Source organism: Pleuronectes platessa, chromosome 15, assembly GCF_947347685.1.
Source record: "Pleuronectes platessa chromosome 15, fPlePla1.1, whole genome shotgun sequence".
Classification (NCBI taxonomy): domain Eukaryota; kingdom Metazoa; phylum Chordata; class Actinopteri; order Pleuronectiformes; family Pleuronectidae; genus Pleuronectes; species Pleuronectes platessa.
The window spans coordinates 14,382,488-14,454,576 of NC_070640.1; the positions used below are offsets into that span (position 1 = coordinate 14,382,488).

Genomic DNA, 72,089 nt, shown 5'->3' on the forward strand with positions numbered 1-72,089 from the left:
ACTTTTCCCCCCAAATATAATAAACTATAGATCTTTTTTTTTTATAACATGAGGTTACACATAGGCAGGACTACCATATGTGACATTATTATGAAAGTGTTGCAGTGATTTAATAGAGGATGAAAATACTATTAGGCATAAAATCAGCTCGCACATAAACCCAGTGTTGAGCACCACAGATGCAAAGTAGGCTAAGCCTGCATGACATTTTGTTTGGACTGAATGTAGATGGCCAGTCAGTATGAAAGCCAAGAGGAAATTTACTGGCCAGAAAATAATAGCAGCATGTGAATGAGACATAGCAGAGCCTGAAACCAAAAAGACAACAAACACCTTCATGTTCTTTTGTCATATACTTAAGCATGCAGCTGTAGTGTTTTTTTTTTTTTTTTAGGGGAGTCACATGACCACGGGTGACACGCCCCCTGAGGTCCAAGGGGAGATGGCGAGGACAGCTGGCACATGGGAGAAGTTTGCCTTCAAGGCTTTGCTGCCAGGAAGCCTGAGCATGTGGTTCCACGATGTGAAAGGGTCAATTCTTCTAAAACCCAAACCATCTTTTCAGAAACATATCTAGGCTGTTTGGTTTTGGTTTGAAGTGAGACATGAGGTCCCTCTTGAGAAACACAGAGCTCTTATCACAAAGGTGAAGTCAGGAGAATCTTTGAACTGCCACAGATTTGTATGGCAAAGTTCAGAGGGCGAAGTACAGACGTGCGACAACTGAAAGCAAAAAACAACATCCTAGTAAGGTGTTTGGTCACCTCAAGACACCAGATCAGCCTAAATACAGTTTGACATTGATTCCATGACCCTCCGGACTCTAAAGGCAGGAAATATAATTCGATGATGATGGAGAGCGCGATTAAAGAAGTCAGACCAAATTCTCTTAAATCAAAAAAAGGCCATAGCATAGGATGTACATAATTCTCACACTTATTAGTTCAGTGGCCTTGGCCTGTGGATAGGTCTATTGTTATCTTGGAAGAGGCCACTCCCATCAAGATAGAAATGTTTCATCATAGGATAAAGGTGCTCACTCAGAAGTGACTCTTCCATGACAGAAAGGAATCAAGTGGACCGAAACCATTCTAGTGAAATGGCTCCCACAGTATTATAAAGCCATTGGATTCCCTCACTGTTTTCATTGTGTACCGCAAACATGCACCTCCCAACTTGTTAAGTATATGATAAAAGATAACTCATACAACCTTATCCTTTTTCATCACATCTTGGTAGATGGGTGATTCTAGTTTCTTTGAAAAAATACACATTAATCTGTGTAGTAACCGTTTTTTTTAGCACTATAACAACCCTCACAATGTAAAGGTTGGACTGACTGTTCTTGATGACAGAGGCTGATCACTTCCTGCATTGGCATTCTTAATCACATGAGAAAAAGTTGTTCCTCTTTTACTTTACATGTGACAAAAAATGCACGAGCATCATGGTCATCAAATGTCACTTTCCTATAGATCTAAAAGCAGATGTTGCTTTTGTCTCTTATTCTGTTGAAGCACTGGTCAGTTGCACAGACTGGAGACAGAAGCTCCTGCGCCCAACAATGACTCATCTTGCAAGGCCACTAACATCTGTCTCTCTTGTCACTTGTACACTATTTAGAACAGGCACACACATGACCAGTAAAGACTGGTCTGGTAAAAACTGGATATTTTGTCGGGCCACGAGTCCAACTTTATTTCCCCTAATATTCCAAGTGGCCAATAAAACACTACTGTCCCCCTCCCAAGTTTGTCCAAACCCGTACTGGGGCAACACCCATAAACACCACCACACTCACTAACTAAATAGAATATGGCTCACTATAGATTTCTATACTTCTAGGAAAGTGATGAAAGAATTGATGAAAGAGGGACTATGGAAAGAGAGAGTAAAAGTTGGTGTAAAAGGGATTTGGGGATCAGAACTGTCCATGGTGCTGAATGGGGATACCGTTTTATAGTGACATCATCTGTGATTCAATTTCTTGTTTATTACCTCCAACGTGGAGTTTATGTTTTCCTCTACATTTGTTTGTTTGTTAGTTAGCAGGTCTACACAGAAGAAACTGAACCCTCAAATAGCTGGCAGTGCGTGATAGAGAAAAGCTCTGCGTATAGAAGTCCTGTATGAATGTGACATGTACAGTAAAGCACTTTGAGTATTCAAGCAAAGCTGACAAGTGTCTCATAAACGTAGTCAATCTACCATGAGCTTACAAAGTCATCTGCACATAATGCAGAGCTTTTCCTGTTTCCTGATATGATCCAGTTTGTCGTGCTTAATTTGTTGCTTTGAGCTCAACACTTCCTCAAGGGACACAATGCCTGCACTTCAAAAGACTTCTATTGTGAAAACTTTTGCAGGAAGTGCTGTGCTTCACTAATGGAAGCTTAACTCAGGGAATGCACGTAGAAGCATTCAGACTTAATAAGCAAGAACAATATTTACTATTTCTGTTTAAATATTTAAGGTAGAAGAGAAACTCAGACTCAGACTTTGCTATGAGGAAACAAGATGGTGGATTAAGTTAGCGCCGTCGAGGTAACTTAATGAAAACAGGATAAAGTTATGTGACTTCACGCAGAGAGGAAGTTACCGTAATACAGTATATTAATAAAGAATCCAACTCTTAAGTATTTAACTGTAAATGTTGCCTTGTTTATCTGTGACAGTGCTTGCTAGGGGGAGTGGATTTGTTATCAGCAGCTTTACATGATCTGGTCAAAGTGCATCCTGCATGTTGAGGTTGTCTGAACTGGTGAATCTGCATCCATTCAAATTTACTTGGGACTAAACCCTTTAATAAGGTAAAGTACTCTGTTCTATTTTCAGCAGTGTGACCATAAGTGTTTCATGTTTTGAAGATGTTCAGCCAAATGTGTTTTGTGGCGCTACTAGCACCACTGATGAATTTTTTACATGTGAGCAAATTAAAAACCCCACTGCCATAGGTTTGCCTGTGGGCTTGTTCATAAGTAAGTCATTTGATCCGGCCTGCAAGTCTTCAAATCTATGTTTTCCCTAAAGGCAGATTAGAGCAAAAGTTGGAAGTAAGTGTTTTTTAATTGCTGAACTGATGTTGTGGCCTTCAGGTTGCAGGAATGGCTGAAGTAAAAAGTCCGTGGAAGGTGTTTATAGAGGTTTTAAGTACTCTGAAGTTCGTAATGACCTTTCTTTTCTTAGGTAAGATCCCCCCGCACTCACCCTTAATGCACTTGTATGACATGATACTACATTATCCCATCTGTTTATTCAACTTGTATCTGAGCTCATTAAATCTCCTGTGACCCTAACATATGCATTCTCACACTGTCAATCACTTCCAAACCGCAGGAGTGGCTTGTTATATCTTGTTCGTGTATCTGATGTTTACCTCGCTGTGGCCACTCTCAACTCTGTACTTCATATGGCTGGTGATGGACTGGCACACTCCTGAAAGAGGTAAAGGAATCATGACATCATTTAAGCATCCATGAGCATAGTAGAATCCAATATGCCCGTTTCATACTACATACATGTTACAGGACGGCTGTGAGCTTGTCATAGTGGAACAGTGACTCAATGAAGTTCACTCGACAAAGGTTGGTTTGTGCTGTTGATGGACTATTTTCCCATGATGCACGTCACAAAGGAAATATAAAAACAGTTGGTGAGCACTACAGATTGCTTATTACTATGAAACTGTTACAGTATGAACACTCGCTGTGCAGCAATTCCATACAGCATATTAATTAACTCTGCCAGAGAGCTTATGTTTTCATCAGCATTTGTTTTCTTGGTAGTTACCAGGATTATGCAAAAGCAACTGGAGGGATTACCATGAAACTTGGCGGAAAGATGTAGTATATGTCAGAAAAGAACCCATTAACCTTTGGTGCGGGTCCAGATGATGGGGCATTTTTTCTAATTCTCACAGATTTCCCAGGGTATAATTTATGGTTCTTGCAGAAAGAAAATCAGGACATTTAGGGAACATATATCTATGAGTCTGTGTAACTCAGTGCATTGTGAAGGGAATGTTGGATGTTGACAGACGTAAGTGATATACTTAGCGCAGTTCTAGTTAAATATAGTATATTGTGCCAGTAAGTAGAAGAAATATACAAGTCTTTTTATACTAACAGGAAATTATCATCTTTATGATGCATGGTGCTGTCACATTCATTTCTTAAGAAACTTTATTTGTTGAGCTGTTCTTGGGGCTGTTGCTGTCTGGGAGAATTGTGTCAAAAACACATTAAAATAAATCAAGAGTTGTACAGATTGCTGTGAGTGTGTGTTACTTTGTTACTTTTCCAGAGTCATCATAGGATGTAGTCAAAACCTGCTTTGAATGAGATGTGGGGTGTGGATCTGGGGAACAGCTTATGCTGATTGTATGCATACTAACGGAAAAGCACTACAGCAATTAGAATATGATATAATGTATAATCTGTATAGTTAGTACAGGAAGTGGGATGAAACTCAAGAGTCTCTAAGATTTGTCACATCTCCATCAGGGGGCAGGCGGACAGCATTTGTGAGGAAGTGGAAAGTGTGGGAGCATGTCAGAGACTTTTTCCCCATCAAAGTAAGTTTCACTTGGACTCTAATCACCTGAACCAGTTTGAACAAATGGATAATGTGGCAGTGATTCAATGTTTCCAATATCAAACAAAGGGAACTTAAAGATCTGACATTATCGGCAGTGATTCTTTATTCAAGAATATTTAACGATATGGCAACACATCTAAGAGCAAGAGATCTTTTTTATGAAGCACCTTCACTAACTCACTTTCTTCAATATAATATTCCTTCATTAACTGCAAGAAGTTAACCCTCAAATCTAATTTTCCGTAAGAGAATAAATCTACAGTGACAATGGGCTCGGATTTATTGTTAATATCAGTGATTGACTCTATTAATCCTCCTGTGCATAATTTTTTGCTCAGTTGGTGAAGACAGCCGAGTTGAATCCGAACAGAAACTACATCTTGGGCTACCATCCACATGGCATCATGGGCGCTGGAGCGTTCACCTGCTTCGGCACAGATAGCTGTGGAATCTTAGAGATGTTTCCAGGGATTCGACCGAGCCTAGCTGTACTGGCCGGGCTCTTCAGGATACCATTCTTTAGGGATTACATAATGAGCTCAGGTATTTATAACGCGTTCAGCTAAAGGGCTGAACTCTCTTTGTCTGATAAGCAGTTTATATGAGGTCAAATCTGATTAGAGGCTGATTCTGGCACTGGACCATTAGGTTTATTGATGCATTATGCAGCTACAATATCTAATATGTATTTTTTAAGTATATGTTCCAGAGAAAAAGCAAAAACACAGTTTCCTTTGTCAGACTGGTGTCATGATCAAATCAAACATGATTTGAATTTTACAACTGAGCATTGCATAGCATCTTCCTGTTGAAGTTGTTCTTGCCATGAAACAGAACCAGTCTCCAGCTGAAGCAAACTGATGTTACTCTTACTTTTTCTGATCAGGCCTTTATCCAGTCAGCAAACAGAGCCTTGGCCACCTTCTTACGAAGAGTGGCAAGGGAAATGCAGTGGTGATTGTGATAGGGGGCGCTGCTGAGTCCCTGGCCTCCACTCCTGGAGTTAACACAGTGTTAGTGAAGCAGAGAAAGGGATTTGTCAGGGTGGCCCTGGAGTTTGGGTGAGCACACTCAAAAACACAAAAGAAATGACACTTATCAGCAGGTATTATTGAACTCGCATGTAACCAGCAGCCCGCTTTCTCACACTCTGGTTTAATCTCTGATGATCTCTCCCAGGGCGGACCTGGTGCCTGTTTACGCCTTTGGGGAGAATGAACTCTTCAAGCAGGTGATTTTCCCAGAGCGAAGTCTAAGACGCAGGATACAGGACCTGTTTAAAAGCATTATGGGTTTTGCCCCATGTCTATTTGCCGGTGAGCACTTTGTGATCCTGCCTTACAGGATTCCCGTCATCACTGTGGGTGAGTATTTCTGTATTCTGTAGATAAGCTTTATTTGCAGTGCTGTCCATTTCACTCTCAAACTGTCTCTTCCAGTGGGAAGCCCCATTCCAGTACCAAAGCGGGTCGCACCTACCGAGGAGGAAGTCGACCACTATCACAGAATTTACATAGAGGCCCTGTGCAAGTTATTCCACGAACACAAGGTCAGCTGTGGCCTCCCTGAGAGTCAAAAGCTGCGGATCATTTAGACATTTGAATTGCCACATGCACTGGGTAGCTGTGTTTTTATTTTCTGCTTGAAATGTGGCTGATGGTGTTGATCTGATGAAATGGACTTGATTTTAAACAACAGACTGACCAAGGACATTCCTGTCTTCGTACGGCAAGTTCTGCCTGAACTTGAAAGTTAAGAGGAAATGTGCATTATAAAACAAAACATAAAAGATGTATTTTTGATATATATCACATTATGAAAAATGCTTGCATGCTTCTCTGTTTTCATGGTTATGTCTGCCAAAAAGGTTGCATTTACCCTTATGGTTGGCTTGTTTCTATACAAGATTAAAACTACTGGACTAATTACTACAAAACTGGAGGGATGGGATTGGTATGGATTAGGGAAACAACCATTAAATATTGTTGTGGATGTGGACCAGGAATTTTACATGATAATCAAAACAAGATTGAAACTCAGGTGTTATCATTTTTCTTTCATCTGTCATTTATAAAAAAAGGTATGATAAAGGGCCATCATCAGAACTGGTTCATGATGCTGCTTAAGGCTATAGTTGTATTATATTGTCCCAGTCTATAGAGCAGGAGGCAAAAGTTGTGTTATTTTCCTTCAACAGATCATAATTGCTCTTGCACTAGTGCAAAACTTCTATAATTTACTATTGTGCACTGTGCAGATGTCAAATGAAATGTTTAGCAGACGTCCACATTGGTAATTCAACTGTTTGACCAGCCGAGGGCAACAATTGCTCACACCTTCCTCAACTCCTTTACCAGGAGGGTTGAGGGTCTGGGAACTTGAGGCCACAATGAAAATGTGCTTAACCATATCTGGACACAAAAACACACCTAATGTAAATTAAATCATTGTGTTTTCCATCACAGCAAAAACTAAAATTGTTTTGTGCAGACATCTTAGATTAAATGTAGACATGAGCAAAAAAGGATATCCGGGGTCTGGGATGAATTTCGTGGTGGGTTTCAGCTGCTTTTCTAAATCATTTTGTTGCCTTCACTTGTGTAATGTTAAAAAAATAAAAAATTTACTTGATAAATCATTTGATGCATATCAATGTAGTTAGAGCATCGTTTTATTGAGGAAGCAGTTAACAGCAAAAGCCATCTCAATTTGCACAGTAATTACAAAATGCAATTTAAGTAAAGAAATAATCTAATCACAATGAAAAGCAAGCAGAGCACAACACTGGTAACGGTCGAGACTGTCAGGACCAAGAGAACCTTCTAAAAGAAATCCATATCATCTGGTGCGTCCAGGTCACGATATTCAATGATGTTTCGTGGGTCACCTCTGGACATTCTGAGATGGTTTATAGAGCATGGAGGAGAAAAAGCAAAGAAAGAGGTATAGAAATTATCAAAAGAAAATTGAGGTTCAAAACTCTCCAAAACCAGAAAATAAAGACAGCTCATAGCAAAGCAAGATCACACGTACAGTAGTCTCACCTAATGTTGCGTGGCTTTCCCAGGTAGCCACCTTGACCGCGGAAGTTGTCATGGTTGCCTCTGCCACCTCCGTATTGGTTAGGGGGATAAAGAGGTCCCCCGGCTGAAACAAAGGAGTCAATAAAAACTACATTTTGGTCTGACTGACAAACAACCTCCAGCCGATTACAAAACAAACAGTGCAGTGAGAGAACGTACCTCCATATCCCATCAGTGGTGGACGAGGTTGTCCAAATCCCCCTGGACCCTGAAGACCTTGAGGAGGAAATGGCATGTTGGGAGAAAGCAAACCTGTCGGACAAAAACAACCAAGAAATAAAAAATTAGATGTTATTGTTGAAGTTCTGCTGTGCCAAAGTGCACATAATCGTGTATTCAGTCTATGTTGAAGATCTACACTCTTTTATTCAAAGTTTTATTAGATAGACAATGTGTCGACCTTGACCTGGAGTTGGAAGAGGAGGAATTTTCATGTCTGGCAGCGCTGGTCTCTTGGCATCCATCAGGAAGTTGTTAAAGAACACTACTTCTTTTTTCACTTCTTCTATTTTGTCCCCATGTTTGTTCAGGATGTGCTTCCGCACAAAGTCTGGGCCCTGGTAATTAATTTGACATGCAAAATAAGAATCAAGCAACAAAACAGAGGATGTCAATGCAATAACACAATCTACACCTCCTTTAATAGTCTAGGGAAATCAGCAAAACATTTGGAACAATAGAGGATCTAAAATCACCTCGCAACTTCTCGGTGACACAAACAGTTCTGATAACTTTCTGACATCAAGCACTCACCTTAAATTTCTTGCCACTCAGTGGGCACAGCCATTTGTCCTTCCCCAGCTCCTGCGTGTTGGCCAACACAAACTTCTCCACCTCCTCCTCTGGATCCTTGCGGCCCATCTTCCCCGCCTCATCCTCCGACAGAATTTCCTTTAAACTGAACAGAGGACTAAGCTTCTCCTCAATCATCTTCTGCCACTGTTGCACTATTTAAAAACATAAATAAAAGTGTGATTTTAAAATTGTACAAAAGTAAATTGTGCAAAGTTCAACATGAAAGAGGAAAGTATGTCTGTGCGTCACAGACAAACTGACCTTCTCCGTGTGTGATGCGGTTTGGAGGAATGGGTCCACGAACATGGATCATTCCACAGCGATTGGGCATTTCATCCTCACTCGGGTATTCACAGGTGTTATAGTAGTCAATTGAATGCACAACACGCAGATACAAGATCAGATGGTCCAAAACCTGGCAATAGAACGTAAATAAATCTTATTAGGAATGACTGTAAAGGTTTTAATATTTACTAAATCAACATGTTCGAGTCAGCCATGCGGGTGTCAAAGTAAATAAGAAAGGGCAGACTATAAACTGAAGACACTCATAATGCATTTGTTCTTGTTCTTTATATATGTATAGTTTAAATATAATGGAAGAAGTCACACCTTGGCTAGTTTCTCATCCCTCTCCACAGTGGTCTCTGCAGGGTTGCCTTCCTTGATGCTCTCCTCAGGATCCATCCCGCTCCCAGAGCCCAGCAGCTCCTCCTCCTCAGCACTCACCTCCTCTATCAGGTAGTCTGTGATATTCTTCAAGATGGGATTCTGAGCTGGCAACTGTGGATTAGCAAACCACACAGAAATTAATAAATCAGTGACAGAACAGTCTACACGCACATGCAAATGTACTTGACAAGCAGTACAGTACCTGAGTGCTCTGCACCTCCTCCTGTAGCTTGGTGCTCCACAGGTCTCCTTTCTCGTCCAAAGCATGAATGAGCTTGGCAGCCAGCTTGATGTCATTGCGGAGCACCTGTTTGTGCTGAGTGATGCCATTTACATTGCGCACTCTGCGGGCCAGGTCCCTGTTCACCCCTGGTGCCAGTTCACAGTCTCGCAGCTGTGGAGGTGAGAGAGTAAAACTTAATTTCCTTGTGTGTGATCAAACTTTTCTGCTGCAGCTTTGATTTACTGACACGTATCGTCAATGTTTTCATTATGTGAAAATAAAATGACAACATAAAACTCCATACCAACAACATTCTGCTTTACACACCAAACCCCACACTTCACAACTACTACAAAGTAGTAACTTAGCACAATGAATATAACAGATGAGTGGTTACAGAAAACCCTTCTGCATGTTACAACTACTTTGAATCAGGAGCATCATAAGCAGAGACTAGCAACACTTACGCGAATGTTCTGCAGGTTCCAGCAGACCTCTTTGATATTGACGCTACGGTCAAACGTTACCCAGCAACGTCTGAAAAACCTGCAACACAAAAGGGTTAATTTAAACAATGTGTTATCATGAATAGTCCTTTTTTCATACAGGTCGTTTTGTTTTTAAGAATCTGGGGGTTATTTAAAACTGACCTGCGCTCTGGGTGTGGGTCAGACAAGCAAACACGCAGAAAGCCAGGGTATCTCCGGCAAAGCTGTGAGAGAATAATAAACATCGAGTTTACATCAGTGTTTCTCAATCTTATATTTCCACTGCATCTTATGGGAAGCTCACAGCAATGATCTCAGCCTTTGAAATGGTGGGAGCGATGCTCCTCATGAACAGAGAGCAGGTACGGTGGAGAGGCCGGGGTCTGGGGGAGTCGTCTTTGGGCTTTACTTCTTCTTTCTTCTCCTCTTCGGGGTTCTCCTTTTGTTTCTCCTCTAAACCAATAAATGGGAAAAAGAAAATCATTGACGAATACTATGATTTAGGACTCCTGGGAACATGGACAATGTTAAACAGCCACTGAAAATAAAAAAACCTGATGTTCTACTTCAGTAAAGATCTTCAATATCAGATTCCTCACCTTCACCTTCCTCTTCATCCTTGTCTTCCACCTCTTCCTTCTTCACCGGTTTGTTTGAGCAGTTGGAGTTGGAGTCTGAATCAGAGTCCGAGTCGCTTTCTGAGGCGCTGCCTTCATCATCACTGTCTCCACTGCGCTTCCTCTTTCTTCTCTGCTGGTAAATGATGAAGAATATTTGTTTCATGTCTGTCTCTTGTTAGCAGCTGAGTTTGATTATAGAAGCAGCACTGACCTTCTTGGTTTCAGGTATTTCGTCTTTGGCAACATCTTTCTCTGTCTCCTTATTCACATCCTCTCCTTCTGCTGCAGCCACATTTTCTGTGTTGGCAGAATTGCTCTCCTCCTGTGGCAGAGATGACTGTCAGCATTACAGCAAACATGAAATCCTTAATGCTCGGCCGAGCCTGACAGAGAACAAAACAAACCTTCTCATTCTTGTCTTTCTCTACTGAAGGTTTCCGGTCAGCGTCCAAGGTTTTGAGGTCTTCTCCCTTGGGAGGTTCAGAAGCCACCGAAACAGATATTGACTTCTCTTTGCTTTCTTCCTCTTCAGATGGCATGTCCAAGATCCGAAGATCATGATCCGTCCCTCCTTCCATCTTTATCACAGCTGAGGGCAGGGAAAAGGGTGTATAGTTCATGCTACTGAGCACAGTACTAAGCTTTTCTCATTTAAATTGTTAATGTATAGAGAAAATAAAACCACGTGTCAACAGCATTCTTTAAATTATCCAAGAGGCCCCACCTGCATCCAGAACTTTGATGATGGCTGGGGTCTGTTCAATGTCCAGAGAGACATTATCCAACCATCCATTCTCCATCAGGAACGTGAAGACATTCACACGGTTGTGCAGGGAGCCCTGGGCCTCTGCTTTAAGTCGGCTGGCCTCATCCGGGTGGTACTTGGACCTGAACCTATGTCCAGAATTGCAGTCCACAAAAAAGTGGGGAGGGAATGATGGGGGTTTAGATGAACAAGATACAAAAGTTAGGGAACAAACCAGTATTATATTGAATCTGCAAAGTCACAAAAAAATATGATTCATTTTTTATTTCTTTGTATCAAAATGTCAAGTTTTTTTTGCCCAAATCCAAACATTTGAGCTGTTTTGAGTAAAAAAGTTTTTAAAAGACAAATGAAACTGATTACAGAGGGGTACTGAAGTCTCAAACGGACACCCTGTACAATCTTAAGTAAGATTTTGACTGGAATAGCTCTTGTGTTAATTCTTTCGGCTATATGCATGTTCTGTATTATTTACTATTTAATTCACTTAATTGGAAAATGCTGAGATAAACTCACCAAAAAGGAGAAAACACCACAGAGAGATTATCAAATTAAACATTCACATAATTAGAATTTCACATTGAAAATGTTTATCATTGAGTGGACTACAGTTACCTTTTGATCTGCCAGTTTAACAACAAATAAATACAGAGAAGGGTTCTCCTCTGTGAAAATGCGCTCCACTTCACCCCAATGGTGTGTCTGTATACACACAAATTCGGTTTTGGGATTCGATTTGGTCCGAATATAAAAAGAAAATGGTGTAGAAAAAGCTTAAAACAAGAAAAAAGGAACTTCCACGCGCGGGTAGTACTTGACTGTCTATCTAAAATCCCTGTTACTTTTTGTCTAAGAGCAACTGCATTGTGCGCAGTGCATACCCTTGCTGTCTAAAACCGATTCTTGCGGTTCCACTTTTTGTCATCTTCAAAAGAAACGTCGTCAACGTAGTAGTTGGATTGAAGGGGAGAAAATTGGTTATGTAAAAACAGAACAATTGTGCATACATGTGAAATAACCATTAACAGATATTATACAGCTGGGATGTTTGTCAAAGTTGAAACTTCAAATCAAGGGGAAGGAAAATCAACCCAAACAGTGAAGATTATTATTTTGTCAAATTTACATGTAACTTAACAAAAAAGAGATAACTTCACATATCTTTCAATAACATCATTGTGAGAATTTTTAGAGGCACATGCTGCATTGCTATGGGTCATTTCCTTGGACATTGGTTCAATAAAAATATATAAAACCTTGTGTCCTAGCTCCAATACGTCTTACTCAAACATAATCAGAATATTCTACTATGGTAAAATTTGGGTTGATTTTCTTCTGATTAACTACAGCTTCTGTGACTAAGGCATTAGTAGCAGATTGTTGGCCTGATTCTCATCGTTAAAAAAGCAATTATATCCAAAACAATAATGATAGTGAAATAAAAGCCAAATGAGGAGCTGTAAACATTTCACATCCACAGATTAATCAAGGTGACTGTAACGGCTCAATTAAGCAAATGTAGCATTTTAACTATATTAAAATCTACTTCTATTATCAAATATGACTTGTGTAATAAGGGCTTGTGTTATCGTACCACTCTTCATCTTTATGAGCCAAGAAGAAGTCCTGCATCTGCTGTCTGCGGAAGTCCACCTTGTACTCATTGTAGCGTTTTACAGCCTCAGTCTCATCAACAGAATCATCCAGGGTAATAAGAAACTCCTTAAAGCTCTTCATTACTGGAGGTGGAGGACCCAAATCCATGTCATGGATGTGACCAAGCCTAACAGAAGAGAAACAAAATGGATGTAGTTTAGGACAGGTCAGCAAATAACCGCTTTCTAATGGTTTGTGTTATTGTGCGATTGTGCTGTGTGTGTATATCTAAACTTCTACACTTTGAGGAGGAAAAAGTATGTTTTACTGCAAAATCATCCATCTCTCACCTTGCCTGTATGGGGATACCATGATGAGGCTGCATTATGTGCAGATCAGGATGGCCCCAGTGCTGGGGTGGTCCATAGCTGGGCCCTCCTCCTCCACCACCACCACCACCACCACCACCATAACCCATGTCATATCCCCCACGGTAGGGGTCTCCACCATGGTCATCCCTGCAAGGGGACGCACAAAAGAATTTGAGTACCAAAAAAAGTTAGTTGTTGATAAAGTGGAAGAGTGATTGCTGTTATACTCACCAATCTCTTCTCATGCGTTTCTGCTGGGGACTCATGTCATGTCTAGGTGGGGAGAATCTCTCCCTGCGACCTCTGTCGTAATCCCGGTACTCTCCACGACTACGCCGTTCCCTTCCTCTGTCCCACTCCCTGGGGAAATGATTTGGGGAAACATGAAACAGAGAAGGAAATCAACACGTAATACTTAACTTGGCCACACAAACCAGCAGCACCACAAAGACACATAGTTTCATTTTGCATGTTCTCGGAGATGAGGCAGCTCCACAGGGTTACAACTGAATCCCGTTGGAGAATGATCTAAGGTTGGCCATATCCCTTTCTTACCTGTCATTCCAGTCATCTCTGCGTCTGTCTTCTCTCTCTCTCGATCGGTCATAGTCACTCCTCTCCCGTCTGAATTTGTCCCTTCTCCTGCGGTCAAACTCATCATCACTGTCCCCCATCTCCATGGAGAGGGAGAAAGCACAGTCAGGTTACAATGTGGCATGATGACTGGATCATAAATAACCTGAGGGTGAACTTGTTACTTATTGCCTCGAGACTACTGGTAGTCAAATGAGCATGCTTAAAAGTAAGAGATCCCCAAGCTTGTGATTAACACAGTGTTGTTTTAATTAATTCTTAATTGTAGTCTTTGATCTGGTCATTCAAATTGTTGTGGAGAAAGGCGGCTTTATGGAAAGAAAGTCAAACCCGAGAAGACGGGAGAAGACTATCGCAGATGGAGATAACATTGAGCAAGTGCTTTGTCTTACTAGATAGTAAGACCCTGAATATTCAAATCGCATTTACACTACAACTAAGAAACACAACATTCTGACCACGTGTGTTATCTATCTCAAACAAAGGGATTACGTTGCTGTAGCCTTGCTCAGCTAATGTTGTCAAGGCTGCTAACTATCTTCGCTCATATGGTTAGCAAAGTTAGCTAGCATGGACATTGGCGTTAATATTGCAGTTAGTTTAAAGCAAAAAGAAGCTGGTTTTATAAACGAGCGAGCATCTGGAAACTTGATATTGAAACTCTGAACGACAGAACGTTACACGTATCAAATAAACACTTTAACAACCTTATTAAATGATTCCTCAGCTTGTTCAAGTCTCGTCTGGCTCTTCTTCGCCGATCACGCTTCTTTCTCGGTGTCGCACAGCGGAATGTTGATATCAAAACGGAGCATGACCGCCACCAAGCGGTTGGGAGTGTGAATCGCAGTTTAAACACCTTCACCTTTCCCGCTGATATTTATCCTTTAGTTTAAAGGAATAGTTCACCCAAAAATGAAAAGCACTCATTATACGTGATCCAAGCTCATATCCTGCTCTGGAGAAGGATCACGGAGAACATGTAGGCGATAAACATGGTGTAAATTAAGCCGTTTCGTCATTTTATGTGTTTTACTGTTGTTTTTTTACATTCCAAGATTCTGTCAGCAGATACTTCTATTGTATTGGATTTGGCTGCAACCCTTTGTTTTACCCCTGAGACTCCAAAAGTGTTTTGTGGTCTCAAATACTTCCATTGTCTTCAAAAAAAATATTCTGGGTCAGATATTTATTGAAATTATGGGGAAGAGGTTACATCGAAAGGAAATATTATTTAAATGCAAACCACAAACAATTATGTCTATTATGTAGGGGGAGAATATTAGGCAATAATTCCCCGATGGAATTAAGGAAAATGTGATAGGAGGCAAGGGAGACCATTTTACCTGGAAATGAAATTCAAACAGAAAATGTTAATTCATAAGGGAAAATCGAGAAATTGTTGAGTTGTAACTGCAATATATTACTATGTTTACTCCATTAGAAATATCAAGCTTTACATAAATGCTATAAACATTTGAATATATACATATCATTTTCCAAATAGGCCTCTTTCTACAAAGCCATTTTCTGACATGTCACAGAAAGAGAACCACTGATAAACATCGGCTGAATTTCCTCACAGCTGTTTCACTTTCAGGGTTCTGGTATGGTTCATGCTGTCATGGCTCACTTGGGCCATCATTAATGTTATTAACACTAGACAAGTCAAAAGTATCTGCTGTGAGAGGCACATGACACTTTTGACAGTGAGTTCTGTGGAGTCATGATCTCAGAATGACCAAATGCTGTTGAACATTTCAACCTTTACAGCCAGGAGAGGAAAATACTAATCCATTGACCAGCATCTCCTTTAATTGTTTAAATGATTTTCTGCCATTTCATAAAGGCCTTTTATTCTGCTCTATGGAGCCGTCTGCGGAAGATGCTGTCTGGCCCCATCTTGAGGACATTGTGTGTGCGTGGTGTGGCTGTTCAGTCGGTGTGTGGAGCTATATGCTGAGAATATACTGAAGTGATGAAAGTCCATATGCAAAAAACTATCCAAAATAATTGAGAATACTCATCCATGGATCTTTTTAATATTGGGTAAAATAAATCTTTATTGAGATCTTTCTTACTTTACTTTTTTTGACAGCAGAGGAGAGGAATAAAAACAACACAGAAAAAGGATTTGGTATTTGCACAATATTTAGATGGATTAATTGTACTTATTTACTGTGATCTTTTTCATATCCAGTAAACTGCTAAGTATGTCCCTTTTTCATGCTTTTCTTTGTCCGTCCTCGGAACCTCAACTGGTGCCTCATATAATTGCGGATTGCACGTGGCCACACTTGAGTCGTTTGCAATTCATTCTCTGTGATAAATGCAGATTCCACTTGCTGTGGGAAGGAATAGTCTCCTTGGGATCCAAAGCTGGCTTCCAAAGGACTGGATATTAGGTGGTAAGGTCTATCCAAAAATACCTGTGAATATTGATATTGTATACAGTGTTACTTCATTCTTATACAAAGCTACAACAGTGTTACTTCATTCTTATATATAGTTGTATAACTTCATTTCATTCTTAATTTTAACATCACTATTGTTAATTGTAAGAACACAAAAGGCTACATTTGACAATTCAGAGACAAAAGCATTAATTAATTAAACTAAAGATTTTACAAACTACACACAATGGCAAAAAGAATGGAACGAATTCCATTGAATCGAAATTTGGTAAACTTTTCATTCAAGTACAAAATTCAGGTGAGTTTTAAAACACAACACAGATGTAAAATGTAATGATCCATTTTTAGATGGAATTTAACTAATAATTTCACAATTTTCTCCATCTTGAAAAAAATATATATGATTAATATAAGTTATAAAATTATATATAAAAGTTTCTTGGTTTGTTTGGTTTTTTAAGAGTAGAGATTTAATAAATTAATCATTATGATTTAAATTGAGAGATTATAGACTATTTTCAAATACTTTTTTTAATCTTACCTCATCTTGAGTAGTCTCCTTGCAATCCAGTCGCAAAAATAAAGATAGAGTCAAGAATAGTAAAACGGATGATCTCATTACAGAGGAGTATGATGGCAGTGATCCAGGCATCTTTCCTCACACTGTATATTTGTATTACTTTCAAAATGCTGTGCACCAAAATCAAGCTCAAGGGTTGAAGAATCCTGCCAGAGTGCTTTAGGTATTCACTAATGTGAGGTCATGTCGCTGTGCAGCTATATTTATTTCTCAGCCTGTATGGAACCAGCTTAAAGAAACACATTAGCCTAAAGCCTAAAGCCTGACATTATTACGCTAATGGCTAACCTTCCGGATACATAACCCTATACCTGTAGTTTAAAAATGTTTATCCAGCTGAAAAAGAACCCAGGTTTTCTTCAAAGCAGCAGGTGGGGTTATTAGAAGCACATTAAAAGGTGAAGCTGAATAATAGAAATTTGGAGCTGGTGATGGGGGATTCAAAAGACTGAATACATCAGCTCTGGGAACCTTTTATATTAACGACCCCTGAGCACAAAGGCAGGGAACTCTGTATAGGCTATGTCAGTGAAAAAGCTCTGAAAAGACCAAAGTATTCACATAAGCTCTTTCATCCGACGACTTAAAAACTATAGAATATAATATCTCTTTATGCCAAATTAATTAGTGGTACTAATCCCTTATCACTCACCACCAATGATAATTAATAAAGACTATTGGTTTATTTAAAAATGTACAAAAAATATATAGAAATGAGGAAGCATCACAAGGGGGAATGGTGACGGGAGCGGTTCGATAAGTAGCCGACACCAACCCTGCTAAATTTCTTGGCCGTCTTAGTTGTGCGCTGTTTGGCTACCAGCTCCTCAATTCTCGACGTGGACTCATCGCTTAAGGCCGACGCATGCTTCTGCAAATTTTTTAAAGAATTTGAGCATGTTAAAGCCCTCAAAAAGCCAAATTCAATTGCCTAAAAAATAATAATAATAATCCTTACAATTTCAATAGGGCCTCACTGTCTGTCAGTGCCTGTCAGTGCTCGGGCCCTAATGAACAAATGTAAAACCTTTAATCACGCTAAACAACTTTACATTGTCAACAGATTGATTCAGATTACATATATACACTAACCTGCCGTTGTGTTATACAATAGTTTGTCCCCGCGATTCTTTAATGAGTATATTAGGAAACAGGTAAAGTTCAGCACCATGTCCCTACTCATTTGTAACTGTGAAGCTGATGACAGGGGCATCAACGACTATGAATTAAAACCCAGAAGATTTTTCCTAAGTGAGTCTTGGTTTTTTCATTAGTATTAACAACCTGTTCTTCATTATGGCTCAACAGTGGCAGCAGGGGTTGGATAAGATAGTGAAACTACATCTAAAAACTTCAGATAATTCCCCTCCGTGATCAGATGTCAGAACAACAGCACGTTCACTGACAATATATTCTGTAATACATCCAAATGTTTTGTAGCTCTTTCAAAAATGACCTTTCATGTTTGGGAGATTACTTTACTGAAAATAATTTCCCATTGGGGATAAACGATGTAACAATGAGCTTAGTTTAGGTATTGTCTTCTTGTTAGTGCACAATTTCATCAAACTGTTGGAGTCAGAGCACCACATCTGCAAGATACTTTCTTGCAGATGTTGCAAGAAATGTGTTGCAAGAAAGTAGATTAGGGTAAGTGTATTTCATAGATTAAATTCTGTAATTGTAGCATGTATGTAATCATGTTTTTCTAGCTTTACTATTTACTTGTAAACATGAAAAAATTTCAAACGTATACATAACATACCACTTTGTTGTGTAATAGATTTATTACGAAGAATCATGTGTCAATAGGCCTTAACAAGGCCAGTGTTATTTACAATTTCTCGACAAGACAAACAGATGGCACCACAAAGTAAACGCAGCCTACGTTCCACATTGTGACACCGAACATTTATTGTTGAAGTTTGATAAACTAGGCACATTCTAAGAGATGAGTTTAGTTATTACATTTTTCCATTTGCTTCAGTTAACAGTCCCCAAAGTTGAGAAAAGCAAAGAAATGTACAGTATGAATGAGTGTAAGCAGACTACAAATATAGGAGAACGGCAGTTCTACTTAACAATACAGACTATTGCTAACAAATCGAAACAAATCCATGATAGCGTGGAGTCTTTTAATCAATCAGCAGTGAAATACATGATGGATATTTTACAGTCCTACTGATTCCCTGCTCTAGCTCTCACACATTAAAATGCAACTTATTAAAGATTTATCATCATATGAACCGTACAATGTTTTTTTTCCTTTCCGGGAATAAGTCCAAGTTCAATTTGAGGTGATACAGTATGGCATGTTATTCCAATCGATAATAGCATTCTTAAAAAGCTTGGAGCACTCAGTTATTGATCGGAGTGACATAAAATTACACTTCCGACTGTGATTTTTCTCTCGGACTCTTGGTGCATCATTAACTGAATACAGAGGAAACACTGCTCAAATGATCTCAGCAATAAGGAAGAGCTTTATAGTCTAACGTTCAAAATAATAATTGCAGATGCAGTTATACATTTACTTGGAGAAGTGACAGAGTTTGGCTGAATTCACTTTGCAAGTTTACCATTTTTTCTGGTCTTTAAATGAATCAACAGCATCGACACAAACCAGGTCCTTCATAAAGAAGAGAGAGAAAGCCATGGAGCTTTCAGGTGCCAGTTGATGCTGCTTATCTACGGCATTACTCGCACTAAACATGTGGAAACACAGGTTTTCTCATGGAAAGCAAAGGAGTGTAATTCCTGTCCCTTCAATTTCCAAACATTTACTTACACACATGTACATCAAGGCCAATATAAGGCAATGCTCTTTTTTTCAGGGTCTCACCGTTATTAACATGTTATCATTCTATTGCGTATAAAAACGGAAACATGTTCATTAAATATACATGAATCTGTATTTTACCAGAAAAATCTTAAAACCCATTAATTCTCACTATGTTATATATTTACAACACCCACTGAACTTTTGTCTGTTGCTATAAACCTGAGTTTATTCAACTTGACAAACTGGATAAAGCTAAAATAGAACAAATTTTAACAGACTTCGCCATAGTATTGATAATAACGTAAAAGCGGCAGAAATGTATAACATCTTTGCAATTATCTAATCTGGCGTAATTGCATGGGGAATTTGAGAAAAATCTGACATTTCAAAAAAATTGAAATATAGCGTCAAGACATGTAAAACAAAGCTAAAAGCGATTAAAAGATAAAATAAAGAAAAACATTTCCTCCTCCACTTTCACGTCCTAAAGTGTATAAGGACTGTCAATATATATATATATATATATATAAAAAGGTTAACATTCAGAAAAGAGTCTTTAAAATGACATAACTTACACAGAGAACCTAGAAGATCCACATAAAGTGTGAGCACAGAATTCCTCCCATTTGGTTACAAAGGCTTTGTCTACATGAGCCTTTACTGGAGTGGACGTTTACTGAAAGTGGCCCGTTCATTTTGTGCAGCACTAATGGTTAGGTCATCTGCTGTGGTCAAGTTATGAATTACAGCATGCAATAAAAAAAGGGAGGTCTGCTAGCTAATAGGGAAGTGCCAGAGGGAAAGAGTGTAGAGAAGTGAGCTGTTCTGATCAGTTCAGCTGCTGCATGTACTTTGACTCTAACAAACAGACCTCCTGTGTTTAATGAGTGAACGTTCCTGTTATGAATACGCAAGCTATTTTTAATTATACAGTGATAAAACCACGTTTGATGACAGAAACCCTTTTTCAGATCAAACTAAGTAATCTCATTGCAGCTAAGTTCCAGCCATCAGACCTCCACTGTATCTCTATCAATGAGCTGAGCAGTGTCATCATCAGTGTGATGCCTGTCCTCTCCTGCGTCATCGCTTTCTGAGTCTGTGTCCTCGTCAGGGGACCGGTAGCCTTCATAACCCAGGATGGGAAAGTCGCAGTGAGCAGGGGAGGCGATGCATTGGGCCGTGGTAGTGGTGGTGGTGGCTGAATATGCTCCTGGGCTCCCAGAGGGGGAACATGGGTTGGAGGGCCGGAGCAGAGGAGTACGCTCCGAGTCTGCCTCGCCCTCTGTCCCTTCCTCCACCCCACGTCCTCCAGTGTCTTCCTCAGACTCCGACTCGGAGTGCTCTGTGTTGTTTCGAGTGACGCGCTGTTTGCACACGGGACACGTCTTCTTGGACTGTGTGAGCCACGGGTCGACACACTGGCAGTGATAGGCTGAGAAGCAGATTTTTGAGAAAATGATTAACAAAACACAAGGAGTATAAATGTACAAAAGATAAGTGGAAAATAAAATGTGCATAAACTGTGTAAGAACAGAAAGTTTCCAAATACTTTGCTACTTGCTATTACAGCTTTTCTTTTGCCAACCAGACATAATTACTACCAGTATATGCAGATGGGTATTTATAGATTTGAGGAACATTGCTTTGAATCAGGTTTTTTTCTCAACTGAGTAGATGATGTAAAATATTTTGGTATAAATTTTATATTTGGAAATTGGCATGAGAGGTGAAATGTCCATGTGTGTTTTCTCACAAGCCAAGTTTCCCTTATAGACTGAGGATGTTGACAAACAATTTGTAGTTAGTCTTAGCTTATGGGTAAAAATTTGCTTTGGGGCCATTAACTTTCGGTTTACTTTTCTAACAACCTGCGATCTCAAAGACTCTGGCAAAGCAACTAAGAATTGTAATCCATGTAATAACATGATATCAAAGTAGTAATTATTTACCATGGGAACAGGGTAAAACTCGCAGCTTGTCTCCTTCTTCATACTCATCCAAACATATTGCACAAAGATCATAGTCATCCCCTGAAACATAGAAGTCATAAGTTAATTCATTCAAATGTAAGAGAATCATTATTAACAATAATAATTATAATAATCGTGTTACCTTTCCTGAACCTGTGGGTTGGAATCCGCTTCAGCTGTTCCTTGGACAAACGGTTTTTCCTTAGCCTTTTTCTGTAGCGCACACATCGTACAATCTGAAAGCAAAATGACAAGGTTACTTGTGGCCTGAGAATTACACTATTCTAACATTCTACTTGCATGGATGTATTTGTTTTTTGAGTTTATTGACCCCAGCTGTTATAGTCAGTCAGTAAATGACAAATATGAAAGAAAAAAAGTTTTCGAGGATCATATAATGTTTATAATGGGATAAGAAATCCAGATTTGTGTCTGACTGTCTTTTGATTTTTTTCAACAACTGCTCATCTGATCTTCAAACTTGTAGGGTGTGGTGCTTTTGAAACCAGGAAGTGGAGTTTTGACAGTAAATAGTTTATGATATAGTAGAGGATAGTTGAGAACACATATATAAGTGGATGCTTCTATGGTTGCCAGATAAGCCATGACCATCCTTCAATATTGGACCAGGTGAGACTGTTCTATAAAAGCGTAAAATAAACATGGGAGGTGTAGTTTGTCTGGATAAATGTATTAACATTATCATAATTAACACTTTATGAATAGAATTGAGTTTGTAGTAGCGATATAACAATAGACTTAAAATATACGATAACATAATTAGATGATTGATAATTATAATTATTACTTTGAGTGTTAAATAATGATCATACATAATTAATGTTATTATAGATATAAACAATTGAATTCCCCTTCGTATTAACTGTAAGATTGACAGACTTCTGGAATTCTTATTAGGGCGAGAAAAAAACATATGAAAAAATGTGGCTGAAATCATGTTAAGTCATTATTTTATACACAGAAGCACACTCTATGCTCCCCTCTGATAACCATCATCCAAATTTATGTTATTTAGCCCTTGTCTTTTGAGTTTGAGTCAAATGAAAATCAAAAAGGGGATTTTAAAGAATGTATAACATAATGAATGTCAAGTAGAAAGCTTTGTGCATACTTACTAAGACAACACACATCACAAGAATGATCATGCCAACTACTCCAGTGAAGGGAATAAGGTAGTACGACAATGGAAAAGAAAACTCTGGTTTGAGGATCACATAGGCCCTGCAGACCGAGAAAAATAAATAATCAATCACATTCCAACTTTTCTCTTATGTACAATAAACACTGTAAAGCTCTTGAACTTAAAACTTCAAGATTACAGTTTCATATTTTTGTATTAAAGTGTTTTCACTTACCCTTGTTCTGGAATTATAAAATTTCTGAGAATTTGGGAAGCATAGTAGCTGGTGAAGACTGATGGGATCTCAATCTCCTCTGCAATAGTTTCTGAAAATTAAGAACATAGAAGATTTTAATTGTAAGCAGTTTAGTAAGATGGTAACAGAATATAAAAATAATGTAAATCTTATAAAAGCAGAATTACCATTGCTGTAGTTCATATTGAGCAGAGTGTCAGAATACATGTTGTGAATGATTGCAGCATTGTATCCAGCTTGCTGTGCGTGCAAGACCTGAAAACCAAATGCACGCTTTTAGACCACTTTGCATCAAAGACACTACAACATATCCGTTGCTACTCTAACATCACTGACCTTTATGTCAAAGTTGCAATCATAGCGTCTGATGAGAACAATGATTTTGGTGGTATTGGCATCAAATGATGGTGGCAATGGAGGTGGAGGGTCTATTGCTGTGCAGCCATTAAGTGGACGGGAATCCACCATAATTCCCTTACACACAAAAGAAAAAAAACATCACAATTAAAGACTCTGATCAAGGTTATTTAGCATTTTTATTTTCTCTAAAAGTCTACTCTCACCATTAACCCATCCTTAGGAAGTGGAGATCCAAACAAGGCAGGAAGGTCCTCAAACAACATGGAGGTCATATTGTCATAATGCTGGGGAAAAAAATACATACATAATGTCAATGAAATCCTTTATAAGATCATTTGTCATGTTATATTTAATGTATTCCAAAAGGATTATCAAAGTTCATGAGCTAAATCTCCTGGAGTACTTACTGCATAAATGTAGGCAAGTGCGGGTGACGGCACCAGGACGCTGCAGAAAACCAGTACGGCGACATTCAGTTGCACCATCCTTGCGCTAAACGATTGTGCAAGAGATACAACTTTATAAATCATGACCAGAGGGGAAATGTTTCAAATGCCTCATGTTAAACTGATCTTGCAGTTGGAATACAGCATTAACATAGAAATACAAGTGACAATTCAAGTGGTGAAACTGTGTTGTATGCACAGAAATATGCAAATAAGTAAATGTCTCATCAGCATGCATCAACATGTACTTTCCTGCTTAATGGCACATGTCCTCATAAGTATGGACTTTAACTGATAAAACGATGCGTGCACTGTGCGAAATTGTTTCTTGATGCTCACTCTGTAAATTGCTAACAAAAACCAACTAATATTACTGACAATTTACCACTTTACGAGGTTATAGTACAATCTGTGACCACTACAATACTCACTATATATGCTCTAGCCCCTACCAGGTAATTGATCATAAATAACATTGTTGAAGTCTACGAAATATGAACCTAGACCCCAGTTCTGGTTAGATGTGCCTTTACTCTGGTTTCATATCAAACCAAAAACCAGTTTAATCGACGTAGCAACTTTAAGTGTACCTGCTAAGTTGAATTACTTGGCTGCTGTTGTATTGTTCTGTCACGATAATAAACCTGACATAACTTGTTAAATTTTGTAAAAAATCACAACACACAACATAGTCGATGTCGTCGTTGTTGTTGTGTCGTTAACTTCCCACCTTAGTATCCTGCTAATGTCGGCGCCGTGGAGATGATTTAAGGTTTTTCCACTTGTCTCACTTAGGTGTTTGACATGTCATCGTGTATAATCGGTAGAAGTTGATCAGTGTCCCACGTTCTCTTCTCCACAATCCTATAAATCCACAAGAACAAACCGGCAGAGGCTAGAAGGATTAACGTTAGCTAGCTGGTTGGTGCTAGCAGATGATAGGCAGCATTTACGATAAACCGACTCCGCGACAGATTACTCTTTGTATTCGTGATGGTCTGTATATATTATGTCGTACTACTGCAGAAGTATATTAAATAAAAACATATTTTGTACACTGGAAATGACTTACTCTGCCTTTGTTCCCCAAAACTTGCACTAGCTAGCTGCGGCTCTGTTTGTGTTTTCCTGTGGTTTGTTTTTGCTTCTTGTTTCTGCGTCTTCTTCGCGCCGTTTGAGGCAGGGTGACTAAGCAGCAACCACGACAGCGCCACTGGCGGCTAGACGGACACACAGACATAATCTCGTTGCTATACATGGTGCACAGGCATGATTTTCCGTGCGTGTTGAGCAACACGTGTTTTAAATCAGGGGTAGCTCCTGGTACAGGCGACACAGGAGGTTGCCTCGGGCGCAGTGGCCGAGAGGGCGGCACAAGAGACTGATTTATCATGACGTGCCACATGAATTGTAAATCAATACAGTAACGTCACACCATCATCCTCTAACCCCGGGACGCACCGGCAGCACCGGGAACGCCGCGAAAAGCGGTCCGCCTCCTTTCCTCGCCCATATTAAATACTTGGAATGTTCGCATCGGCAGCGTAGTGCGGGGAAGAACCGGGAAACGCCGCGGCCACACGCACACACACAAGCACATAATCTCCTGTGGGGGGGTGGAGGCTATAGGTTTGCGTAGGTCAGTCACCTGTGAAGACCAGCATAATTTGCCCCTGGCCCTGGGCCACAGGATGAGCCAGCACTACAATTCAAACTCTTTCCGATTTAAAATAGGGAAATTACACTTCACTCTAATGCTCTTTAGCATTCATGAGATATCCTTCACCAGAAATCTTTTAATCTGAATCAAAGTGATGGACTGAGAGAGGGATACAAATTTCACACTATTTGATTTATTAGGGCCCGAGCACTGTTAGACAAACAGTGAGGCCGTATTGAAATTTTATTTATTATTATTATTATTTTGCAGGCAAATTAATTGGCTTTTTGAGGGCTTTAGCATGCTCAAATTCTTACCATAATTTGCAGAAAAGTCGACAGTGGTGAAAATTTATGGATTCTGGAGGAATTTTCAATGGGCGTGGTAAAATGGCTAAACGCTGCCCCCGAGACCCCTTGAACACTTTGACATTGACCGATCTTCACAGAGAGAACTGCGCGCACACATCCACTGCGCAGAAGCCCATTGCGCACATCCTGCGAAGATGCCCATTGCTCAGGAATTGCAAACAATTTTTTTATTGATTTAATTAAATTTTAATTTTTTCTTTAATTAATTTAAGTTTACATATATGTACATTTAAATTAATTAAAGAATTTTTTTTATTTAAGTTTACATCTTATACTATAGTATAAGATTTTTGCATTTAATAAGTGATTGAATTCACTGCCAATTTTAATAGTTCATCATATTACCACATGATGATCAGAGAGAGTGGGGATTGAACCTAGGGCCATCTTACTGGAGACCTTCCACTCTACCGACTAGGCCAAACCGCCTGCTGTTTTCATTGTGGAACTAAGCATAATAAGAAGATGGACAAATTATCGAGTGTGTTTGTGTCCGTGTCATTCTATGCTGCTTTTGAAAATATTTTCTATTTTACTACATATATTTGACAGCCTTACTTAAAAGTTACTTTTATATTTTTGGATTTTAGATACTGGATGATTTAACATGCTTTAAAAACCTATTGTTAGAGAATAATCCAGTAGTTTCCAGCCTTGACTTCTGACGCCTTTCAAGAATCACAGTCTGTTGCATCAATGTGATGTCCTGAGATTGCCCCTGCTGGCTGCAGGGTTCCTCTGCACTCCAGCTGTTGTACAGCCGTGGCCAAAAGTTTTGAGAATGTCACAAATCTTCATTTTCACAAAGTCTGCTGCCTCAGGTTTTATGATGACAATTTGTATATACTCCAGAATGTTATGAAGCGTGATCAGATGAATTGCAATTAATTGCAAAGTCCCTCTTTGCCATGAGAATGAAAAAAATACATTTCCACTGCATTTCAGCCCTGCCAGTAAAGGACCAGCTGACATCATGTCGGTGATTCTCTTGTTAACACAGGGGGAGAGTGTTGACCGGGACAAGTCTGGAGATCACTCTGTCATCCTGATAGAGACAAAATTGGAGACTGCAAGCTTTAAACGGAGGGTGGTGCTTGAAATCATTGTTCTTCCTCTGTTAACCATGGTTACCTGCAAGGAAACACGTGCAGTCATCATTGCTTTGCACAAAAAAGGGCTTCACAGGCAAGGATGTTGCTGCTAGTAAGATTGCACCTAAATCGACCATTTATCTGATCATCAAGAACTTCAAGGAAAGCGGTTCAATTGTTGTGAAGAAGGCGTAAGGGCGTCCAAGAAAGTCCAGCAAGTGCCAGGACCGTATCCTAAAGCTGATCCAGCTGCGAGATCGGGGCACCACCAGTGCAGAGGTTGATCAAGAATGACAGCAGGCAGGTGTGAGTGCATCTGCATGCAGAGTGAGGCGAAGACTTTTGGAGGATGGCCTGGTGTCAAGAAGAGCCGCAAAGAAGCCACTTCTCTCCAGGAAAAACATCAGGGACAGACTGATATTCTGCCAAATGTACAGGGATTGGACTGATGAGGACTGGGGTAAAGTCATTTTCTCTGATGAATCCCCTTACAGATTGTTTTCGGTATCTGGAGAAAAGCTTGTCCGCAGAAGAAAAGGTGAGCGTTACCATCAGTCCTGTGTCTTGCCAACAGTAAAGCATCCTGAGACCAATCATGTGTGGGGTTGCTTCTCAGCCAAGGGAGGGGGCTCACTCACAATTGTATCTAAGAACACCGCCATGATTAAAGAATGGTACCAAAACATCCTCTGAGAGCAACTTCTCCCAACCATCCAAGAACAGTCTTGTGACGAACAATGCCTTTTCCAGCATGATGGAGCACCTTGCCATAAGGCAAAAGTGATAACTAAGTGGCTCGGGGAACAAAACATCAACATTTTCGGTCCATGGCCAGGAAACTCCCCAGACCTTAATCCCATTGAGAAAGTGTGGTCAATCCTCAAGTGGCGGGTGGACAAACAAAAGCCACAAATTCTGACAAACTCCAAGCATTGATTATGCAAGAATGAGCTGCCATCAGTCAGGATGTGGCCCAGAAGTTAATCAACAGCATTCCAGGGTGAATTGCAGAGGTCTTGAAAAAGAAGGGTCAACACTGCAAATATTGACTCTTTGCATGAACTCAATGTAATTGTCAATAAAATCTTTTGACACTTACTAACATCTGATAAAAATATCTAAAAACACTGAAGCAACACACTTTCTTAAAACCAATACTTGTGTCATTCTCAAAACTTTTGGCCACAGCTGTACTGAATGAGCTTTGCTAATGAAAGAATACTGCATAGTCACATGCAGTATGCGTTGAGAGCACAGCATCCTGGTTTAAATGTTACGACCAACACATCTCCTTTCGTACTCTGTGTGCAACAAGCATACTGTGTCAGGGTGAAAATTTAAATTATTTCCACTGCATGCAGTACAAGCGACACAAAAGTTTTGTACTAACAGGAGAAAATTTCCTTCAAAGTCGTACACAACACAATATGGATGATGGGTACACAGCTGTAGCGATGGTAGATACTTGAGTATTCAAAACAAATGAGCTGTTAAAAGACCTCTTAGTAACCGTCAAGTAGATAAACTACAGGTCTATTAGAAGAATGTAGATAAAGCATTAATATTAGAAGAAGAGAATTTCCTTCTCAAACAGAGAAACTGTCTCTGTTTACACCTTAAGCCTAATATAGCTTAAAAACCCAAAACAAATAAGTAAATCATTTTAACATGCATCAGTAGAAATTCAATTATCTGAAATAGTTTTAATAAAGCATGCACTTGTCAAAGTGTAGGTGTGCTATGTCAGGTTTATAACAGGTTTGGATTCCTATCACTTGTCTTTGCACATTAACTAACTTTCTGGAGGCCAAGTATGAATTATGAAATGTGAGAATGGATTTAAAAAAAAGAACTGTACTTGTGTAACAGTGTATTGTTTATAGGTGCATCATTGTCAGCTGTAAAGCCAGTTACAGTATTTAAGTGGGTCGCATCAAAAAGTAATTTCAAATAAATTTGAAAAAATTATAAAATCAAACTATTAACACAATGAGCTTCTGTGCCAATATCAGCAAACAGCTCCAGAAGGTTTTGAGGTGCGACCAGACACTCTGAAGGGACATAAAATGGAGGGATAGTTCAAAGGAAGCGGAGAAACAACACATCAAGGCATAGCATGAGAGATAGATGGAGTTGATGTGCTAATAGTCCAATAAAACCAAGTATATTTCCTGTCAGCTTCCCTCTTAAGCAATGTGCTCTGTCAAAGAGCAAGATTCTGCTTCAGATGCCTTCTTTATTAGTTGAGTGATACATAAAATCAACACAGAAAATGCATGATGTTGTATGTGTGTAACAGTATATTTTGTTAAGATAGCCATGTCACAATTATTCAACCCCTTTCACTGCATGAAAAGAAGAATTTGTGCCAGTAAATGTCATAGGAAATTCTTGGAGAAATTTCTGTTACCAGTGTCTTGACGTTTTACAAGCCTGAGAATGTTGGGAGGTGACCCCCCTTCTCCTAAGCCTAGGTGGAGGCTTTCACATGCAAATGCCAATGCTCTGCGCTTTAGAAATGCAAATCAGGATAGTTTCCCTCGGAGCAGATAACACCTTTTTCTAAACTATCTGGAGTAAGTACCCTAGGCTTAAAATAAATATAAAACCTGAAATTGTAAATTGATCTTAAGTAAGTAAGTGTGCTATAATTAATTACATTGTATACCACGAGCAAAATCAATGCTATGAGTTTTTTTTTAAACGATTCACATTATTTCAGCAGAGTGGCATGATTACAATCACTTTTTCAATTGTGCTGGTTAAATGCACAGTGGATGTGTTAACCACACATCTACCAGCAATCCTCTCAACAGGCAGAAATGATGTTGGATATGATGTGTCTGTGTCGTGTAAGCTCCAAACTTCTACTGGCTTTCCATAAAGATATCTGCAGAGTTATGACTCCCTGTGCAGTGTTGTGCATGTCGCGCATATTTTTTGCGAAGAGTGAGCTTTACGATCAGTTTTCATATGTTGAACGTGCACGTTAGGGAACGTCATCCACTCTATGCAGCATCTACCACTGCAGTGAGAATTGCCTTGCACCTTGAACAATGTTTTTTTTTTTTTACTCAGTAGCGGATATAATTTCCAATGTAGCGAAGTACAATACTTCTGTCAAAATCTACTTAAGTAAAAGTAAAATTACCCATTTCAAGAACTACTCAAAAAATTACAAAGTACACAAAAAAACTACTCAATTACAGTAACGTGAGTAAATGTAATTCGTTACTTTACACCTCTGCTGAAGATCTACCCGCGGCTGAAGAGCCAGCCACGGGTTGCCGACCGCTGGCTACGGCGAAAGAGCGATTTGTTAACTGCCCCACCGTTAAGGAGATGCGGACGTCAACACGTTAGTTCGGCTATAATATTAGTTCCGCCTCGCATTTCCCCCTCCCGGTCGCGCGCCCCACCTTTTATGCCTCCGCGCCACATCGGTGAGATGCACCACACAGTTTGAGAATCACTGCGCTTCACAGGGCCGGCCCTAGCACATTGGGCGCTCTATGAAAATTTCACTCCTGGCGTTCAACGTTCTCATAGTAAATTTTCATCAAAGTTAAGGTACTTTTACTTGAGTACAATATTTCAGTGCTTTTTACACCTCTGCTTAAACCCAGAAAGAATAAACGGGTCCTCAGTCACATACTCATCCCATATAAAATTTAAATTTAAAAGCTGTTTTAACCGCTGCTTTAAGATGAAAAGGACAGTTGTGAAGCTTTACTCTGAAGAAGTGACGTCAGTCGTTTGCGTCATCACCTGATGGGATTGTCCAATCACAGCCTCGTGAATAGAGAGTCTGTCTGCCGCAGACATGAGAGGATCATGTTAAGTGTGTTCCGTATGAGTGACTCTGTTTTCGGGATAAATAACTTGCTGAAGTCGACACGACACTGTTTCCCTGGAGGAGAAGATGAGTGCGTGGGAAATAAAAGCCGCGGGCCCGGTGTGGAGGAGTCGAGGCGGAGAAGACAGGCGCACAGTCCCTGAATTAAGGTGAGGCGAAGCTATTGCTAACTGCTAAGCTAACTCAGATTTGAAAAACGTGTGAACCACTGGGATTAGCGCGACAGTTGCTAAAAGTAGAATAAAGCATCGAGTGCTTTAGCGGAGTTAGTGCATGTTTAAATAGGTATGAACTAATTAAATCGAACAGTTTGTTCTCGGTTAGTTTTTTCATAAACGTAACCTTTCTCGTTTTTTTTATTTTTGTAGGAAGTTTCCGTCTCTTCACAGCTCTGATGAAAATGGCCGGCGGAGCGAGGGTATAAATAAAGATGTGCTGTGCTGTTTAAAATACATCCTCCAGCTTTACTTTATCTGATCTTTTTCATCGTTGTGTTTTCACAGCCTGATTCCCGCACACAATGACGCAGTCACTGCTCATTACGCCGAGACTCGCTGAAAGTTCTCGCAGTGCGGGAAAACGACGCCATTGTACGTAAGTATCTGTTCCGGATTTTTTTAGGAATTTTTCAGTGGATCCTCCAACGGTGATGCAGCGAGGCTATTTCCGTTTATTGATAATAAACTCATGTTACTCATGTTGTTTTCCAGCTGCCCTTACTATGACTTACTAAGACCCACTATGAGCCAGTATGAAGGAGCTTCCGGTTCATCCATACAAACCTTGCATCAGCATTGAGGAGTTCAGGAGTCGGCAGAGAAGAAAGAGGGAGAGGGTAAGGTTAGATTCATTAAATCATTTTTCAGATACATATGCAGGTGTATGCTGTCATTGAACTGTGCTAATTGTACTGATTGTGTTTACAGCTGATTGAAGCGGGACAGATGACATGGATCCATCCTTCCACAGCCAGGAGCTCACCGACCTGTGTGCCACACTTCAAATAAGACTAGAGGCTACACTGGATCTCACAGCTACACACCACAGACGTCTACACACCACAGACGTCTACACACCACAGACGTCTACACACCACAGATGTCTACACACTGGGGCAGATTCGGACAGAGTCCCACAAAGAACATATGACCCAGAGGCTGCAAAGAGACATTTCAAGCGTCACCTGATTAGCTTTTCGCTCGCTAGGCTAGTTGTGTTTGTACAATATTTGTGCTGTATGTAAATAAACCTTTGACTCAACATATACCTCGTTCATGTTTTTTCTTCCCTGTACAATATGTTCACTTCAAGCATCACATGAATGAATGTTTAGTCTTAATTAACTGCATTGCTTTTGGTAAAGGCTTACTAATACATAAAGATTTATTATATATATATATTACTAGTAACAACTATATATTAATTTTTATTATTAATATTGTGTGGGAGGGGTTTACCCCACGTGTGTACTGCAATGACCCAGGGTGACCAATGGCAACACTTCTACCAGCCGATCACGAGTGACTTTCCGGGTTGGTTTCCTCCAATGGGGAATCGAGAGAGGCTCAGCAGTGGCTTCGCCCTGAGTCATATGCTAATTAGATTACACCTGCTCTCCGCGGCGGCAGCTAGCTTCCCCCCCAGCTTCCACACACATAGTCAGCAGGGACTCCCGATACTAACTACTACCAAGTGTTTGCTTCTAACCTGTCGGTGTTTGAGTAACAGTGTCATGATAGCTGTGGAATTAAAGTCGTGACAGCATGTTTTTTCACAGTTACCACCGCAGTTAGCATGGTGGCTAGGTCGCTAGCGCTGTTATGAAAGTTCGTTATAACCGTATGTGATTGTACACACATGCCGTCAGGGCTCTAACCAGCCACCGTCAGCCGGACAACTCCGCTGGCTTAACACACTTGTCACATTAATCGTAGAATTGTAGTTGTGTTTGGGTTTATTGTGATATAGGAAATGAAACAGGAAGTTTGAGGTCCGGAAATGATGTTATTCCGAAATACTGCCGTTAGCGGACCAATCACAGCCAAGTGCTATCCGTAGGCTCTCCGCCATGCCGACGTGTAGTTAGAAAAATCAGAGCTGCACGAAAAGCTCTCCGTGGAGCCGCGGAGAGGCACGGAGAGGGCGTTCCACGGCAAAGAAGGCGGTCCTATCTGTCCGTGTCCGTCAAAACGGAGAAGCATAAATTGGCCTTTAGTCAGAACAACTAGGAGAAAACCCTGCAAGACACCTTCAGGACAACCTGATGAAGGCTGGTACAAGCGCTTCAGTGGCAACTATAAGACGTGCACTGAATAAACAAGGACTTCCAAGACGCACTCAGCTCTTGACCTCAAGGAACATCAAAAGTCTACTAGAATATGGCAGAAGGAATTTGGATAAGAAGAATGAGTTTTGGGTGACAGTTCTATGGATTGATGAAACCAAACTAGAACTCTTTGGACATATGGACCAGCGGTATGTCTGGCATGCAAAAGTCCAGGCTTATGACAATAAGGATACCATCCTCAAGGTCAAGCCTGACGGTGGGTCATTGATGATGTTGGGTTGTTTTTCTGCGGCAGGAACTGGGAATCTTGATCGTGTACCTGGCATCATGGATTATCAGAAATACCTAATACCTACTAAAAAGATACCTATCTTTTTATTGTTTTTTATAGCTTACAATTTTGTCTGCCTGTGTGTGCATCTGTATACAGTCCAAAACTTCTTGGGGATGCATGACAGTTTGCGTGTGTATGTTGGGGGGGCGCCAATTTGAAATATCGCCTAGGGCGCCAACATTGCCAGGACCGGCCCTGTCTTAAATGAATATAAAATTGATTATTGAAGCCTGTTGGATCAAAACACAATGTCAAAAATGTCAATGTGGTTGCTTTTTCATCACAATCAGAATGGTTGTTTATTGCCAAGTAGGTTTATTAACATTCATATTTTTGCTGTGATGTGTTGGTGCAAGTATTAAAATAAAAAACATTAAAAAAGGGATACATAATAAACTCTGAAATTATTTTAAGCACCATGCAGGGAAGGGATTGTGCAATACGTTGTAAACAGACAGTAAAGAATGGACATGGCATTGTACAACTGAGTTCAACAAAGTATTGTGTAATGGCCACAGGTTGATACTGTAACTCATCGGTGAAAGTACTTAAGTAGGCAGATGTAAATACAAACACACACATTCACAATAACAGATAGGCCACATTATCTAATAAAAACATCTTCATCTTTTCATCTCTTTGGCTTCTCACTGGTATGTGTATCGTTCAGATCCCAAGGAAGTGCAATGTCCATTTCAGCGCGATTTGTAATAAACAGAATAAAGAGACGACCAGCGCTCTATAGCAACAGCAGCTGGGAATCATCAACCCAAAGCTACATTGTCCAACTTGACAACAGCGAATTCACACTAATGGGAACAGAAATTGATTCTCCATCTAGCATCACCACAGACCAAGCAAACAGCCTATTCAAAAGACATAGAATGGGCACTGCTCTAGTTATAGTAATTGGCATATCGTTTCTTCACAATCAACAGTTAAATTAAGCCTTTTTCAGCAGTTGGGTCAGGCAAGTCAACATATTAGAAAACTTGTCTTCTCCAGGTTAGACCTATACTATAACCCAGCTAAAGCAAACACTATACCAAAGTTGTATGAGCTTCTCGAAGTTATAACTCGATCCGTACATCAAGTCTCCCGTATTCTCTGTAATAGCAGGTTGCCATGTAAGAACGTGGATATGAGGGGTAATTTCTGAATGAAGAACATAGGAAACTGGCAGGATCACTGTACCACATACTGTTTTTTCATTTATTGCAAGTCGGTAGCCAGTGGCGTAATCCCTCCACTGCCAAAGTCAAATCCTCCCCCTCATGGCAAACCATCAATAATGCATGCTGCTGGAGATGTTATTTAATTAGGCGATAATGAGTCAGTGACTAGAATGATTACCCTGTATGCATTTAAAAGATAATTATCCAACTGACCAGTGTTTGCTTACACTTATTGTGTTAAAGTAAGAATAATATAGTTAAAGTCACCTATTTACTTGATTTATTTGTTATTGATTTAAAAATGTCTATTCATTTATTATTCAAGTGTCCTGGAGTGTTTTTTTGATGCTGTTGAATGTGCCTTTAAAACGTTAAAATGTCTGCCATACCATTGTTTTGTATCTTTGTCTGCACAACATTACATATATTATGAGACAATTAATTTTCAAAGTATAACATAACATATTGAATCCCAAAATACACAAAATAATAAAAATCCAATATAGAGAATTTTGTGTTCTTTTACTTTCAAAAACAAAAATATGCTCAACAAAGTATATTTTCAAAGTTAAATGTAGGTTTTACAGGAATTTATACGATCACACCAAGCAGAAAGAAGCACACAGTGTCAAGTTAGCACTTTCGACAACAAATTGAAACGAGCGCACTATGTGGCTCTGTGATTAACACTGTGATGCCTTGAAACATGATTTGATCACTTGAACACTAATTCCTGATTGTTAAGCACACCATTAATGACGTAGAAAAAAAGGACAAAGATAAAGAAAAGACAAGCTGCTCTCGGAAACTTAACTGTGCATCTTTCATTTTGTGAGATAACGTTTCCACGCTTCCGTTTGATGATTGTCTACTACTTCCAAACCATGTTTAACATCAATTGCAAAGTGAAAACCCAGTATGAACTTTAACTGAAGAAGGAGTTGAGACAGACATGAACATGTATGCACTGTACAAAATATAGTTGTAGTTTCAGATATGAATTAAATTATCCTCTGAAAAGTACTTCAAAATTAATTAAAAAAAATACAAACAAGAAAGGATGTTCAATCTAATATTTTATTCAAAGACAGCCATTGAGCTGGATTGAAACCAGCAAAAGGTCACAAGTAGTGAATTTGTCATTGTAAAGTCAAAAGAGAGAAAAGCCAAAACATCCACAACAGTGCCTTCTGTCTGTCCCATCTTCTGTGATGCTTGGCTGAATCATGGGCTTTCTAGGCAACATCTACGACAAAGAAAGAAATAATACTCAATTTTAATTCTATGAAAAAATAATAATAAGTATTCATGTGCTGCATATGGACATCTGAACTTACGGATGGTCCATCTCACAGCCCACCGTTCCAGGTGAGAATTCGGTTGACATGCAACTGTCTCTACAGACTCCACTTAACCAGGAGCATTGCATTGCCTCGTTCTCTGCAACTGAAATCAAAGATTAAACATTTAGTATGTTTTAGGTCAAATCGTTTTGCTGTGAATTAAAATAAGTAGCTATAAAAATGTGCAGATATGAGCTGCAAAAACATGCAGAGACGTTTAAGACTCACCACAAAGCAGGAAGACAACGACCAGCGCCAACACAGCAACACGATAACGAGACATTCTTCCTTCTGAGACTGCGTCTGTGTCCAAAATGATGTTTAGACCCAGGACGGTTTGTCTTATATATCTGCTCACCTGTGAGGAGGGGAGGAGTGAAATAGGAGGAAATGGGTTGGTCTCTAATTCACTTTCAGACGTTACTATTATACAAATATCCTGCTGGTTCAACTGGAGCTGTGTTAGTCAACCACCTGTTGACAGAAACTTTTCTGCCCAGCATTTTGTGTTTATCACCATAGACATCTGTGGTAAAATAAGGCTCACGACTTATTTTAGTTTGCAGTGTTTAATCGGCACTGGCCGCTCATCATGCCCAGGAGGTTACGGGAAAAACAAGTTGTTTTCTTCCAAAGGGTTCAAATCCTGTCTCATTACTTTATTTCTTCTTAAATCATTGCTACCGGTTTATATTTTCTAAAATGAAAGATCATGACACAGAGCATAAAACATCCATGTTTGTCGTGTTCTGTCGTTTTTAATGAAGGTCGTTTTGGCTTCCACAACTTTCATGTGACCAATCTGCATCTTTAAACATCTGAAGTTTGCTCAATTGGTTAAACCAGAGAAAAACCACCATACTACAGAATCATTAATTTAACTAATGGCTGTTGGTCAGATATTTTATATACAAAAGATGTCAATATATTTAATTGGAGACTTAATGATGTTGAATTGGCTCTCAACTATCCAGTACAACATCCTGGAAATACCTACATACAATGTATGACAAAACATCTGACAAAATATGACCAGTGATAAAAACAGATTTAAGTTTGATTTAACTCAGTGGCAGGACACGAGCTACACAAAAAGGATAAACTATTATTTACAAAAACAATGTATAACAACATAATTACAAGTTTCAGCTGCTTTCCACCTCTTACGCAAGAGTTCTGAGCTCAAAAGGTTGTCCTTGATTGAACCGTTTCACAGAAAACAGTAATTACATGCCTTTGGCCTATGGAAATATTTGCCATTATTATGGCAGGATCACCGCAGCACACCCTTATCTTTCTCATACTGCAAGACATCACCCTAACTGCAAGGCATCCGTAATGTCTCACACAAGTTATTTGGAAGGGGAATGGAAGGCAAAATATGTCCCTAATAAAATGAGGAGTATAATTTTGGTGGGATTTGCAAATCTTTATTCTGTTTATCAAGAGAAAAAGATGCTTAACCATTTGTGGTGCTGATATTATCGGGTTTGTCCTCACAGTGATAATAGACACCAACCAGGTGGTCTTCATAATCAAAAGGGGTTTTACCTCTAGGTGGTATATGTTTGTATGAAATTTGTTCATCCCTCTTCTAGGTAGCAACAATCAAATAAATAAATATATGATGAACCAATCTATCCAAATGAAGTTGATTTTACAGGCGTACAAGTGCATGAACCTTCTGACTGATGGTGAAGAGGGAGGAAAGGCCATGTTACGTGCAGCAGGGTCAGGCAGGGTCAAAGGGCCTGTGTGTTTACTTCCCTCCATCCAGTCTCTCTCTCCCGGGGGATGCTGCTGCTGCTGCTGCTGCTGCTGCTGGTGCTGCTGGTGCTGCTGCTGGTGATGACGATGATGATGACGATGATGATGATGATGATGATGATGATGATGATGGCTGAAACCTTTGTAAATTGAGCTTCTGCATTGGTTCAGCCGATCCAACAGAATAAAAGCAGCAAGCCCTTAGAGTTGAGGATCTCTTTTGAACTCTGCCTCAGATCTGATGCTACACGTTCTGTTTTGCTGTTTGCCATTACAACTGTTTGTAAGGTTTGTCGGTTTGTTTGGACATAAGGTAAGACAGGGTACTCTATACACACAGAGAGTCACTTGTACAGACACACTATGGCTATTGGTTGGTGTCACCTGTGCATTTTGGGGAGCTGCTCCTTTAGATAAGTTAGTTAGGCATTTTGGTTGTTTTATTTTAAGAATAGACAATTGATCATGTTTTATAGTATGTTACGTGTGGCCAGGAGGTGGGGCTCTGTGTGAGAATGTGTGTGTGTGTTTGTGCCTCTCTCCACCTTTCTCTCTCTCTCCACGCAGCCAGTCCTCAGGTGAGACTCATCACCTCGTCAGCTGGAGCTGACTTAAGGAGGCTGTGAATTTCTTTCTCGCTCTCTATTCTTCCATGCAGGTGAACGGGTGAGGAGACCGAGGCTCCGGTTTCCCCCATGCCAGAAGTCCTTTTGAGTTTTTGTTATGTTGGTAGTTGGTTCGGGGGTTCCCGGTAGTCCTGTTTTCGGATAACCTTTTTCTTTCATTTAGGTAGTGGGTTATTTAGGCAGACTTAGTTCGGGGGGTGAACACTGACTTCGACGGCCGATGGCTGGCTCAGTGTTCCCCTCTCTTTTGTTTGTTTTGGCCGGGAACCTCCAACCCTTTTGGTTTGTTGCCTTTCTAAATATTTGTTTGTTTCAACCAATAAACATTTGTTATTATTTAGTGGCAACAGTTGTTTCTGATTCGTTTATTTGATGTGTTCCGGGCCTCACGAGCCATTTCTTATAGGTCCGTAACATAGTATTATATAAATTTTAGTTTCTGTGACACCAACCTTGTCCTACCCCCCCCCCCCCCCCCCCCCACACACACACACACTTGTAAATCCCTTAATGATATGTAATGATAAAGCATGCAGTCCATCCAATAAAGTTATGATTAAAGTCTCTGCATCTTGTAGTTTGTGAAAACAATGTTTCCAGTTCCCCTTTGTTTGGGACCAAAAGAAATTATCTACACCGGCCTGACGTGTTTCTTATGAACCGCAGATCAAATGAAGAGGCAAATACAGGTGAAAAGAAAACATGAAATTGGACGGGAGTCAGGGTGGAGACAGATATACAGATGTATGCACCGTAAAATGTACGAAAGACAGTGGGATACCAAACAAATTTGTAGTTTTAGTTCAAAATTTCATTATCTTATGAAAAGGGTTTATACATGAAATGACAAAAAAACAAACAAGAGAAGATGTTCAATGTAATATTTTATTCAGCCATTTGAGCAAGATTCAAATCAGCACCAAGTCAGCGAAAGCAAATCCTCCACAACAATGTCTTCTGTCTGTCCCATCATCTGTGATAATTGGCTTTAATACTTTCTTTAAATCCATGATTCAACAAATATAAAATATTTATAAATTTGCTGCTTCTGAGCATCTGAACTTAAAAATCATTTCCCATACAGGGACCAGCAGTGGTTTCTGTTGGGAGGCAACTGTCTTTACAGACTCCCTTAACCATGGAGCACAGACTTTCATCTGGGCGTGCCTCATTCTCTCCAACTAAAAACACAGATAAACATTACTATATTTTCGTTCAAATCCTTTAGCTGTGAATTTTATAAAATAACAGTAAAAAGGTGCAGATATGAGCTGCAAAAACATGCAGAGATGTATCAAGACTCACCACAAAGCAGGAAGACAACGACCAGCGCCAACACAGCAGCACGATAACGAGAAATTCCTGCTTCTAACACTGTGTCTGCGTCCAAAATGATGTTTATGTAACAGAGTTAAGAAAGTATTGTATTTATAATTTGTATTTGTGAATTTTTTTTTTTAATTTTTTTTTTTAACACTACCTGCGAAAGTGATGTTACTGTGCAACACCTTTTGTGCTCCCCAAAGTTTTTACTTCCTGTCGGCTTTTTTTCCCCCTCAGTTTATTTTTGTCTCACCGAGGGTGAGACACATATGGATAAGCTATCAACAGATTTTGTATTTCATATCAAATGTTTGTGTTGAAATATTGTTACGTTTGTTTTATTTCTCAGAGTATATTGCTGTTGTCTACCACATCTTATTTGTTCCATTTGTTAGGACAGGATTTGTTCTCTGTTATGAAATGCTCTTCCCCCATATTTACCATCATATAATTTATATGGCAAGACAATCATTTAAGCGTTCAACACCTCAAATGTGGCAAAATAAGATTCAAACCCTGTTTTATCTATTATATTGATTGATATGACAAAATATATGTCTTTAGTTAATAAACTACCTTTCAAAGAGTCTATGTTCGAAGTCTCATGGTTTCATTGAGTCCAACAGTCACATTCTCCTCCCCTCACTTTTTTTTGTGCTTCACATCTACACTGATGGAAAAATGTCGTACCAATGAAACACTTTTTGCCCTTGAATAATATGATAACTAGATAATGAATAATTACCATGAGCACTGTGTGTAACTCACAACTTGTCTCCTTCATACTCATCAGAAAAAATTGCACAAGGATCATAGTCAAGCCAGATACAGGAGAACATTTATCAACTTGGGTCTTTTCCTATTTTAGTACATTTTTTATATTTTTCCATTCTTCAGCTAATTTTAGTCGATACACAAGTTGATGTTTCAGCCTAACAACTTGTTCCTTGAGAAAACCTCCAGAGATGTTAGAAGACTTTTCATTCAGTCCAACTTTATATTCAGTGCAATTTCTTCACTTTACTATTGTCTCTCAGTGTTGTAGAAAACATGGTATTAGATCAACAGTGAAAATAATAAACTAAGACTGGACTCCTCTGGGAACCAAGAACAAGATTCACAAGGCCCTACTGGAATAGACTGTTCAGGAGGAGAAGGGTTTATGCTTTAGGAGATTTCATTTCTCATCAAAGACGTCTCATTCAACAAAGGTGAAACCTTCACAATTATCTACACCCAAGTCCAGTTGTTAATGATGGAACCAGTTTTTGATAAACATGAGCTGGATGACTGAGAATCTTCTACGGCGACTTTGTGAACCTGCCCTGAGCATATCAAAATATACATGTTTGGCTCATTAACTGTCTTTTACCTTTCAGACAGCCCCTCCCTTTGCCAGAAGCCATCTGACAGAGTTTTATTTATGATAATGACATAATTCAACATATCTCATTTTAAATATCTGTAAACAACCCTTGACGCCCAGCTGCCTTTTAGCAGCTGATAAAACTGTAAAATTCAGTCTAAGGAACTTGAGGTATATTAGAAACCAGCTCCCTCTAGATGAAGCAAAACTACACATGCACTCAAGGATTTTTGCACACATCTCATACTGCATCACAAGCTGGGAAAACAACACTTGCTCCACTGCAAACACTTTACGAACAAACACTCAGAGCACTGGAGAAATAGCCAGCAAGTTGTTACCACTGTAACATCATTAAAAGACCTCACCTCCTGACCTTTGACAGTTTTGTGTTTCTTGCTGAAGTTATTCTAGAGTATGAAATGATCAAGGATCTGGCTGCTCCTCCATTAAAAGAGTTAATATCACTGCACTCAGACAATGGGAGGAGAACTAGGACCGACAGAATGTGACTGTGCAGCACGGCACAGAACAACTGAACTTGGCAGATCAGTCTTCTCTGTTAGAGCCACAAACGACTGGAACTCAGCACCAAGCGAGAGAAGAGAGTGGAAAAGCTTTGCTGGTTTAAATTCAAATCGAGATCACAGTTAAAATCAACCCAATAATGTACCCATCACACATAAACCCAGACAGTTGATCCTCATGCTATGAACTCTTGTTTTTGTGGTTTTTGTGCTGCCCTAATGTTGTGGTTTTATTGTTATTGTTTTGGTGGTGATGATTTCATGTTGACAATCTGTATTGTATTGTTGTTATTACTGCCGTGTTTCAATAATCCTGCCCAGTGACTGCACGTAAAAATTAGCTTGTAGCTAACTCTGGTACTGCGAAGGAGCTTGACATTGTCCCTGTCAAATAAACAAATAAGTACAATTAAATGCTATTGAATATAAACCATGTCAACAGGGTCACTCTTACAACAGTTCTTCTGCCTCTCCATTTGTTTATTCATTTTTTTTCTCATCAACAGCTTATTCTTCCGATTTCAAAATCGGTGGGTGTGCTGCTAAGGATATTTGGAAGTTGACTGTCGACTGTGAAGTATTTTCTAAGGCTGGTTTTCAAGAGCAAAATTAATAATTGGGGGATCAGGGCTATGGCTGGTGTTTCAGGGATCTGACTTTAAAAGAACGTTATAGTTGGCACTGAACCTCCAAGGGCTCTCAACTCAATTTTGACACACCACTTTTAAAGTAAATTTGGATGAGTAGTTGTGATGAAAATTAAATGACAGACACATGGTGATTCTGCCATGTCAGTGACTGTTGTCTTACACTATTCCAAATGTGCCTGTTGGTGTGTGGAATTATTTTAAAAGAAATGTATGAGCGTTGGATTATCAGTTATCTGAGTTTATTAAGCAGAATGGTATTCTTGTTAAGGATAAATTGATTGTTCCAGCTTGGCTGAAACTCTGTTGTGTCACAATTCTCTGATACAAAACTCAGAGCTCCCCTCTCACACCCATGATCCAAATACAATGCAAACAATTGACTTAACTACTGGCATCAAACACATTTATATAATGGAAGAATGATCCTATAGCAACTTCTTCATTTAGGGAATAAGGTACAAAGGGTTTGTGAGTGGAAAAGAAAACTCTTGCTTGAGGGTCACATAGGCTCTGCAGACCAAGAAGTAAAGATCAGTTTGGCTGCAACACTGTTTACCCCTGAGACTCCAGAAGTGTTTTGTGAATTCAAATACTTCCCTCACCACTGCCTCTGCATCGTGGTGAGTAGATAATGAGTGAATTTCATTTTTCAGTGAACTATCCCTTTAAAAAGTTAAGTTATTTAATGAACTTCAGTGAATGTCACTTTTCTGGTTTTGTATTACTGAGGATCCTGTGAAGACCAAAGTCGACTGTCGAGGGATTTTATTTCTCAGATAACTGAGATTCCTACTTTAACCTCTTGTCTCCATTGGTTGATTGAAATTATATCTATTAACACTTTTTAGGTGACATATCAAGGAAGTATGTTGTGATTATTTTTTATTACCACATCAATCTAAAATTGATATTTCTATGGTAACGTTTTTGTTTAAGTCATGTTTTCATTTCCTTTTTGTTGGGGACCCAAAATGATTGTCTGCTTCTGCCAACCATGTTTCATATGAACCACAAATCACATTAAGAAGCAAACACCAGTGAAAATAAAGTATGAACTTTGAGACGAGACAGATATGTAGATGTTTTCACATCAAAATGAATGAAAAATGATTGGATGTAGATGTTCAATGTAATATTTATTCAGCCATTGCAGCTGCATTCAAATCAGCACCAAGTCAGCCAAAGCAAATCCTCCACAACGATGTCCTCTGTCTGTCCCATCATCTGTGATACTCGGCAAGTCTTGTAGCTTGGCTGGATTATGGTTTGGTTAGTTTGGGTATGCAACAGCTGGGGCTAAAAAAGAATCAATACTTACTTTAATTCCATGATTAAACAACAATACAATATTTATTAATTTGCTGTTTCTGAGCATCGGAACTTACGAAGCCTCTCCCGCACAGGAAATCTTTTCAGCAAACCTTTCTGTTGGGAGGCAACTGTCTTTACAGACTCCCGTAAGCATGGAGCACTTAACTTTGGGAGCGGCTGCCTCATTCTCTGCAACTAAAAACAAAGATAAACATTAATATATTTTCGTTCAAATCCTTTAGCTGTGAATTTTATAAAATAACTGTAAAAAAGTGCAGATATGAGCTGCACAAACATGCAGAGATGTATCAAGACTCACCACAAAGCAGGAAGACAACGACCAGCGCCAACACAGCAGCACGATAATGAGACATTCTTGTTTCTGAAACTGCGTCTGCGTCCAAAATGATGTTTAGACCCAGGACGGTTCGTCTTATATATCTGCTCACTTGTGAGGAGGGGAGGAGTGAAACAGGAGGAAATGGGTTGGTCTCTAATTCACTTTCAATCGTTAGTATAATGCATATTTCAGACTGGTTCAACTTGAGCTTTGTAAGTCAACAACCTGTTAATGGAAAATTTAAGGTTTGCCTGTCAAAACCTGCCTCTTCACTTTGAATCTATCGAGATATTTTGTATTTCATATCAAATGTTTGTATTGAAATATTGTTACGTTTGTTTTATTCTCAAAGTATATTGCTGTTGTCTACCACATCGTATTTTTTACATTTGTTAGGACAGGATTTACTCTCTGTTATGAAATGCTCATCCTCAATATTTACATTCATATAATTTATATGGCAAGACAATAATTTAAGCGTTTAACACCTCAAATGTGGCAAAATAAGATTCAAGCCCTGTTTTATCTGATTTATCAGCACTTGTGCTATGGTCTAGTTGTAGATTGTAGTTCATCCAAAATGCAATTTAAAACATACTTTAATCCAAAACATAATTATTTATTTCAAACTCCAAATGAAAACTTAGAAAATGAGTAACAAAAAACATTCTGTCACGCTTTAATATCAGCAATTTTGAATAGATTTGGTTGAAAACCATAATTAACAAGTAGTATATTGTTCTCTCACCTTAAGACAAACCACCACCAGAGGCTTCTATTGCTGCTGTCATTAGCTCAAGCAAGTGGTATTGATAGTCTCTATGTTGAAGACATAAAAATACTTTATCTTTTAACATTTTTGTATTAATTATTTATATATATAATATTATATTGATTGATATGACAAAATATATGTCTTTAGTTAATAAACTACCTTTCAAAGAGTCTATGTTCGAAGTCTCATGGTTTCATTGAGTCCAACAGTCACATTCTCCTCCCCTCACTTTTTTTTGTGCTTCACATCTACACTGATGGAAAAATGTCGTACCAATGAAACACTTTTTGCCCTTGAATAATATGATAACTAGATAATGAATAATTACCATGAGCACTGTGTGTAACTCACAACTTGTCTCCTTCATACTCATCAGAAAAAATTGCACAAGGATCATAGTCAAGCCAGATACAGGAGAACATTTATCAACTTGGGTCTTTTCCTATTTTAGTACATTTTTTATATTTTTCCATTCTTCAGCTAATTTTAGTCGATACACAAGTTGATGTTTCAGCCTAACAACTTGTTCCTTGAGAAAACCTCCAGAGATGTTAGAAGACTTTTCATTCAGTCCAACTTTATATTCAGTGCAATTTCTTCACTTTACTATTGTCTCTCAGTGTTGTAGAAAACATGGTATTAGATCAACAGTGAAAATAATAAACTAAGACTGGACTCCTCTGGGAACCAAGAACAAGATTCACAAGGCCCTACTGGAATAGACTGTTCAGGAGGAGAAGGGTTTATGCTTTAGGAGATTTCATTTCTCATCAAAGACGTCTCATTCAACAAAGGTGAAACCTTCACAATTATCTACACCCAAGTCCAGTTGTTAATGATGGAACCAGTTTTTGATAAACATGAGCTGGATGACTGAGAATCTTCTACGGCGACTTTGTGAACCTGCCCTGAGCATATCAAAATATACATGTTTGGCTCATTAACTGTCTTTTACCTTTCAGACAGCCCCTCCCTTTGCCAGAAGCCATCTGACAGAGTTTTATTTATGATAATGACATAATTCAACATATCTCATTTTAAATATCTGTAAACAACCCTTGACGCCCAGCTGCCTTTTAGCAGCTGATAAAACTGTAAAATTCAGTCTAAGGAACTTGAGGTATATTAGAAACCAGCTCCCTCTAGATGAAGCAAAACTACACATGCACTCAAGGATTTTTGCACACATCTCATACTGCATCACAAGCTGGGAAAACAACACTTGCTCCACTGCAAACACTTTACGAACAAACACTCAAAGCACTGGAGAAATAGCCAGCAAGTTGTCACCACTGTAACATCATTAAAAGACCTCACCTCCTGACCTTTGACAGGTTTGTGTTTCTTGCTGAAGTTATTCTAGAGTATGAAATGATCAAGGATCTGGCTGCTCCTCCATTAAAAGAGTTAATATCACTGCACTCAGACAATGGGAGGAGAACTAGGACCGACAGAATGTGACTGTGCAGCACGGCACAGAACAACTGAACTTGGCAGATCAGTCTTCTCTGTTAGAGCCACAAACGACTGGAACTCAGCACCAAGCGAGAGAAGAGAGTGGAAAAGCTTTGCTGGTTTAAATTCAAATCGGGATCACGGTTAAAATCAACCCAATAATGTACCCATCACACATAAACCCAGACAGTTGATCCTCATGCTATGAACTCTTGTTTTTGTGGTTTTTGTGCTGCCCTAATGTTGTGGTTTTATTGTTATTGTTTTGGTGGTGATGATTTCATGTTGACAATCTGTATTGTATTGTTGTTATTACTGCCGTGTTTCAATAATCCTGACCAGTGACTGCACGTAAAAATGAGCTTGTAGCTAACTCTGGTACTGCGAAGGAGCTTGACATTGTCCCTGTCAAATAAACAAATAAGTACAATTAAATGCTATTGAATATAAACCATGTCAACAGGGTCACTCTTACAACAGTTCTTCTGCCTCTCCATTTGTTTATTCATTTTTTTTCTCATCAACAGCTTATTCTTCCGATTTCAAAATCGGTGGGTGTGCTGCTAAGGATATTTGGAAGTTGACTGTCGACTGTGAAGTATTTTCTAAGGCTGGTTTTCAAGAGCAAAATTAATAATTGGGGGATCAGGGCTATGGCTGGTGTTTCAGGGATCTGACTTTAAAAGAACGTTATAGTTGGCACTGAACCTCCAAGGGCTCTCAACTCAATTTTGACACACCACTTTTAAAGTAAATTTGGATGAGTAGTTGTGATGAAAATTAAATGACAGACACATGGTGATTCCGCCATGTCAGTGACTGTTGTCTTACTCTATTCCAAATGTGCCTGTTGGTGTGTGGAATTATTTTAAAAGAAATGTATGAGCGTTGGATTATCAGTTATCTGAGTTTATTAAGCAGAATGGTATTCTTGTTAAGGATAAATTGATTGTTCCAGCTTGGCTGAAACTCTGTTATGTCACAATTCTCTGATACAAAACTCAGAGCTCCCCTCTCACACCCATGATCCAAATACAATGCAAACAATTGACTTAACTATTGGCATCAAACACATTTATATAATGGAAGAATGATCCTATAGCAACTTCTTCATTTAGGGAATAAGGTACAAAGGGTTTGTGAGTGGAAAAGAAAACTCTTGCTTCAGGGTCACATAGGCTCTGCAGACCAAGAAGTAAAGATCAGTTTGGCTGCAACACTGTTTACCCCTGAGACTCCAGAAGTGTTTTGTGAATTCAAATACTTCCCTCACCACTGCCTCTGCATCGTGGTGAGTAGATAATGAGTGAATTTCATTTTTCAGTGAACTATCCCTTTAAAAAGTTAAGTTATCTAATGAACTTCAGTGAATGTCACTTTTCTGGTTTTGTATTACTGAGGATCCTGTGAAGACCAAAGTCGACTGTCGAGGGATTTTATTTCTCAGATAACTGAGATTCCTACTTTAACCTCTTGTCTCCATTGGTTGATTGAAATTATATCTATTAACACTTTTTAGGTGACATATCAAGGAAGTATGTTGTGATTATTTTTTATTACCACATCAATCTAAAATTGATATTTCTATGGTAACGTTTTTGTTTAAGTCATGTTTTCATTTCCTTTTTGTTGGGGACCCAAAATGATTGTCTGCTTCTGCCAACCATGTTTCATATGAACCACAAATCACATTAAGAAGCAAACACCAGTGAAAATAAAGTATGAACTTTGAGACGAGACAGATATGTAGATGTTTTCACATCAAAATGAATGAAAAATGATTGGATGTAGATGTTCAATGTAATATTTATTCAGCCATTGCAGCTGCATTCAAATCAGCACCAAGTCAGCCAAAGCAAATCCTCCACAACGATGTCCTCTGTCTGTCCCATCATCTGTGATACTCGGCAAGTCTTGTAGCTTGGCTGGATTATGGTTTGGTTAGTTTGGGTATGCAACAGCTGGGGCTAAAAAAGAATCAATACTTACTTTAATTCCATGATTAAACAACAATACAATATTTATTAATTTGCTGTTTCTGAGCATCGGAACTTACGCAGCCTCTCCCGCACAGGAAATCTTTTCAGCAAACCTTTCTGTTGGGAGGCAACTGTCTTTACAGACTCCCGTAAGCATGGAGCACTTAACTTTGGGAGCGGCTGCCTCATTCTCTGCAACTAAAAACAAAGATAAACATTAATATATTTTCGTTCAAATCCTTTAGCTGTGAATTTTATAAAATAACTGTAAAAAAGTGCAGATATGAGCTGCACAAACATGCAGAGATGTATCAAGACTCACCACAAAGCAGGAAGACAACGACCAGCGCCAACACAGCAGCACGATAATGAGACATTCTTGTTTCTGAAACTGCGTCTGCGTCCAAAATGATGTTTAGACCCAGGACGGTTCGTCTTATATATCTGCTCACTTGTGAGGAGGGGAGGAGTGAAACAGGAGGAAATGGGTTGGTCTCTAATTCACTTTCAATCGTTAGTATAATGCATATTTCAGACTGGTTCAACTTGAGCTTTGTAAGTCAACAACCTGTTAATGGAAAATTTAAGGTTTGCCTGTCAAAACCTGCCTCTTCACTTTGAATCTATCGAGATATTTTGTATTTCATATCAAATGTTTGTATTGAAATATTGTTACGTTTGTTTTATTCTCAAAGTATATTGCTGTTGTCTACCACATCGTATTTTTTACATTTGTTAGGACAGGATTTACTCTCTGTTATGAAATGCTCATCCTCAATATTTACATTCATATAATTTATATGGCAAGACAATAATTTAAGCGTTTAACACCTCAAATGTGGCAAAATAAGATTCAAGCCCTGTTTTATCTGATTTATCAGCACTTGTGCTATGGTCTAGTTGTAGATTGTAGTTCATCCAAAATGCAATTTAAAACATACTTTAATCCAAAACATAATTATTTATTTCAAACTCCAAATGAAAACTTAGAAAATGAGTAACAAAAAACATTCTGTCACGCTTTAATATCAGCAATTTTGAATAGATTTGGTTGAAAACCATAATTAACAAGTAGTATATTGTTCTCTCACCTTAAGACAAACCACCACCAGAGGCTTCTATTGCTGCTGTCATTAGCTCAAGCAAGTGGTATTGATAGTCTCTATGTTGAAGACATAAAAATACTTTATCTTTTAACATTTTTGTATTAATTATTTATATATATAATATTATATTGATTGATATGACAAAATATATGTCTTTAGTTAATAAACTACCTTTCAAAGAGTCTATGTTCGAAGTCTCATGGTTTCATTGAGTCCAACAGTCACATTCTCCTCCCCTCACTTTTTTTTGTGCTTCACATCTACACTGATGGAAAAATGTCGTACCAATGAAACACTTTTTGCCCTTGAATAATATGATAACTAGATAATGAATAATTACCATGAGCACTGTGTGTAACTCACAACTTGTCTCCTTCATACTCATCAGAAAAAATTGCACAAGGATCATAGTCAAGCCAGATACAGGAGAACATTTATCAACTTGGGTCTTTTCCTATTTTAGTACATTTTTTATATTTTTCCATTCTTCAGCTAATTTTAGTCGATACACAAGTTGATGTTTCAGCCTAACAACTTGTTCCTTGAGAAAACCTCCAGAGATGTTAGAAGACTTTTCATTCAGTCCAACTTTATATTCAGTGCAATTTCTTCACTTTACTATTGTCTCTCAGTGTTGTAGAAAACATGGTATTAGATCAACAGTGAAAATAATAAACTAAGACTGGACTCCTCTGGGAACCAAGAACAAGATTCACAAGGCCCTACTGGAATAGACTGTTCAGGAGGAGAAGGGTTTATGCTTTAGGAGATTTCATTTCTCATCAAAGACGTCTCATTCAACAAAGGTGAAACCTTCACAATTATCTACACCCAAGTCCAGTTGTTAATGATGGAACCAGTTTTTGATAAACATGAGCTGGATGACTGAGAATCTTCTACGGCGACTTTGTGAACCTGCCCTGAGCATATCAAAATATACATGTTTGGCTCATTAACTGTCTTTTACCTTTCAGACAGCCCCTCCCTTTGCCAGAAGCCATCTGACAGAGTTTTATTTATGATAATGACATAATTCAACATATCTCATTTTAAATATCTGTAAACAACCCTTGACGCCCAGCTGCCTTTTAGCAGCTGATAAAACTGTAAAATTCAGTCTAAGGAACTTGAGGTATATTAGAAACCAGCTCCCTCTAGATGAAGCAAAACTACACATGCACTCAAGGATTTTTGCACACATCTCATACTGCATCACAAGCTGGGAAAACAACACTTGCTCCACTGCAAACACTTTACGAACAAACACTCAAAGCACTGGAGAAATAGCCAGCAAGTTGTCACCACTGTAACATCATTAAAAGACCTCACCTCCTGACCTTTGACAGGTTTGTGTTTCTTGCTGAAGTTATTCTAGAGTATGAAATGATCAAGGATCTGGCTGCTCCTCCATTAAAAGAGTTAATATCACTGCACTCAGACAATGGGAGGAGAACTAGGACCGACAGAATGTGACTGTGCAGCACGGCACAGAACAACTGAACTTGGCAGATCAGTCTTCTCTGTTAGAGCCACAAACGACTGGAACTCAGCACCAAGCGAGAGAAGAGAGTGGAAAAGCTTTGCTGGTTTAAATTCAAATCGAGATCACGGTTAAAATCAACCCAATAATGTACCCATCACACATAAACCCAGACAGTTGATCCTCATGCTATGAACTCTTGTTTTTGTGGTTTTTGTGCTGCCCTAATGTTGTGGTTTTATTGTTATTGTTTTGGTGGTGATGATTTCATGTTGACAATCTGTATTGTATTGTTGTTATTACTGCCGTGTTTCAATAATCCTGACCAGTGACTGCACGTAAAAATGAGCTTGTAGCTAACTCTGGTACTGCGAAGGAGCTTGACATTGTCCCTGTCAAATAAACAAATAAGTACAATTAAATGCTATTGAATATAAACCATGTCAACAGGGTCACTCTTACAACAGTTCTTCTGCCTCTCCATTTGTTTATTCATTTTTTTTCTCATCAACAGCTTATTCTTCCGATTTCAAAATCGGTGGGTGTGCTGCTAAGGATATTTGGAAGTTGACTGTCGACTGTGAAGTATTTTCTAAGGCTGGTTTTCAAGAGCAAAATTAATAATTGGGGGATCAGGGCTATGGCTGGTGTTTCAGGGATCTGACTTTAAAAGAACGTTATAGTTGGCACTGAACCTCCAAGGGCTCTCAACTCAATTTTGACACACCACTTTTAAAGTAAATTTGGATGAGTAGTTGTGATGAAAATTAAATGACAGACACATGGTGATTCCGCCATGTCAGTGACTGTTGTCTTACTCTATTCCAAATGTGCCTGTTGGTGTGTGGAATTATTTTAAAAGAAATGTATGAGCGTTGGATTATCAGTTATCTGAGTTTATTAAGCAGAATGGTATTCTTGTTAAGGATAAATTGATTGTTCCAGCTTGGCTGAAACTCTGTTATGTCACAATTCTCTGATACAAAACTCAGAGCTCCCCTCTCACACCCATGATCCAAATACAATGCAAACAATTGACTTAACTATTGGCATCAAACACATTTATATAATGGAAGAATGATCCTATAGCAACTTCTTCATTTAGGGAATAAGGTACAAAGGGTTTGTGAGTGGAAAAGAAAACTCTTGCTTCAGGGTCACATAGGCTCTGCAGACCAAGAAGTAAAGATCAGTTTGGCTGCAACACTGTTTACCCCTGAGACTCCAGAAGTGTTTTGTGAATTCAAATACTTCCCTCACCACTGCCTCTGCATCGTGGTGAGTAGATAATGAGTGAATTTCATTTTTCAGTGAACTATCCCTTTAAAAAGTTAAGTTATCTAATGAACTTCAGTGAATGTCACTTTTCTGGTTTTGTATTACTGAGGATCCTGTGAAGACCAAAGTCGACTGTCGAGGGATTTTATTTCTCAGATAACTGAGATTCCTACTTTAACCTCTTGTCTCCATTGGTTGATTGAAATTATATCTATTAACACTTTTTAGGTGACATATCAAGGAAGTATGTTGTGATTATTTTTTATTACCACATCAATCTAAAATTGATATTTCTATGGTAACGTTTTTGTTTAAGTCATGTTTTCATTTCCTTTTTGTCGGGGACCCAAAATGATTGTCTGCTTCTGCCAACCATGTTTCATATGAACCACAAATCACATTAAGAAGCAAACACCAGTGAAAATAAAGTATGAACTTTGAGACGAGACAGATATGTAGATGTTTTCACATCAAAATGAATGAAAAATGATTGGATGTAGATGTTCAATGTAATATTTATTCAGCCATTGCAGCTGCATTCAAATCAGCACCAAGTCAGCCAAAGCAAATCCTCCACAACGATGTCCTCTGTCTGTCCCATCATCTGTGATACTCGGCAAGTCTTGTAGCTTGGCTGGATTATGGTTTGGTTAGTTTGGGTATGCAACAGCTGGGGCTAAAAAAGAATCAATACTTACTTTAATTCCATGATTAAACAACAATACAATATTTATTAATTTGCTGTTTCTGAGCATCGGAACTTACGCAGCCTCTCCCGCACAGGAAATCTTTTCAGCAAACCTTTCTGTTGGGAGGCAACTGTCTTTACAGACTCCCGTAAGCATGGAGCACTTAACTTTGGGAGCGGCTGCCTCATTCTCTGCAACTAAAAACAAAGATAAACATTAATATATTTTCGTTCAAATCCTTTAGCTGTGAATTTTATAAAATAACTGTAAAAAAGTGCAGATATGAGCTGCACAAACATGCAGAGATGTATCAAGACTCACCACAAAGCAGGAAGACAACGACCAGCGCCAACACAGCAGCACGATAATGAGACATTCTTGTTTCTGAAACTGCGTCTGCGTCCAAAATGATGTTTAGACCCAGGACGGTTCGTCTTATATATCTGCTCACTTGTGAGGAGGGGAGGAGTGAAACAGGAGGAAATGGGTTGGTCTCTAATTCACTTTCAATCGTTAGTATAATGCATATTTCAGACTGGTTCAACTTGAGCTTTGTAAGTCAACAACCTGTTAATGGAAAATTTAAGGTTTGCCTGTCAAAACCTGCCTCTTCACTTTGAATCTATCGAGATATTTTGTATTTCATATCAAATGTTTGTATTGAAATATTGTTACGTTTGTTTTATTCTCAAAGTATATTGCTGTTGTCTACCACATCGTATTTTTTAAATTTGTTAGGACAGGATTTACTCTCTGTTATGAAATGCTCATCCTCAATATTTACATTCATATAATTTATATGGCAAGACAATAATTTAAGCGTTTAACACCTCAAATGTGGCAAAATAAGATTCAAGCCCTGTTTTATCTGATTTATCAGCACTTGTGCTATGGTCTAGTTGTAGATTGTAGTTCATCCAAAATGCAATTTAAAACATACTTTAATCCAAAACATAATTATTTATTTCAAACTCCAAATGAAAACTTAGAAAATGAGTAACAAAAAACATTCTGTCACGCTTTAATATCAGCAATTTTGAATAGATTTGGTTGAAAACCATAATTAACAAGTAGTATATTGTTCTCTCACCTTAAGACAAACCACCACCAGAGGCTTCTATTGCTGCTGTCATTAGCTCAAGCAAGTGGTATTGATAGTCTCTATGTTGAAGACATAAAAATACTTTATCTTTTAACATTTTTGTATTAATTATTTATATATATAATATTATATTGATTGATATGACAAAATATATGTCTTTAGTTAATAAACTACCTTTCAAAGAGTCTATGTTCGAAGTCTCATGGTTTCATTGAGTCCAACAGTCACATTCTCCTCCCCTCACTTTTTTTTGTGCTTCACATCTACACTGATGGAAAAATGTCGTACCAATGAAACACTTTTTGCCCTTGAATAATATGATAACTAGATAATGAATAATTACCATGAGCACTGTGTGTAACTCACAACTTGTCTCCTTCATACTCATCAGAAAAAATTGCACAAGGATCATAGTCAAGCCAGATACAGGAGAACATTTATCAACTTGGGTCTTTTCCTATTTTAGTACATTTTTTATATTTTTCCATTCTTCAGCTAATTTTAGTCGATACACAAGTTGATGTTTCAGCCTAACAACTTGTTCCTTGAGAAAACCTCCAGAGATGTTAGAAGACTTTTCATTCAGTCCAACTTTATATTCAGTGCAATTTCTTCACTTTACTATTGTCTCTCAGTGTTGTAGAAAACATGGTATTAGATCAACAGTGAAAATAATAAACTAAGACTGGACTCCTCTGGGAACCAAGAACAAGATTCACAAGGCCCTACTGGAATAGACTGTTCAGGAGGAGAAGGGTTTATGCTTTAGGAGATTTCATTTCTCATCAAAGACGTCTCATTCAACAAAGGTGAAACCTTCACAATTATCTACACCCAAGTCCAGTTGTTAATGATGGAACCAGTTTTTGATAAACATGAGCTGGATGACTGAGAATCTTCTACGGCGACTTTGTGAACCTGCCCTGAGCATATCAAAATATACATGTTTGGCTCATTAACTGTCTTTTACCTTTCAGACAGCCCCTCCCTTTGCCAGAAGCCATCTGACAGAGTTTTATTTATGATAATGACATAATTCAACATATCTCATTTTAAATATCTGTAAACAACCCTTGACGCCCAGCTGCCTTTTAGCAGCTGATAAAACTGTAAAATTCAGTCTAAGGAACTTGAGGTATATTAGAAACCAGCTCCCTCTAGATGAAGCAAAACTACACATGCACTCAAGGATTTTTGCACACATCTCATACTGCATCACAAGCTGGGAAAACAACACTTGCTCCACTGCAAACACTTTACGAACAAACACTCAAAGCACTGGAGAAATAGCCAGCAAGTTGTCACCACTGTAACATCATTAAAAGACCTCACCTCCTGACCTTTGACAGGTTTGTGTTTCTTGCTGAAGTTATTCTAGAGTATGAAATGATCAAGGATCTGGCTGCTCCTCCATTAAAAGAGTTAATATCACTGCACTCAGACAATGGGAGGAGAACTAGGACCGACAGAATGTGACTGTGCAGCACGGCACAGAACAACTGAACTTGGCAGATCAGTCTTCTCTGTTAGAGCCACAAACGACTGGAACTCAGCACCAAGCGAGAGAAGAGAGTGGAAAAGCTTTGCTGGTTTAAATTCAAATCGAGATCACGGTTAAAATCAACCCAATAATGTACCCATCACACATAAACCCAGACAGTTGATCCTCATGCTATGAACTCTTGTTTTTGTGGTTTTTGTGCTGCCCTAATGTTGTGGTTTTATTGTTATTGTTTTGGTGGTGATGATTTCATGTTGACAATCTGTATTGTATTGTTGTTATTACTGCCGTGTTTCAATAATCCTGACCAGTGACTGCACGTAAAAATGAGCTTGTAGCTAACTCTGGTACTGCGAAGGAGCTTGACATTGTCCCTGTCAAATAAACAAATAAGTACAATTAAATGCTATTGAATATAAACCATGTCAACAGGGTCACTCTTACAACAGTTCTTCTGCCTCTCCATTTGTTTATTCATTTTTTTTCTCATCAACAGCTTATTCTTCCGATTTCAAAATCGGTGGGTGTGCTGCTAAGGATATTTGGAAGTTGACTGTCGACTGTGAAGTATTTTCTAAGGCTGGTTTTCAAGAGCAAAATTAATAATTGGGGGATCAGGGCTATGGCTGGTGTTTCAGGGATCTGACTTTAAAAGAACGTTATAGTTGGCACTGAACCTCCAAGGGCTCTCAACTCAATTTTGACACACCACTTTTAAAGTAAATTTGGATGAGTAGTTGTGATGAAAATTAAATGACAGACACATGGTGATTCCGCCATGTCAGTGACTGTTGTCTTACTCTATTCCAAATGTGCCTGTTGGTGTGTGGAATTATTTTAAAAGAAATGTATGAGCGTTGGATTATCAGTTATCTGAGTTTATTAAGCAGAATGGTATTCTTGTTAAGGATAAATTGATTGTTCCAGCTTGGCTGAAACTCTGTTATGTCACAATTCTCTGATACAAAACTCAGAGCTCCCCTCTCACACCCATGATCCAAATACAATGCAAACAATTGACTTAACTATTGGCATCAAACACATTTATATAATGGAAGAATGATCCTATAGCAACTTCTTCATTTAGGGAATAAGGTACAAAGGGTTTGTGAGTGGAAAAGAAAACTCTTGCTTCAGGGTCACATAGGCTCTGCAGACCAAGAAGTAAAGATCAGTTTGGCTGCAACACTGTTTACCCCTGAGACTCCAGAAGTGTTTTGTGAATTCAAATACTTCCCTCACCACTGCCTCTGCATCGTGGTGAGTAGATAATGAGTGAATTTCATTTTTCAGTGAACTATCCCTTTAAAAAGTTAAGTTATCTAATGAACTTCAGTGAATGTCACTTTTCTGGTTTTGTATTACTGAGGATCCTGTGAAGACCAAAGTCGACTGTCGAGGGATTTTATTTCTCAGATAACTGAGATTCCTACTTTAACCTCTTGTCTCCATTGGTTGATTGAAATTATATCTATTAACACTTTTTAGGTGACATATCAAGGAAGTATGTTGTGATTATTTTTTATTACCACATCAATCTAAAATTGATATTTCTATGGTAACGTTTTTGTTTAAGTCATGTTTTCATTTCCTTTTTGTCGGGGACCCAAAATGATTGTCTGCTTCTGCCAACCATGTTTCATATGAACCACAAATCACATTAAGAAGCAAACACCAGTGAAAATAAAGTATGAACTTTGAGACGAGACAGATATGTAGATGTTTTCACATCAAAATGAATGAAAAATGATTGGATGTAGATGTTCAATGTAATATTTATTCAGCCATTGCAGCTGCATTCAAATCAGCACCAAGTCAGCCAAAGCAAATCCTCCACAACGATGTCCTCTGTCTGTCCCATCATCTGTGATACTCGGCAAGTCTTGTAGCTTGGCTGGATTATGGTTTGGTTAGTTTGGGTATGCAACAGCTGGGGCTAAAAAAGAATCAATACTTACTTTAATTCCATGATTAAACAACAATACAATATTTATTAATTTGCTGTTTCTGAGCATCGGAACTTACGCAGCCTCTCCCGCACAGGAAATCTTTTCAGCAAACCTTTCTGTTGGGAGGCAACTGTCTTTACAGACTCCCGTAAGCATGGAGCACTTAACTTTGGGAGCGGCTGCCTCATTCTCTGCAACTAAAAACAAAGATAAACATTAATATATTTTCGTTCAAATCCTTTAGCTGTGAATTTTATAAAATAACTGTAAAAAAGTGCAGATATGAGCTGCACAAACATGCAGAGATGTATCAAGACTCACCACAAAGCAGGAAGACAACGACCAGCGCCAACACAGCAGCACGATAATGAGACATTCTTGTTTCTGAAACTGCGTCTGCGTCCAAAATGATGTTTAGACCCAGGACGGTTCGTCTTATATATCTGCTCACTTGTGAGGAGGGGAGGAGTGAAACAGGAGGAAATGGGTTGGTCTCTAATTCACTTTCAATCGTTAGTATAATGCATATTTCAGACTGGTTCAACTTGAGCTTTGTAAGTCAACAACCTGTTAATGGAAAATTTAAGGTTTGCCTGTCAAAACCTGCCTCTTCACTTTGAATCTATCGAGATATTTTGTATTTCATATCAAATGTTTGTATTGAAATATTGTTACGTTTGTTTTATTCTCAAAGTATATTGCTGTTGTCTACCACATCGTATTTTTTACATTTGTTAGGACAGGATTTACTCTCTGTTATGAAATGCTCATCCTCAATATTTACATTCATATAATTTATATGGCAAGACAATAATTTAAGCGTTTAACACCTCAAATGTGGCAAAATAAGATTCAAGCCCTGTTTTATCTGATTTATCAGCACTTGTGCTATGGTCTAGTTGTAGATTGTAGTTCATCCAAAATGCAATTTAAAACATACTTTAATCCAAAACATAATTATTTATTTCAAACTCCAAATGAAAACTTAGAAAATGAGTAACAAAAAACATTCTGTCACGCTTTAATATCAGCAATTTTGAATAGATTTGGTTGAAAACCATAATTAACAAGTAGTATATTGTTCTCTCACCTTAAGACAAACCACCACCAGAGGCTTCTATTGCTGCTGTCATTAGCTCAAGCAAGTGGTATTGATAGTCTCTATGTTGAAGACATAAAAATACTTTATCTTTTAACATTTTTGTATTAATTATTTATATATATAATATTATATTGATTGATATGACAAAATATATGTCTTTAGTTAATAAACTACCTTTCAAAGAGTCTATGTTCGAAGTCTCATGGTTTCATTGAGTCCAACAGTCACATTCTCCTCCCCTCACTTTTTTTTGTGCTTCACATCTACACTGATGGAAAAATGTCGTACCAATGAAACACTTTTTGCCCTTGAATAATATGATAACTAGATAATGAATAATTACCATGAGCACTGTGTGTAACTCACAACTTGTCTCCTTCATACTCATCAGAAAAAATTGCACAAGGATCATAGTCAAGCCAGATACAGGAGAACATTTATCAACTTGGGTCTTTTCCTATTTTAGTACATTTTTTATATTTTTCCATTCTTCAGCTAATTTTAGTCGATACACAAGTTGATGTTTCAGCCTAACAACTTGTTCCTTGAGAAAACCTCCAGAGATGTTAGAAGACTTTTCATTCAGTCCAACTTTATATTCAGTGCAATTTCTTCACTTTACTATTGTCTCTCAGTGTTGTAGAAAACATGGTATTAGATCAACAGTGAAAATAATAAACTAAGACTGGACTCCTCTGGGAACCAAGAACAAGATTCACAAGGCCCTACCGGAATAGACTGTTCAGGAGGAGAAGGGTTTATGCTTTAGGAGATTTCATTTCTCATCAAAGACGTCTCATTCAACAAAGGTGAAACCTTCACAATTATCTACACCCAAGTCCAGTTGTTAATGATGGAACCAGTTTTTGATAAACATGAGCTGGATGACTGAGAATCTTCTACGGCGACTTTGTGAACCTGCCCTGAGCATATCAAAATATACATGTTTGGCTCATTAACTGTCTTTTACCTTTCAGACAGCCCCTCCCTTTGCCAGAAGCCATCTGACAGAGTTTTATTTATGATAATGACATAATTCAACATATCTCATTTTAAATATCTGTAAACAACCCTTGACGCCCAGCTGCCTTTTAGCAGCTGATAAAACTGTAAAATTCAGTCTAAGGAACTTGAGGTATATTAGAAACCAGCTCCCTCTAGATGAAGCAAAACTACACATGCACTCAAGGATTTTTGCACACATATCATACTGCATCACAAGCTGGGAAAACAACACTTGCTCCACTGCAAACACTTTACGAACAAACACTCAAAGCACTGGAGAAATAGCCAGCAAGTTGTCACCACTGTAACATCATTAAAAGACCTCACCTCCTGACCTTTGACAGCTTTGTGTTTCTTGCTGAAGTTATTCTAGAGTATGAAATGATCAAGGATCTGGCTGCTCCTCCATTAAAAGAGTTAATATCACTGCACTCAGACAATGGGAGGAGAACTAGGACCGACAGAATGTGACTGTGCAGCACGGCACAGAACAACTGAACTTGGCAGATCAGTCTTCTCTGTTAGAGCCACAAACGACTGGAACTCAGCACCAAGCGAGAGAAGAGAGTGGAAAAGCTTTGCTGGTTTAAATTCAAATCGAGATCACGGTTAAAATCAACCCAATAATGTACCCATCACACATAAACCCAGACAGTTGATCCTCATGCTATGAACTCTTGTTTTTGTGGTTTTTGTGCTGCCCTAATGTTGTGGTTTTATTGTTATTGTTTTGGTGGTGATGATTTCATGTTGACAATCTGTATTGTATTGTTGTTATTACTGCCGTGTTTCAATAATCCTGACCAGTGACTGCACGTAAAAATGAGCTTGTAGCTAACTCTGGTACTGCGAAGGAGCTTGACATTGTCCCTGTCAAATAAACAAATAAGTACAATTAAATGCTATTGAATATAAACCATGTCAACAGGGTCACTCTTACAACAGTTCTTCTGCCTCTCCATTTGTTTATTCATTTTTTTTCTCATCAACAGCTTATTCTTCCGATTTCAAAATCGGTGGGTGTGCTGCTAAGGATATTTGGAAGTTGACTGTCGACTGTGAAGTATTTTCTAAGGCTGGTTTTCAAGAGCAAAATTAATAATTGGGGGATCAGGGCTATGGCTGGTGTTTCAGGGATCTGACTTTAAAAGAACGTTATAGTTGGCACTGAACCTCCAAGGGCTCTCAACTCAATTTTGACACACCACTTTTAAAGTAAATTTGGATGAGTAGTTGTGATGAAAATTAAATGACAGACACATGGTGATTCCGCCATGTCAGTGACTGTTGTCTTACTCTATTCCAAATGTGCCTGTTGGTGTGTGGAATTATTTTAAAAGAAATGTATGAGCGTTGGATTATCAGTTATCTGAGTTTATTAAGCAGAATGGTATTCTTGTTAAGGATAAATTGATTGTTCCAGCTTGGCTGAAACTCTGTTATGTCACAATTCTCTGATACAAAACTCAGAGCTCCCCTCTCACACCCATGATCCAAATACAATGCAAACAATTGACTTAACTATTGGCATCAAACACATTTATATAATGGAAGAATGATCCTATAGCAACTTCTTCATTTAGGGAATAAGGTACAAAGGGTTTGTGAGTGGAAAAGAAAACTCTTGCTTCAGGGTCACATAGGCTCTGCAGACCAAGAAGTAAAGATCAGTTTGGCTGCAACACTGTTTACCCCTGAGACTCCAGAAGTGTTTTGTGAATTCAAATACTTCCCTCACCACTGCCTCTGCATCGTGGTGAGTAGATAATGAGTGAATTTCATTTTTCAGTGAACTATCCCTTTAAAAAGTTAAGTTATCTAATGAACTTCAGTGAATGTCACTTTTCTGGTTTTGTATTACTGAGGATCCTGTGAAGACCAAAGTCGACTGTCGAGGGATTTTATTTCTCAGATAACTGAGATTCCTACTTTAACCTCTTGTCTCCATTGGTTGATTGAAATTATATCTATTAACACTTTTTAGGTGACATATCAAGGAAGTATGTTGTGATTCTTTTTTATTACCACATCAATCTAAAATTGATATTTCTATGGTAACGTTTTTGTTTAAGTCATGTTTTCATTTCCTTTTTGTTGGGGACCCAAAATGATTGTCTGCTTCTGCCAACCATGTTTCATATGAACCACAAATCACATTAAGAAGCAAACACCAGTGAAAATAAAGTATGAACTTTGAGACGAGACAGATATGTAGATGTTTTCACATCAAAATGAATGAAAAATGATTGGATGTAGATGTTCAATGTAATATTTATTCAGCCATTGCAGCTGCATTCAAATCAGCACCAAGTCAGCCAAAGCAAATCCTCCACAACGATGTCCTCTGTCTGTCCCATCATCTGTGATACTCGGCAAGTCTTGTAGCTTGGCTGGATTATGGTTTGGTTAGTTTGGGTATGCAACAGCTGGGGCTAAAAAAGAATCAATACTTACTTTAATTCCATGATTAAACAACAATACAATATTTATTAATTTGCTGTTTCTGAGCATCGGAACTTACGCAGCCTCTCCCGCACAGGAAATCTTTTCAGCAAACCTTTCTGTTGGGAGGCAACTGTCTTTACAGACTCCCGTAAGCATGGAGCACTTAACTTTGGGAGCGGCTGCCTCATTCTCTGCAACTAAAAACAAAGATAAACATTAATATATTTTCGTTCAAATCCTTTAGCTGTGAATTTTATAAAATAACTGTAAAAAAGTGCAGATATGAGCTGCACAAACATGCAGAGATGTATCAAGACTCACCACAAAGCAGGAAGACAACGACCAGCGCCAACACAGCAGCACGATAATGAGACATTCTTGTTTCTGAAACTGCGTCTGCGTCCAAAATGATGTTTAGACCCAGGACGGTTCGTCTTATATATCTGCTCACTTGTGAGGAGGGGAGGAGTGAAACAGGAGGAAATGGGTTGGTCTCTAATTCACTTTCAATCGTTAGTATAATGCATATTTCAGACTGGTTCAACTTGAGCTTTGTAAGTCAACAACCTGTTAATGGAAAATTTAAGGTTTGCCTGTCAAAACCTGCCTCTTCACTTTGAATCTATCGAGATATTTTGTATTTCATATCAAATGTTTGTATTGAAATATTGTTACGTTTGTTTTATTCTCAAAGTATATTGCTGTTGTCTACCACATCGTATTTTTTACATTTGTTAGGACAGGATTTACTCTCTGTTATGAAATGCTCATCCTCAATATTTACATTCATATAATTTATATGGCAAGACAATAATTTAAGCGTTTAACACCTCAAATGTGGCAAAATAAGATTCAAGCCCTGTTTTATCTGATTTATCAGCACTTGTGCTATGGTCTAGTTGTAGATTGTAGTTCATCCAAAATGCAATTTAAAACATACTTTAATCCAAAACATAATTATTTATTTCAAACTCCAAATGAAAACTTAGAAAATGAGTAACAAAAAACATTCTGTCACGCTTTAATATCAGCAATTTTGAATAGATTTGGTTGAAAACCATAATTAACAAGTAGTATATTGTTCTCTCACCTTAAGACAAACCACCACCAGAGGCTTCTATTGCTGCTGTCATTAGCTCAAGCAAGTGGTATTGATAGTCTCTATGTTGAAGACATAAAAATACTTTATCTTTTAACATTTTTGTATTAATTATTTATATATATAATATTATATTGATTGATATGACAAAATATATGTCTTTAGTTAATAAACTACCTTTCAAAGAGTCTATGTTCGAAGTCTCATGGTTTCATTGAGTCCAACAGTCACATTCTCCTCCCCTCACTTTTTTTTGTGCTTCACATCTACACTGATGGAAAAATGTCGTACCAATGAAACACTTTTTGCCCTTGAATAATATGATAACTAGATAATGAATAATTACCATGAGCACTGTGTGTAACTCACAACTTGTCTCCTTCATACTCATCAGAAAAAATTGCACAAGGATCATAGTCAAGCCAGATACAGGAGAACATTTATCAACTTGGGTCTTTTCCTATTTTAGTACATTTTTTATATTTTTCCATTCTTCAGCTAATTTTAGTCGATACACAAGTTGATGTTTCAGCCTAACAACTTGTTCCTTGAGAAAACCTCCAGAGATGTTAGAAGACTTTTCATTCAGTCCAACTTTATATTCAGTGCAATTTCTTCACTTTACTATTGTCTCTCAGTGTTGTAGAAAACATGGTATTAGATCAACAGTGAAAATAATAAACTAAGACTGGACTCCTCTGGGAACCAAGAACAAGATTCACAAGGCCCTACTGGAATAGACTGTTCAGGAGGAGAAGGGTTTATGCTTTAGGAGATTTCATTTCTCATCAAAGACGTCTCATTCAACAAAGGTGAAACCTTCACAATTATCTACACCCAAGTCCAGTTGTTAATGATGGAACCAGTTTTTGATAAACATGAGCTGGATGACTGAGAATCTTCTACGGCGACTTTGTGAACCTGCCCTGAGCATATCAAAATATACATGTTTGGCTCATTAACTGTCTTTTACCTTTCAGACAGCCCCTCCCTTTGCCAGAAGCCATCTGACAGAGTTTTATTTATGATAATGACATAATTCAACATATCTCATTTTAAATATCTGTAAACAACCCTTGACGCCCAGCTGCCTTTTAGCAGCTGATAAAACTGTAAAATTCAGTCTAAGGAACTTGAGGTATATTAGAAACCAGCTCCCTCTAGATGAAGCAAAACTACACATGCACTCAAGGATTTTTGCACACATCTCATACTGCATCACAAGCTGGGAAAACAACACTTGCTCCACTGCAAACACTTTACGAACAAACACTCAAAGCACTGGAGAAATAGCCAGCAAGTTGTCACCACTGTAACATCATTAAAAGACCTCACCTCCTGACCTTTGACAGGTTTGTGTTTCTTGCTGAAGTTATTCTAGAGTATGAAATGATCAAGGATCTGGCTGCTCCTCCATTAAAAGAGTTAATATCACTGCACTCAGACAATGGGAGGAAAACTAGGACCGACAGAATGTGACTGTGCAGCACGGCACAGAACAACTGAACTTGGCAGATCAGTCTTCTCTGTTAGAGCCACAAACGACTGGAACTCAGCACCAAGCGAGAGAAGAGAGTGGAAAAGCTTTGCTGGTTTAAATTCAAATCGAGATCACGGTTAAAATCAACCCAATAATGTACCCATCACACATAAACCCAGACAGTTGATCCTCATGCTATGAACTCTTGTTTTTGTGGTTTTTGTGCTGCCCTAATGTTGTGGTTTTATTGTTATTGTTTTGGTGGTGATGATTTCATGTTGACAATCTGTATTGTATTGTTGTTATTACTGCCGTGTTTCAATAATCCTGACCAGTGACTGCACGTAAAAATGAGCTTGTAGCTAACTCTGGTACTGCGAAGGAGCTTGACATTGTCCCTGTCAAATAAACAAATAAGTACAATTAAATGCTATTGAATATAAACCATGTCAACAGGGTCACTCTTACAACAGTTCTTCTGCCTCTCCATTTGTTTATTCATTTTTTTTCTCATCAACAGCTTATTCTTCCGATTTCAAAATCGGTGGGTGTGCTGCTAAGGATATTTGGAAGTTGACTGTCGACTGTGAAGTATTTTCTAAGGCTGGTTTTCAAGAGCAAAATTAATAATTGGGGGATCAGGGCTATGGCTGGTGTTTCAGGGATCTGACTTTAAAAGAACGTTATAGTTGGCACTGAACCTCCAAGGGCTCTCAACTCAATTTTGACACACCACTTTTAAAGTAAATTTGGATGAGTAGTTGTGATGAAAATTAAATGACAGACACATGGTGATTCCGCCATGTCAGTGACTGTTGTCTTACTCTATTCCAAATGTGCCTGTTGGTGTGTGGAATTATTTTAAAAGAAATGTATGAGCGTTGGATTATCAGTTATCTGAGTTTATTAAGCAGAATGGTATTCTTGTTAAGGATAAATTGATTGTTCCAGCTTGGCTGAAACTCTGTTATGTCACAATTCTCTGATACAAAACTCAGAGCTCCCCTCTCACACCCATGATCCAAATACAATGCAAACAATTGACTTAACTATTGGCATCAAACACATTTATATAATGGAAGAATGATCCTATAGCAACTTCTTCATTTAGGGAATAAGGTACAAAGGGTTTGTGAGTGGAAAAGAAAACTCTTGCTTCAGGGTCACATAGGCTCTGCAGACCAAGAAGTAAAGATCAGTTTGGCTGCAACACTGTTTACCCCTGAGACTCCAGAAGTGTTTTGTGAATTCAAATACTTCCCTCACCACTGCCTCTGCATCGTGGTGAGTAGATAATGAGTGAATTTCATTTTTCAGTGAACTATCCCTTTAAAAAGTTAAGTTATCTAATGAACTTCAGTGAATGTCACTTTTCTGGTTTTGTATTACTGAGGATCCTGTGAAGACCAAAGTCGACTGTCGAGGGATTTTATTTCTCAGATAACTGAGATTCCTACTTTAACCTCTTGTCTCCATTGGTTGATTGAAATTATATCTATTAACACTTTTTAGGTGACATATCAAGGAAGTATGTTGTGATTATTTTTTATTACCACATCAATCTAAAATTGATATTTCTATGGTAACGTTTTTGTTTAAGTCATGTTTTCATTTCCTTTTTGTTGGGGACCCAAAATGATTGTCTGCTTCTGCCAACCATGTTTCATATGAACCACAAATCACATTAAGAAGCAAACACCAGTGAAAATAAAGTATGAACTTTGAGACGAGACAGATATGTAGATGTTTTCACATCAAAATGAATGAAAAATGATTGGATGTAGATGTTCAATGTAATATTTATTCAGCCATTGCAGCTGCATTCAAATCAGCACCAAGTCAGCCAAAGCAAATCCTCCACAACGATGTCCTCTGTCTGTCCCATCATCTGTGATACTCGGCAAGTCTTGTAGCTTGGCTGGATTATGGTTTGGTTAGTTTGGGTATGCAACAGCTGGGGCTAAAAAAGAATCAATACTTACTTTAATTCCATGATTAAACAACAATACAATATTTATTAATTTGCTGTTTCTGAGCATCGGAACTTACGCAGCCTCTCCCGCACAGGAAATCTTTTCAGCAAACCTTTCTGTTGGGAGGCAACTGTCTTTACAGACTCCCGTAAGCATGGAGCACTTAACTTTGGGAGCGGCTGCCTCATTCTCTGCAACTAAAAACAAAGATAAACATTAATATATTTTCGTTCAAATCCTTTAGCTGTGAATTTTATAAAATAACTGTAAAAAAGTGCAGATATGAGCTGCACAAACATGCAGAGATGTATCAAGACTCACCACAAAGCAGGAAGACAACGACCAGCGCCAACACAGCAGCACGATAATGAGACATTCTTGTTTCTGAAACTGCGTCTGCGTCCAAAATGATGTTTAGACCCAGGACGGTTCGTCTTATATATCTGCTCACTTGTGAGGAGGGGAGGAGTGAAACAGGAGGAAATGGGTTGGTCTCTAATTCACTTTCAATCGTTAGTATAATGCATATTTCAGACTGGTTCAACTTGAGCTTTGTAAGTCAACAACCTGTTAATGGAAAATTTAAGGTTTGCCTGTCAAAACCTGCCTCTTCACTTTGAATCTATCGAGATATTTTGTATTTCATATCAAATGTTTGTATTGAAATATTGTTATGTTTGTTTTATTCTCAAAGTATATTGCTGTTGTCTACCACATCGTATTTTTTACATTTGTTAGGACAGGATTTACTCTCTGTTATGAAATGCTCATCCTCAATATTTACATTCATATAATTTATATGGCAAGACAATAATTTAAGCGTTTAACACCTCAAATGTGGCAAAATAAGATTCAAGCCCTGTTTTATCTGATTTATCAGCACTTGTGCTATGGTCTAGTTGTAGATTGTAGTTCATCCAAAATGCAATTTAAAACATACTTTAATCCAAAACATAATTATTTATTTCAAACTCCAAATGAAAACTTAGAAAATGAGTAACAAAAAACATTCTGTCACGCTTTAATATCAGCAATTTTGAATAGATTTGGTTGAAAACCATAATTAACAAGTAGTATATTGTTCTCTCACCTTAAGACAAACCACCACCAGAGGCTTCTATTGCTGCTGTCATTAGCTCAAGCAAGTGGTATTGATAGTCTCTATGTTGAAGACATAAAAATACTTTATCTTTTAACATTTTTGTATTAATTATTTATATATATAATATTATATTGATTGATATGACAAAATATATGTCTTTAGTTAATAAACTACCTTTCAAAGAGTCTATGTTCGAAGTCTCATGGTTTCATTGAGTCCAACAGTCACATTCTCCTCCCCTCACTTTTTTTTGTGCTTCACATCTACACTGATGGAAAAATGTCGTACCAATGAAACACTTTTTGCCCTTGAATAATATGATAACTAGATAATGAATAATTACCATGAGCACTGTGTGTAACTCACAACTTGTCTCCTTCATACTCATCAGAAAAAATTGCACAAGGATCATAGTCAAGCCAGATACAGGAGAACATTTATCAACTTGGGTCTTTTCCTATTTTAGTACATTTTTTATATTTTTCCATTCTTCAGCTAATTTTAGTCGATACACAAGTTGATGTTTCAGCCTAACAACTTGTTCCTTGAGAAAACCTCCAGAGATGTTAGAAGACTTTTCATTCAGTCCAACTTTATATTCAGTGCAATTTCTTCACTTTACTATTGTCTCTCAGTGTTGTAGAAAACATGGTATTAGATCAACAGTGAAAATAATAAACTAAGACTGGACTCCTCTGGGAACCAAGAACAAGATTCACAAGGCCCTACTGGAATAGACTGTTCAGGAGGAGAAGGGTTTATGCTTTAGGAGATTTCATTTCTCATCAAAGACGTCTCATTCAACAAAGGTGAAACCTTCACAATTATCTACACCCAAGTCCAGTTGTTAATGATGGAACCAGTTTTTGATAAACATGAGCTGGATGACTGAGAATCTTCTACGGCGACTTTGTGAACCTGCCCTGAGCATATCAAAATATACATGTTTGGCTCATTAACTGTCTTTTACCTTTCAGACAGCCCCTCCCTTTGCCAGAAGCCATCTGACAGAGTTTTATTTATGATAATGACATAATTCAACATATCTCATTTTAAATATCTGTAAACAACCCTTGACGCCCAGCTGCCTTTTAGCAGCTGATAAAACTGTAAAATTCAGTCTAAGGAACTTGAGGTATATTAGAAACCAGCTCCCTCTAGATGAAGCAAAACTACACATGCACTCAAGGATTTTTGCACACATCTCATACTGCATCACAAGCTGGGAAAACAACACTTGCTCCACTGCAAACACTTTACGAACAAACACTCAAAGCACTGGAGAAATAGCCAGCAAGTTGTCACCACTGTAACATCATTAAAAGACCTCACCTCCTGACCTTTGACAGGTTTGTGTTTCTTGCTGAAGTTATTCTAGAGTATGAAATGATCAAGGATCTGGCTGCTCCTCCATTAAAAGAGTTAATATCACTGCACTCAGACAATGGGAGGAGAACTAGGACCGACAGAATGTGACTGTGCAGCACGGCACAGAACAACTGAACTTGGCAGATCAGTCTTCTCTGTTAGAGCCACAAACGACTGGAACTCAGCACCAAGCGAGAGAAGAGAGTGGAAAAGCTTTGCTGGTTTAAATTCAAATCGAGATCACGGTTAAAATCAACCCAATAATGTACCCATCACACATAAACCCAGACAGTTGATCCTCATGCTATGAACTCTTGTTTTTGTGGTTTTTGTGCTGCCCTAATGTTGTGGTTTTATTGTTATTGTTTTGGTGGTGATGATTTCATGTTGACAATCTGTATTGTATTGTTGTTATTACTGCCGTGTTTCAATAATCCTGACCAGTGACTGCACGTAAAAATGAGCTTGTAGCTAACTCTGGTACTGCGAAGGAGCTTGACATTGTCCCTGTCAAATAAACAAATAAGTACAATTAAATGCTATTGAATATAAACCATGTCAACAGGGTCACTCTTACAACAGTTCTTCTGCCTCTCCATTTGTTTATTCATTTTTTTTCTCATCAACAGCTTATTCTTCCGATTTCAAAATCGGTGGGTGTGCTGCTAAGGATATTTGGAAGTTGACTGTCGACTGTGAAGTATTTTCTAAGGCTGGTTTTCAAGAGCAAAATTAATAATTGGGGGATCAGGGCTATGGCTGGTGTTTCAGGGATCTGACTTTAAAAGAACGTTATAGTTGGCACTGAACCTCCAAGGGCTCTCAACTCAATTTTGACACACCACTTTTAAAGTAAATTTGGATGAGTAGTTGTGATGAAAATTAAATGACAGACACATGGTGATTCCGCCATGTCAGTGACTGTTGTCTTACTCTATTCCAAATGTGCCTGTTGGTGTGTGGAATTATTTTAAAAGAAATGTATGAGCGTTGGATTATCAGTTATCTGAGTTTATTAAGCAGAATGGTATTCTTGTTAAGGATAAATTGATTGTTCCAGCTTGGCTGAAACTCTGTTATGTCACAATTCTCTGATACAAAACTCAGAGCTCCCCTCTCACACCCATGATCCAAATACAATGCAAACAATTGACTTAACTATTGGCATCAAACACATTTATATAATGGAAGAATGATCCTATAGCAACTTCTTCATTTAGGGAATAAGGTACAAAGGGTTTGTGAGTGGAAAAGAAAACTCTTGCTTCAGGGTCACATAGGCTCTGCAGACCAAGAAGTAAAGATCAGTTTGGCTGCAACACTGTTTACCCCTGAGACTCCAGAAGTGTTTTGTGAATTCAAATACTTCCCTCACCACTGCCTCTGCATCGTGGTGAGTAGATAATGAGTGAATTTCATTTTTCAGTGAACTATCCCTTTAAAAAGTTAAGTTATCTAATGAACTTCAGTGAATGTCACTTTTCTGGTTTTGTATTACTGAGGATCCTGTGAAGACCAAAGTCGACTGTCGAGGGATTTTATTTCTCAGATAACTGAGATTCCTACTTTAACCTCTTGTCTCCATTGGTTGATTGAAATTATATCTATTAACACTTTTTAGGTGACATATCAAGGAAGTATGTTGTGATTATTTTTTATTACCACATCAATCTAAAATTGATATTTCTATGGTAACGTTTTTGTTTAAGTCATGTTTTCATTTCCTTTTTGTTGGGGACCCAAAATGATTGTCTGCTTCTGCCAACCATGTTTCATATGAACCACAAATCACATTAAGAAGCAAACACCAGTGAAAATAAAGTATGAACTTTGAGACGAGACAGATATGTAGATGTTTTCACATCAAAATGAATGAAAAATGATTGGATGTAGATGTTCAATGTAATATTTATTCAGCCATTGCAGCTGCATTCAAATCAGCACCAAGTCAGCCAAAGCAAATCCTCCACAACGATGTCCTCTGTCTGTCCCATCATCTGTGATACTCTGCAAGTCTTGTAGCTTGGCTGGATTATGGTTTGGTTAGTTTGGGTATGCAACAGCTGGGGCTAAAAAAGAATCAATACTTACTTTAATTCCATGATTAAACAACAATACAATATTTATTAATTTGCTGTTTCTGAGCATCGGAACTTACGAAGCCTCTCCCGCACAGGAAATCTTTTCAGCAAACCTTTCTGTTGGGAGGCAACTGTCTTTACAGACTCCCGTAAGCATGGAGCACTTAACTTTGGGAGCGGCTGCCTCATTCTCTGCAACTAAAAACAAAGATAAACATTAATATATTTTCGTTCAAATCCTTTAGCTGTGAATTTTATAAAATAACTGTAAAAAAGTGCAGATATGAGCTGCACAAACATGCAGAGATGTATCAAGACTCACCACAAAGCAGGAAGACAACGACCAGCGCCAACACAGCAGCACGATAATGAGACATTCTTGTTTCTGAAACTGCGTCTGCGTCCAAAATGATGTTTAGACCCAGGACGGTTCGTCTTATATATCTGCTCACTTGTGAGGAGGGGAGGAGTGAAACAGGAGGAAATGGGTGGGTCTCTAATTCACTTTCAATCGTTAGTATAATGCATATTTCAGACTGGTTCAACTTGAGCTTTGTAAGTCAACAACCTGTTAATGGAAAATTTAAGGTTTGCCTGTCAAAACCTGCCTCTTCACTTTGAATCTATCGAGATATTTTGTATTTCATATCAAATGTTTGTATTGAAATATTGTTACGTTTGTTTTATTCTCAAAGTATATTGCTGTTGTCTACCACATCGTATTTTTTACATTTGTTAGGACAGGATTTACTCTCTGTTATGAAATGCTCATCCTCAATATTTACATTCATATAATTTATATGGCAAGACAATAATTTAAGCGTTTAACACCTCAAATGTGGCAAAATAAGATTCAAGCCCTGTTTTATCTGATTTATCAGCACTTGTGCTATGGTCTAGTTGTAGATTGTAGTTCATCCAAAATGCAATTTAAAACATACTTTAATCCAAAACATAATTATTTATTTCAAACTCCAAATGAAAACTTAGAAAATGAGTAACAAAAAACATTCTGTCACGCTTTAATATCAGCAATTTTGAATAGATTTGGTTGAAAACCATAATTAACAAGTAGTATATTGTTCTCTCACCTTAAGACAAACCACCACCAGAGGCTTCTATTGCTGCTGTCATTAGCTCAAGCAAGTGGTATTGATAGTCTCTATGTTGAAGACATAAAAATACTTTATCTTTTAACATTTTTGTATTAATTATTTATATATATAATATTATATTGATTGATATGACAAAATATATGTCTTTAGTTAATAAACTACCTTTCAAAGAGTCTATGTTCGAAGTCTCATGGTTTCATTGAGTCCAACAGTCACATTCTC

General features: G+C 38.3%; 3 protein-coding genes and 1 long non-coding RNA gene across 9 annotated transcripts; 2 read left to right on the forward strand and 2 right to left on the reverse strand.

Moving 5' to 3' along the window:
- Positions 1–2,723: 2,723 nt before the first annotated feature.
- On the forward strand, positions 2,724–7,175 carry mogat3b (monoacylglycerol O-acyltransferase 3b). 2 transcript variants are annotated; one of them, XM_053441593.1, is made up of 8 exons: positions 2,724–2,810; positions 3,096–3,186; positions 3,337–3,444; positions 4,503–4,573; positions 4,935–5,139; positions 5,483–5,657; positions 5,776–5,960; positions 6,036–7,175. In XM_053441593.1, the coding sequence occupies exons 2-8, from the start codon at positions 3,105–3,107 to the stop codon at positions 6,188–6,190; spliced, it is 981 nt and encodes a 326-aa protein (XP_053297568.1). In that variant the 5' UTR covers positions 2,724–2,810; positions 3,096–3,104; the 3' UTR covers positions 6,191–7,175. The 2 variants fall into 2 exon arrangements, with proteins under 2 accessions (XP_053297568.1, XP_053297569.1); XM_053441594.1 differs by lacking the exons at positions 2,724–2,810; positions 3,096–3,186 and adding an exon at positions 3,528–3,652 and having other exon boundaries at positions 3,343–3,444.
- A 74-nt stretch (positions 7,176–7,249) lies between these two features.
- Positions 7,250–14,588, reverse strand: srrt (serrate RNA effector molecule homolog (Arabidopsis)). 4 transcript variants are annotated; one of them, XM_053441589.1, is made up of 20 exons: positions 14,512–14,588; positions 13,766–13,884; positions 13,442–13,570; positions 13,190–13,357; positions 12,838–13,026; positions 11,202–11,371; positions 10,882–11,066; positions 10,689–10,799; positions 10,457–10,607; positions 10,162–10,310; positions 10,020–10,081; positions 9,837–9,915; positions 9,349–9,540; positions 9,087–9,257; positions 8,736–8,889; positions 8,433–8,626; positions 8,080–8,236; positions 7,839–7,931; positions 7,641–7,743; positions 7,250–7,494 (listed from the first exon to the last, which is right to left on the reverse strand). In XM_053441589.1, the coding sequence occupies exons 2-20, from the start codon at positions 13,882–13,884 to the stop codon at positions 7,419–7,421; spliced, it is 2,652 nt and encodes an 883-aa protein (XP_053297564.1). In that variant the 5' UTR covers positions 14,512–14,588; the 3' UTR covers positions 7,250–7,418. The 4 variants fall into 4 exon arrangements, with proteins under 4 accessions (XP_053297564.1, XP_053297566.1, XP_053297563.1 ...); XM_053441591.1 differs by having other exon boundaries at positions 8,086–8,236; positions 10,457–10,610; XM_053441588.1 differs by having other exon boundaries at positions 10,457–10,610.
- Positions 14,589–18,566: 3,978 nt separating this feature from the next.
- rnf167 (ring finger protein 167) lies at positions 18,567–24,940 on the reverse strand. 2 transcript variants are annotated; one of them, XM_053441453.1, is made up of 11 exons: positions 24,829–24,940; positions 24,487–24,620; positions 23,718–23,802; positions 23,514–23,594; positions 23,287–23,424; positions 23,118–23,205; positions 22,930–23,020; positions 22,690–22,795; positions 21,696–21,789; positions 21,533–21,613; positions 18,567–21,015 (listed from the first exon to the last, which is right to left on the reverse strand). In XM_053441453.1, the coding sequence occupies exons 3-11, from the start codon at positions 23,793–23,795 to the stop codon at positions 20,591–20,593; spliced, it is 1,182 nt and encodes a 393-aa protein (XP_053297428.1). In that variant the 5' UTR covers positions 23,796–23,802; positions 24,487–24,620; positions 24,829–24,940; the 3' UTR covers positions 18,567–20,590. The 2 variants fall into 2 exon arrangements, with proteins under 2 accessions (XP_053297428.1, XP_053297430.1); XM_053441455.1 differs by lacking the exon at positions 24,487–24,620 and having other exon boundaries at positions 24,829–24,932.
- Positions 24,941–30,685: 5,745 nt separating this feature from the next.
- Positions 30,686–33,309, forward strand: LOC128457337 (uncharacterized). Its single transcript, XR_008341920.1, has 5 exons — positions 30,686–30,883; positions 31,103–31,152; positions 31,238–31,328; positions 31,445–31,569; positions 31,661–33,309. It is a non-coding gene; the product is annotated as an uncharacterized LOC128457337 (long non-coding RNA).
- The last annotated feature ends 38,780 nt before the right edge of the window (positions 33,310–72,089 follow it).

Coding starts and splice junctions, on each gene's coding strand:
- mogat3b (XM_053441593.1), top strand. CDS start 3,105: ATGGCTGAAGTAAAAAGTCCGTGGAAGGTGTTTATAGAGGTTTTAAGT. Junction 5,658..5,775: donor AGGGTGGCCCTGGAGTTTGG/GTGAGCACACTC, acceptor GATCTCTCCCAG/GGCGGACCTGGTGCCTGTTT. Junction 5,961..6,035: donor GATTCCCGTCATCACTGTGG/GTGAGTATTTCT, acceptor TGTCTCTTCCAG/TGGGAAGCCCCATTCCAGTA.
- rnf167 (XM_053441453.1), bottom strand. CDS start 23,795: ATGGTGCAACTGAATGTCGCCGTACTGGTTTTCTGCAGCGTCCTGGTG. Junction 21,614..21,695: donor AACCCACAGGTTCAGGAAAG/GTAACACGATTA, acceptor TCTATGTTTCAG/GGGATGACTATGATCTTTGT. Junction 21,016..21,532: donor AGTTTTACCCTGTTCCCATG/GTAAATAATTAC, acceptor TCTGCTTCTCAG/CCTATCACTGCCAGTGTGTC.
- srrt (XM_053441588.1), bottom strand. CDS start 13,884: ATGGGGGACAGTGATGATGAGTTTGACCGCAGGAGAAGGGACAAATTC. Junction 8,627..8,735: donor CCGCATCACACACGGAGAAG/GTCAGTTTGTCT, acceptor GTTTTTAAATAG/TGCAACAGTGGCAGAAGATG. Junction 7,744..7,838: donor ACCACTGATGGGATATGGAG/GTACGTTCTCTC, acceptor CCTTTGTTTCAG/CCGGGGGACCTCTTTATCCC.